This window comes from Elgaria multicarinata, chromosome 13 (assembly GCF_023053635.1).
Source record: "Elgaria multicarinata webbii isolate HBS135686 ecotype San Diego chromosome 13, rElgMul1.1.pri, whole genome shotgun sequence".
NCBI classification, from domain to species: Eukaryota; Metazoa; Chordata; class Lepidosauria; order Squamata; family Anguidae; genus Elgaria; species Elgaria multicarinata.
In genome coordinates this window covers 17399162-17471093 of record NC_086183.1, presented here as the reverse complement: position 1 = coordinate 17471093, position 71932 = coordinate 17399162, and the positions used below count along the sequence as shown (strand labels likewise).

General features: G+C 45.1%; 2 protein-coding genes across 2 annotated transcripts; one reads left to right on the top strand and one right to left on the bottom strand.

Moving 5' to 3' along the window:
• Nucleotides 1-25795: 25795 nt before the first annotated feature.
• On the top strand, nucleotides 25796-48279 carry MECR (mitochondrial trans-2-enoyl-CoA reductase). The gene is made up of 10 exons (XM_063139853.1): nucleotides 25796-25959; nucleotides 37044-37141; nucleotides 38678-38809; nucleotides 39813-39956; nucleotides 41934-42036; nucleotides 44162-44264; nucleotides 45500-45573; nucleotides 46353-46413; nucleotides 46688-46760; nucleotides 47534-48279. The coding sequence occupies exons 1-10, from the start codon at nucleotides 25802-25804 to the stop codon at nucleotides 47695-47697; spliced, it is 1110 nt and encodes a 369-aa protein (XP_062995923.1). The 5' UTR covers nucleotides 25796-25801; the 3' UTR covers nucleotides 47698-48279.
• Nucleotides 48280-50695: 2416 nt separating this feature from the next.
• On the bottom strand, nucleotides 50696-68570 carry LOC134408334 (putative transmembrane protein 244). The gene is made up of 6 exons (XM_063140588.1): nucleotides 68483-68570; nucleotides 64762-64847; nucleotides 60011-60084; nucleotides 58418-58543; nucleotides 51284-51328; nucleotides 50696-50808 (listed from the first exon to the last, which is right to left on the bottom strand). Exons 1-6 carry the CDS (start codon nucleotides 68516-68518, stop codon nucleotides 50696-50698), a joined length of 480 nt encoding a protein of 159 aa, XP_062996658.1. The 5' UTR covers nucleotides 68519-68570.
• Between the last annotated feature and the right edge of the window lie 3362 nt (nucleotides 68571-71932).

Genomic DNA, 71932 nt, shown 5'->3' with positions numbered 1-71932 from the left:
ATTTCCCACGTATTACCCACATATTGCAAATATGTTCCAATCCAGCATATTATTATTATTATTATTATTATTATTATTATTATTTATTTATTTATTTATATAGCACCATCAATGTACATGGTGCTGTACAGAGTAAAACAGTAAATAGCAAGACCCTGCCGCATATTGACCATATGTTCAGGTATGCTTCAATCCTGCATATTGTCCACATGGTATGCCTCGATCCAACACCTTGCCCGCATACCCTCACATTCATAATTCTATGACAGAACAGTTTCTTGCCAATCCTTCTCCAAAGAAGGTGTGACAACCTAAATTTGTCTCTCTACATCTGCTTATCTGGAACAAGTTTACTTTCTAGCCCACTTTACAACTGTAGTGACTAACAGCCCACAGTAATAAAATATTTTTTAAAAAAGGAAAGGATATTTGGCATCATTTGAAATCCAGGCTTTTAAACACAATTAAAATGCTATTGTTTTATTACTCTGATTAAATTAAAACACTGATTCAAAATCAATAATTTAATAGCAAGCAGCTTAAATTGTTAATATTCTGTTGCGCTCAGTGCCTGCCAGGTCTCTGGACAAGAATAATTTATTCTTGTGTCGTTGCTAAGATATGTAGGATAAGTCCTGACCCAGCTTTTAAATATGAAAAATTCACAGTTGTTACTCGGTTATTATGACAGAAAAGGCAGACTTCTTCCATAAAGGAAGTACTCCTGGCACAGGGAAATTGCAGTCCAAACATTCTGTTTCATCACTGGCAAATTGCAATCTTTCTCCTTCTCCCACCTCCCTTTCACAATTGACATAGCTTGCACATTTTCAGTTGTGGCTGCACAAGTGTCATGGACACCTATTGGCTAATACCTGGGACATCACTTAGGAAAAATGCAAACCTCTTCCTGATACTTACTCCATTTTGTGACCTATTAAAATTATATTACTGATTTTTTAAAAAAAATTGAAAATGTTACTTTCCTCTTGAGAAGCTGAGAGCTGTCCCATTTTGTATAAATTTCCTTGAAAGACTTATCTGCCTGCCTGCATTCTTTGATCAGCATCTAAGGACCTACTTATAGGTCGCCAGTGAGAGCAAATAGATTGGAAGAGGGTGGGGCCCTTTTTGGCAATAGCTTTACGTTTGTAGAACTCGGTTCCCATGGAAGTACATCTAGTCCCATCCTAAAAGACCTATTTGTTTCCTATTGCCTTCTCTTAAATAAATAATATGGGTTTAGCTGCAATTATGTGTTTGATTAAGTTATTTCTACGGGGCCATATGTTACCTGAAGTAGCATTATTGTTAGTTATTGTTAGTTATTAGTCTTGTTAGTTATTAGTCTTACTATTATTATTACTAGTATGATATTCTGTAGTTTTACAAGAGAGCCAGTGTGGTGTAGTGGTTACAATGTTGGACTAGAACTCAGGAGACCTGGGTTCTAGTCCCCATTCATCCATGACGCTCACTGGATGACTTTGGACCAGTCACTGTCTCTCAGCCTAACGTGTCTCACAGGGCTGTGAGGATGAAATGGAGAGGAGGAGGATTATGTATGCTGCCTTGGGCTCCTTGGAGGAAAAGCAGGATATAAATGTTACAAGTAAATAAATGAAGGCAATACACATATACTCACACCACATGAAATCCTGACAGCAAAAGCAAGGAAGAGCAAAACACGCAAGAATGGTTCTCCATAGACCTTTGAATTGCCATAGAATTTACTCCCAAAGTAAAAGAGTAAATTCAATGAACAAAAAACCTACGGTTTATAAAACAATGTTAAGGCCCTACACTTTTCCACCAAGCACCAAAAAGCGGGGAAATTGGGAGTTAAGGCTCGCCAGCCTTAACGCCACATCCTCCCTAAGGAGGCAGAAAGTACCAGTGAAATTCTCATTCTGCCAAAGCAGATAAACCATGAGGACAGGATGGAGAATAGGATATGCAGAGGTGACTGTGGGGTTGTGGAAAACTGATGACGAACAACTTAGAGCCACCTACTTCTTTTTTTGTTTAGAGCAGCCCTTCCCCAACCTGGTGCCCTCCAAAGGTGTTGGACTGCAACGATTGATCATTGCAAGTCAGTATGTCCCATGGTCAGGAATGCTGGGACAGCAGGATGGGGAACGTAGGGCGGCGCCTCCAGGCAAGCCCCCCCCCCCCCACCTCACCCTGCTTACCTGCTCTGTCGTCGTTGGGCCCGGCCTTGAACAGAGTGCCCTGGTGCACCCAGAAGCAAGGCCACACTTGCAGCCTTGCTTCTGGGTGGACCCAGGGGCTCAATTCAAGCCTGGGCCAGGTGACGACGGAGCAGGTAAGAACCCCACACACACACCTGGCCCCTTACCTGGACCTGCTGCCACCGCTGCACTAAGTGCAGCAGCTCCAGCCAACCCCCCTTCTGCCTGGCCCCTTACCTGGAGCTGCCACTGCACAAACTGTCGCACCCCACAACTTGCCTTCTCCGTCATGGCCTGACCCATGCTTGAATTGAGCCCCTGAGTCCACCCAGAAGCAAGGCTGCAGGTGCAGACTTGCTTCCGGGTGGACCAGGGCACTCGATTCAAGCCGGCGCCCAGCGACAACGGAGCAGGTAAGTGGGGTGGGCTGGGGTGGGGGCTTGCCTGGAGCCGTTGCTGCAGTTTGCACAGCAGTGGCAGTGGGTCTAGGTAAGGGGCAAGGCAGGAGGGGGTTGCTTACCTGCTCCATCGTCCCCAGGCCCAGGCTTGAATTGAGGTTCTGGATGGACCAGGGTGCTCAGTTCAAGTCCAGGCCCAGTGACGATGGAACACGTAAGTGGGTTGGGGCTTACCTGGCAGCAGAGCCAGGCAGGAGGGGGTGGGGTTTCTTACCTGCTCCGTCGTCGCAGTCCAACATCTTTGGAGGGCACCAGGTTGGGGAAGGGCTGCTCTAAACAAAAAAAGAAGTAGGTGGCTCTAAGTTGTTCGTCATCAGTTTTCCACAACCCCACAGTCACCTCTGCATATCCTATTCTCCATCCTGTCCTCATGGTTTATCTGCTTTGGCAGAATGAGAATTTCACTGGTACTTTCTGCCTCCTTAGGGAGGATGTGGCGTTAAGGCTGGCGAGCCTTAACTCCCAATTTCCCCGCTTTTTGGTGCTTGGTGGAAAAGTGTAGGGCCTTAACATTGTTTTATAAACCGTAGGTTTTTTGTTCATTGAATTTCATGGCTTTTTGTAAAGGATAATGAGCCCTTCCCTCTTTTAAATGCGGTTACTTTAGTATAGCTCCTGCAGCTTTCACTGTTGTGATGAAAAGGAGATTTCACCAGGTTCTCCATATATACAAATGACACCTGGTGAAATTCCCTTTTCAACAGAACAGTGCACGCTGCAAGAGCTATACTAGAGTAATCAGATACAAAAGAGGTCACGGCTTCTGCAGCTTGCACTGTTGTGATGAAGAGGGGATTTCACCAGGTTCTCCATATATACAAATGACAACTGCTGAAATTCTCTTTTCTATGCAACTGTTAAAGATACAGGAGCCCTGTGCTCCTTTTCATATGGTCACGGGCAGGGGGCTGGTGACTCCGATGTCAGTGAATCCATGGGTACATAAATCCTACAATCCTATGCAAGGTTAGACATAAAATCCTACAATTCTATGCATATACCTACGGATTCATAGAGCCACTGACATCGGAGTCACCAGCCCCACCTTGTGACCATATGCAAAGGAGTACAGGGCTCCTATATCTTTTACAGTTGCATAGAAAAGGGAATTTCAGCAGGTGTCACTTGTATTCATGCAGCACCTGGTGAAATTCCCTCTTCATCACAGTAGTGAAATCTGCAGGAGCTGTACTAGAGTGACTCCATTTAAAAGAGGGCAAGGCTCCTGCAGCTTTCACTGTTGTGATGAAGAGGAAATTTCACCAGGTTCTCCATATATACAAATGATATCTGCTGAAATTTATATTTATAAATATAACTGTAAAAAATTTATATTTTTTACTTAATTAACATTAAAGAATGCACAACCATTGTGCATTCTTTAATGTTAATTAAGTAAAAAATATATTTTTCTCCTGCACCTTTAACTGGTGTGATGAAGAGGGAACTTCACCAGGTTCCCCTCTGCTGAAATTCCCTTTTCTATGCAACTGTTAAAGATACAGGAGCCCTGTGCTCCTTTTCATATGGTCACAGGGGCAGGGGGCTGGTGACTCCAATGTCGGTGGGGCTATGAATCTGTGGGTACATAAATCCTACAATCCTATGCAAGGTTAGACATAAAATCCTACAATCCTATGCATATACCACGGATTCATAGACCCACTGACATCGGAGTCACCAGCCCCACCTTGTGACCATATGCAAAGGAGTACAAGGCTCCTGCCTCTTTTACAGTTGCATAGAAAAGGGAATTTCAGCAGGTGTCATTTGTATGCATGCACCTCCTGGTGAAATTCTCTCTTCATCACAACATTTAAAGCTGCAGGAGCCCTGCCCTCTTGACCAGACACAAAAGAGGCAAGGCTCCTGTGACTTTAAATGTTGTGATGAATCCCAGGTGGATTCCTGCATTAAGAAGTGGGATGGACTAGATGCCCTCATAGGCCCCCTTTTCAACTCTGCTATTCTACGATTCTATGAACATGGGCAGAGTGCATTGCCTGTGGCTGATGTGAGCCAAACATGCAACGATAACTGGAGGGAGGAAGTTCTCCCTAACTGCCAGCTAAATTCCTGCATTAAGAAGGGGGTTGGACTAGATGCCCTCATAGGCCCCCTTTTCAACTCTGCTATTCTACGATTCTATGAACATGAGCAGAGTGCATTGCCTGTGGCTGATGTGAGCCAAACATGCAACGATAACTGGAGGGAGGAAGTTCTCCCTAACTGCCAGCTAAATTCCTGCATTAAGAAGTGGGATGGACTAGATGCCCTCATAGGCCCCCTTTTCAACTCTGCTATTCTACGATTCTATGAACATGGGCAGAGTGCATTGCCTGTGGCTGATGTGAGCCAAACATGCAACGATAACTGGAGGGAGGAAGTTCTCCCTAACTGCCAGCTAAATTCCTGCATTAAGAAGTGGGATGGACTAGATGCCCTCATAGGCCCCCTTTTCAACTCTGCTATTCTACGATTCTATGAACATGGGCAGAGTGCATTGCCTGTGGCTGATGTGAGCCAAACATGCAACGATAACTGGAGGGAGGAAGTTCTCCCTAACTGCCAGCTAAATTCCTGCATTAAGAAGTGGGATGGACTAGATGCCCTCATAGGCTCCCTTTTCAACTCTGCTATTCTACGATTCTATGAACATGGGCAGAGTGCATTGCCTGTGGCTGATGTGAGCCAAACATGCAACGATAACTGGAGGGAGGAAGTTCTCCCTAACTGCCAGCTAAATTCCTGCATTAAGAAGTGGGATGGACTAGATGCCCTCATAGGCCCCCTTTTCAACTCTGCTATTCTACGATTCTATGAACATGGGCAGAGTGCATTGCCTGTGGCTGATGTGAGCCAAACATGCAACGATAACTGGAGGGAGGAAGTTCTCCCTAACTGCCAGCTAAATTCCTGCATTAAGAAGTGGGATGGACTAGATGCCCTCATAGGCCCCCTTTTCAACTCTGCTATTCTACGATTCTATGAACATGGGCAGAGTGCATTGCCTGTGGCTGATGTGAGCCAAACATGCAACGATAACTGGAGGGAGGAAGTTCTACCAAACTGCCAGCTAAATTCCTGCATTAAGAAGTGGGATGGACTAGATGCCCTCATAGGCCCCCTTTTCAACTCTGCTATTCTACGATTCTATGAACATGGGCAGAGTGCATTGCCTGTGGCTGATATGAGCCAAACATGCAACGATAACTGGAGGGAGGAAGTTCTCCCTAACTGCCAGCTAAATTCCTGCATTAAGAAGTGGGATGGACTAGATGCCCTCATAGGCCCCCTTTTCAACTCTGCTATTCTACGATTCTATGAACATGGGCAGAGTGCATTGCCTGTGGCTGATGTGAGCCAAACATGCAACGATAACTGGAGGGAGGAAGTTCTCCCTAACTGCCAGCTAAATTCCTGCATTAAGAAGGGGGTTGGACTAGATGCCCTCATAGGCCCCCTTTTCAACTCTGCTATTCTATGATTCTATGAACATGAGCAGAGTGCATTGCCTGTGGCTGATGTGAGCCAAACATGCAACGATAACTGGAGGGAGGAAGTTCTCCCTAACTGCCAGCTAAATTCCTGCATTAAGAAGTGGGATGGACTAGATGCCCTCATAGGCCCCCTTTTCAACTCTGCTATTCTACGATTCTATGAACATGGGCAGAGTGCATTGCCTGTGGCTGATGTGAGCCAAACATGCAACGATAACTGGAGGGAGGAAGTTCTCCCTAACTGCCAGCTAAATTCCTGCATTAAGAAGGGGGTTGGACTAGATGCCCTCATAGGCCCCCTTTTCAACTCTGCTATTCTACGATTCTATGAACATGAGCAGAGTGCATTGCCTGTGGCTGATGTGAGCCAAACATGCAACGATAACTGGAGGGAGGAAGTTCTCCCTAACTGCCAGCTAAATTCCTGCATTAAGAAGTGGGATGGACTAGATGCCCTCATAGGCCCCCTTTTCAACTCTGCTATTCTACGATTCTATGAACATGGGCAGAGTGCATTGCCTGTGGCTGATGTGAGCCAAACATGCAACGATAACTGGAGGGAGGAAGTTCTCCCTAACTGCCAGCTAAATTCCTGCATTAAGAAGTGGGATGGACTAGATGCCCTCATAGGCCCCCTTTTCAACTCTGCTATTCTACGATTCTATGAACATGGGCAGAGTGCATTGCCTGTGGCTGATGTGAGCCAAACATGCAACGATAACTGGAGGGAGGAAGTTCTCCCTAACTGCCAGCTAAATTCCTGCATTAAGAAGTGGGATGGACTAGATGCCCTCATAGGCCCCCTTTTCAACTCTGCTATTCTACGATTCTATGAACATGGGCAGAGTGCATTGCCTGTGGCTGATGTGAGCCAAACATGCAACGATAACTGGAGGGAGGAAGTTCTCCCTAACTGCCAGCTAAATTCCTGCATTAAGAAGTGGGATGGACTAGATGCCCTCATAGGCCCCCTTTTCAACTCTGCTATTCTACGATTCTATGAACATGGGCAGAGTGCATTGCCTGTGGCTGATGTGAGCCAAACATGCAACGATAACTGGAGGGAGGAAGTTCTCCCTAACTGCCAGCTAAATTCCTGCATTAAGAAGTGGGATGGACTAGATGCCCTCATAGGCCCCCTTTTCAACTCTGCTATTCTACGATTCTATGAACATGGGCAGAGTGCATTGCCTGTGGCTGATGTGAGCCAAACATGCAACGATAACTGGAGGGAGGAAGTTCTCCCTAACTGCCAGCTAAATTCCTGCATTAAGAAGTGGGATGGACTAGATGCCCTCATAGGCCCCCTTTTCAACTCTGCTATTCTACGATTCTATGAACATGGGCAGAGTGCATTGCCTGTGGCTGATGTGAGCCAAACATGCAACGATAACTGGAGGGAGGAAGTTCTCCCTAACTGCCAGCTAAATTCCTGCATTAAGAAGTGGGATGGACTAGATGCCCTCATAGGCCCCCTTTTCAACTCTGCTATTCTACGATTCTATGAACATGGGCAGAGTGCATTGCCTGTGGCTGATGTGAGCCAAACATGCAACGATAACTGGAGGGAGGAAGTTCTCCCTAACTGCCAGCTAAATTCCTGCATTAAGAAGTGGGATGGACTAGATGCCCTCATAGGCCCCCTTTTCAACTCTGCTATTCTACGATTCTATGAACATGGGCAGAGTGCATTGCCTGTGGCTGATGTGAGCCAAACATGCAACGATAACTGGAGGGAGGAAGTTCTACCAAACTGCCAGCTAAATTCCTGCATTAAGAAGTGGGATGGACTAGATGCCCTCATAGGCCCCCTTTTCAACTCTGCTATTCTACGATTCTATGAACATGGGCAGAGTGCATTGCCTGTGGCTGATATGAGCCAAACATGCAACGATAACTGGAGGGAGGAAGTTCTCCCTAACTGCCAGCTAAATTCCTGCATTAAGAAGTGGGATGGACTAGATGCCCTCATAGGCCCCCTTTTCAACTCTGCTATTCTACGATTCTATGAACATGGGCAGAGTGCATTGCCTGTGGCTGATGTGAGCCAAACATGCAACGATAACTGGAGGGAGGAAGTTCTCCCTAACTGCCAGCTAAATTCCTGCATTAAGAAGTGGGATGGACTAGATGCCCTCATAGGCCCCCTTTTCAACTCTGCTATTCTACGATTCTATGAACATGGGCAGAGTGCATTGCCTGTGGCTGATGTGAGCCAAACATGCAACGATAACTGGAGGGAGGAAGTTCTCCCTAACTGCCAGCTAAATTCCTGCATTAAGAAGGGGGTTGGACTAGATGCCCTCATAGGCCCCCTTTTCAACTCTGCTATTCTACGATTCTATGAACATGAGCAGAGTGCATTGCCTGTGGCTGATGTGAGCCAAACATGCAACGATAACTGGAGGGAGGAAGTTCTCCCTAACTGCCAGCTAAATTCCTGCATTAAGAAGTGGGATGGACTAGATGCCCTCATAGGCCCCCTTTTCAACTCTGCTATTCTACGATTCTATGAACATGGGCAGAGTGCATTGCCTGTGGCTGATGTGAGCCAAACATGCAACGATAACTGGAGGGAGGAAGTTCTCCCTAACTGCCAGCTAAATTCCTGCATTAAGAAGTGGGATGGACTAGATGCCCTCATAGGCCCCCTTTTCAACTCTGCTATTCTACGATTCTATGAACATGGGCAGAGTGCATTGCCTGTGGCTGATGTGAGCCAAACATGCAACGATAACTGGAGGGAGGAAGTTCTCCCTAACTGCCAGCTAAATTCCTGCATTAAGAAGTGGGATGGACTAGATGCCCTCATAGGCCCCCTTTTCAACTCTGCTATTCTACGATTCTATGAACATGGGCAGAGTGCATTGCCTGTGGCTGATGTGAGCCAAACATGCAACGATAACTGGAGGGAGGAAGTTCTCCCTAACTGCCAGCTAAATTCCTGCATTAAGAAGTGGGATGGACTAGATGCCCTCATAGGCCCCCTTTTCAACTCTGCTATTCTACGATTCTATGAACATGGGCAGAGTGCATTGCCTGTGGCTGATGTGAGCCAAACATGCAACGATAACTGGAGGGAGGAAGTTCTCCCTAACTGCCAGCTAAATTCCTGCATTAAGAAGTGGGATGGACTAGATGCCCTCATAGGCCCCCTTTTCAACTCTGCTATTCTACGATTCTATGAACATGGGCAGAGTGCATTGCCTGTGGCTGATGTGAGCCAAACATGCAACGATAACTGGAGGGAGGAAGTTCTCCCTAACTGCCAGCTAAATTCCTGCATTAAGAAGTGGGATGGACTAGATGCCCTCATAGGCCCCCTTTTCAACTCTGCTATTCTACGATTCTATGAACATGGGCAGAGTGCATTGCCTGTGGCTGATATGAGCCAAACATGCAACGATAACTGGAGGGAGGAAGTTCTCCCTAACTGCCAGCTAAATTCCTGCATTAAGAAGTGGGATGGACTAGATGCCCTCATAGGCCCCCTTTTCAACTCTGCTATTCTACGATTCTATGAACATGGGCAGAGTGCATTGCCTGTGGCTGATGTGAGCCAAACATGCAACGATAACTGGAGGGAGGAAGTTCTCCCTAACTGCCAGCTAAATTCCTGCATTAAGAAGTGGGATGGACTAGATGCCCTCATAGGCCCCCTTTTCAACTCTGCTATTCTACGATTCTATGAACATGGGCAGAGTGCATTGCCTGTGGCTGATGTGAGCCAAACATGCAACGATAACTGGAGGGAGGAAGTTCTACCAAACTGCCAGCTAAATTCCTGCATTAAGAAGTGGGATGGACTAGATGCCCTCATAGGCCCCCTTTTCAACTCTGCTATTCTACGATTCTATGAACATGGGCAGAGTGCATTGCCTGTGGCTGATATGAGCCAAACATGCAACGATAACTGGAGGGAGGAAGTTCTCCCTAACTGCCAGCTAAATTCCTGCATTAAGAAGTGGGATGGACTAGATGCCCTCATAGGCCCCCTTTTCAACTCTGCTATTCTACGATTCTATGAACATGGGCAGAGTGCATTGCCTGTGGCTGATGTGAGCCAAACATGCAACGATAACTGGAGGGAGGAAGTTCTCCCTAACTGCCAGCTAAATTCCTGCATTAAGAAGGGGGTTGGACTAGATGCCCTCATAGGCCCCCTTTTCAACTCTGCTATTCTATGATTCTATGAACATGAGCAGAGTGCATTGCCTGTGGCTGATGTGAGCCAAACATGCAACGATAACTGGAGGGAGGAAGTTCTCCCTAACTGCCAGCTAAATTCCTGCATTAAGAAGTGGGATGGACTAGATGCCCTCATAGGCCCCCTTTTCAACTCTGCTATTCTACGATTCTATGAACATGGGCAGAGTGCATTGCCTGTGGCTGATGTGAGCCAAACATGCAACGATAACTGGAGGGAGGAAGTTCTCCCTAACTGCCAGCTAAATTCCTGCATTAAGAAGGGGGTTGGACTAGATGCCCTCATAGGCCCCCTTTTCAACTCTGCTATTCTACGATTCTATGAACATGAGCAGAGTGCATTGCCTGTGGCTGATGTGAGCCAAACATGCAACGATAACTGGAGGGAGGAAGTTCTCCCTAACTGCCAGCTAAATTCCTGCATTAAGAAGTGGGATGGACTAGATGCCCTCATAGGCCCCCTTTTCAACTCTGCTATTCTACGATTCTATGAACATGGGCAGAGTGCATTGCCTGTGGCTGATGTGAGCCAAACATGCAACGATAACTGGAGGGAGGAAGTTCTCCCTAACTGCCAGCTAAATTCCTGCATTAAGAAGTGGGATGGACTAGATGCCCTCATAGGCCCCCTTTTCAACTCTGCTATTCTACGATTCTATGAACATGGGCAGAGTGCATTGCCTGTGGCTGATGTGAGCCAAACATGCAACGATAACTGGAGGGAGGAAGTTCTCCCTAACTGCCAGCTAAATTCCTGCATTAAGAAGTGGGATGGACTAGATGCCCTCATAGGCCCCCTTTTCAACTCTGCTATTCTACGATTCTATGAACATGGGCAGAGTGCATTGCCTGTGGCTGATGTGAGCCAAACATGCAACGATAACTGGAGGGAGGAAGTTCTCCCTAACTGCCAGCTAAATTCCTGCATTAAGAAGTGGGATGGACTAGATGCCCTCATAGGCCCCCTTTTCAACTCTGCTATTCTACGATTCTATGAACATGGGCAGAGTGCATTGCCTGTGGCTGATGTGAGCCAAACATGCAACGATAACTGGAGGGAGGAAGTTCTCCCTAACTGCCAGCTAAATTCCTGCATTAAGAAGTGGGATGGACTAGATGCCCTCATAGGCCCCCTTTTCAACTCTGCTATTCTACGATTCTATGAACATGGGCAGAGTGCATTGCCTGTGGCTGATGTGAGCCAAACATGCAACGATAACTGGAGGGAGGAAGTTCTCCCTAACTGCCAGCTAAATTCCTGCATTAAGAAGTGGGATGGACTAGATGCCCTCATAGGCCCCCTTTTCAACTCTGCTATTCTACGATTCTATGAACATGGGCAGAGTGCATTGCCTGTGGCTGATATGAGCCAAACATGCAACGATAACTGGAGGGAGGAAGTTCTCCCTAACTGCCAGCTAAATTCCTGCATTAAGAAGTGGGATGGACTAGATGCCCTCATAGGCCCCCTTTTCAACTCTGCTATTCTACGATTCTATGAACATGGGCAGAGTGCATTGCCTGTGGCTGATGTGAGCCAAACATGCAACGATAACTGGAGGGAGGAAGTTCTCCCTAACTGCCAGCTAAATTCCTGCATTAAGAAGTGGGATGGACTAGATGCCCTCATAGGCCCCCTTTTCAACTCTGCTATTCTACGATTCTATGAACATGGGCAGAGTGCATTGCCTAGAAAAGGGAATTTCAGCAGGTGTCATTTGTATGCATGTAGCACCTGGTGAAATTCTCTCTTCATCACAATGTTTAAAGTCACAGGAGCCTTGCCTCTTTTGTATCTGGTCAAGATGGCAGGGTTCCTGCAGCTTTAACTGTTGTGACGAAGAGGGAATTTCACCAGGTTCTCCATATATACAAATGACACCTGCTGAAATCCCCTTTTCTAGGCAACTGTTAAAAATGCAGGAGCCCTTTCTTCCTTTTCATGTGGCTAGGGAGGCCATATGCAAAAGAGTACAGGGCTCCTGTTTGCTTAATAGTTGCATAGAAAAGGGAATTTCAGCAGGTGTCATTTGTATGCATGTAGCACCTGGTGAAATTCTCTCTTCAACACAACATTTAAAGTCGCAGGAGCCTTGCCTCTTTTGTATCTGGTCAAGATGGCAGGGTTCCTGCAGCTTTAACTGTTGTGACGAAGAGGGGATTTCACCAGGTTCTCCACACCCCCCACCCACACACACACTCCACACACACCCACACCCCACACACCCACACACACACCTCCACCCACACACACCACACACACACACCCCACATCCCCCACCCACACCCACACATCCACCCCCCCACACCCCACCCCACCCCACACACACCCCACACACACCCACACACCCACATCCCACACACCCCACACACCCACACACCCCACACACCCCACACCCACACCCCACCCCCACCCCCACCCACACACACACACCCCACCCACACACACACCCCACCCACACCACCCACCCACACCACCCACCCACACACACACTCCACACACACACACACCTCACCCACCCACCCACACACCTCCACCCACACACACCACACACCCCACCCCCCCACATCCCCCACCCACACCCACACATCCACCCCCCCACACCCCACCCCACCCCACACACACACCCACACCCCACACACCCACACCCACACACCCCACCCCCACACCCCCACACCCCACCCACACACACCACCCCCACACACCCCACACCCACACCCACACTCCACACACACACGCACCACCCACCCACACACACACCTCCACCCACACACACCACACACACCACCCCCCCCACATCCCCCACACACACCCACACATCCACCCCCCCCACACCCCACCCCACCCCACACACACCTCCACCCACACACACACCCCCACACACCTCCCCACCCCCCCACACACCCCACACACACCCCACACACACACTCCACCCCCCCCACACACCCCACACACCCACCCACACACACACAACACCCCCAACACTCCCCCACACACCCCCCCCCCCCACACACACACGCGCGCGCGCGCGCCGTGGGAGAGGAAGGACTTCCCTTACCTTCCTCTTGCTGCTCTGGTGGGGAAATGGGCTTCCCTGCCGGAAACAGAAGTGCCGTCACTTCCGTTTCCGTCGGGGAAGCCCATTTCCCCACCAGAGCAGCAAGAGGAAGGTAAGGGAAGTCCTTCCTCTTCTTCCCCCTCTCCCCCGCCCAAGTCGGCTGCGTGTGTGTGTGAGTGAGTGAGTGAGTGATTGACTCCCTAGCCTCCGGCCGCTGCCGCGGTTGGCAGCAGCGGAGACCAGGGAATCAATCTCTCTCTCTCTCTCTCTCACACACACACACACACACACACACCAGCGGCGCGGCTCTTCCCTGCCCTCGCCGCCGCAGTTCGAGCTGCGGCGAGGCTAGGGAAGGTCCCCCCGCACCCCCACCCCAGCGACGCGGGGGCCCCTCTCCTCCCCCCCCCTCCGCCCAAGTCGACTGCAGCCCGGGGTTTCAAGTGAGCGCCCGGCTTGCTTTCGGGTGCAGCCGGGCGCTCAATTGAAACCCCGGGCTGCAGCCGACGGACAAGGTGAAACCGGGGGGTGGGGGGCGACTTCTCCCCCCCCGATTTCCCCCCCCCCGCTACGCCTGGGCCCGCCGCTGCACGAATGCAGCAGCGGCTCCAGGCAAGCTCCCCTAACCCCACTTACCTGGCCCGTCGCGCTCTCCCTGCTCTCCGTTTCCCTCTGGGGATTCTGATGCTCACGCGCATGCGTGAGCTTATCAGATTCCCCATTGAGAAACATGGGGATTTTAAAAATTAATTAAAAATTGATGGAACGGTCTTTTGAAAAAAGAAAGGCCATTCCATCAATCGGATGGATAGGGGAATTTAATCCTGTTTTTGGATTCCACCGGGAGGCTTCCCCTTTTGCGCTACGAGTGCGCAAAAAAAAAGTCGCCACCCCCCGAGAAAAACAAAGCAGATTGTGACGGACAGAGTTTCTCTCCCTTTTTCTCCTTTAAACTCCCACCCAGACCTCAATATTTCAGGAATCTCCCTGAAACGCGCAGGGAATGTAAAGCCAGCATTTCTTTCTGGCAGTACCCGCGTTTCAGAAAGATTCCTGAAATATTTTTCATTTTAGGGTCCTAGGTTCCCCTCCCCCCCCCCGCTAAATAAATATAATGGTGGAATGCTCAACTTACTCATCGGCCTTAACAACAGGAATCACTACAGTGATTCCTGTAATACACTTTCAGATGTACAGAATTACACTCATGCATCTTAATCCTGTTGTGTATTCTGTACCTCTATGGTACCCATTCTTCTATGCCCAATGATGGTCACAGCTGGATGGTGGTTCAAGCCCAACTGGGGACTTCAGTAGGAGTTCAGGCCCAAGCAGTGGAGGCTGGTGGCTCTGATGTCAGTGGGGCAGTAATCCACTCCGGGTTTCGGTCAGAACCAATCAGAACTCTAAAGGTGTTTCACATCTTGGATAGCTCCTTTAGCGTTTTGACTGAAACTCGGAGCGGATTCGATGCACCACTGACATCAGAGTCACCACCTTCCACTGGGCCTAGGCAAGACCCTGGACAGCTCCAAGTGTCACTCAAGCTGGAGAGCCTGGCCAAATAGATGAGAATATAAGGTGAAATGTGGAGTCAACAAGCCTCGCCACCGACTGTCCCAGGTAAAATCCAATCACTAGTGCCTGCTCGATGGCCATTCAATCAGGGGCTGACTAAACATGGGGAAAGCCCCACGGTGGCTGTGGATCTATGCTGCGTCAGTTGGATGATGCAAGCACAGCTTTGCAGTCACCGTGAGGCTTCCCCACAATGCTGCGATTTGGAAAAGTTGGGGATTTACCCCAACTTTTTTGAACAGAGGGACATCAATACAGCAATTCCACCATGGGAAGTCACTCCGGGGCCAGTCTGGGGTCATCCTGGGAGCAGAGCCTGGTGGAAGGCAACCAGTGATTGGTTGCCTTCCACCAGGAAGAGGGCGGGGGTGGCTCCGGAACCCAGATGGCTGCCCAGAAACCCAGCACTCCCCCTTTGTTGTTGGTGCCATGAAGACAACCCCCAGGACATGTTGGCAGGAGATACCAATGAACCAGGGTGTGTTCTTGTAGACAGGTCTATCCACTTCTATTTCCTTGCAGTGTTCAGACGGCACCTTGGCTCTGAGAAGTGGAGAAGGAGAGTCTAGAACAGAACCAAAAGTGGGTGATTTTGATGTATCAAGTACATTTACAGCAGAGGTGTGGCACCTATTTTAGCTTGGGGGGGGGCACATTCCATTTTGGAGAAGCTCTTGAGGGCTACCTTCCAGTAGTGGGTGGGGCCAAAGAGGTGGGGCCAAAGACGAATAGGACATAGGCCAAAATTCCAGCGTATTTTGGTTTAAAACTTTACTGCCAGTAGTTGCTTTTGACTGTACTGTTATCATCTGTTGTAAACTGCCTTAGAGGTCGTGTGATCGAAGGATGGAGTATAAATCTTTAAAGACAAACCAGTAGGCATACTGAAAAAGTAAATTCCACTGGGATGTGCTTAGGTTCAGGCCTAAAGATTGCAACAAGTGAAGGAGCCCTATGTTACTAGTACACACTGTGCCATAGTTAACCTTTCTTCGACCATTTAAAAAATGTTTTTTCCAACCGCAAGCAGAAGAGGAAAGATTAATCAGAACAGGCATGAGGCAATGCGCGGCCATTGATTTTTGCTTTAAAAGACTTTATGTGAGATGATATGAATGCAGATTTAATCCGCTCAATATTTATTATTATCCCCCTACGCTTTGGTCTGTGAGTGTATTGAAAAATGGGCACAGAGACTGTCTAGGTCTGAGCGCTATATGAATATTAATTGCATTGCTCAGTGCCCTGTTCGGTGAATATTTGTATTGTTATCTCCCGCTTAAAGCAGGAAACCTAGACAAGGACACACAGTCGAGAGTACATGCCGCAATCCAGAAAGAGAGATCTGTGTGCAAAAGCACATTCAACCGATGCAGATCCATCTTGCAATGCTCATTTGGACCCAGTTGAACTGGCTAAATGGGTCCCCACCCTGCTTGACCCCCCTGCCATTTTTAAAGCAATTGATCGCTTTTAACTTGATTCCCTTTTAACTTAGGTCTCCATGATTCTGTCCTCAGATGGTTCGTTTTCTACCAGTCCAATTTCTGTTTCAACGTTTTCAGAGGGGGCCAGGGGGCGGGGGTCTCTTTCTGTGCTTTCACTGTTATCATTCCACAGATCTGCAGTTCACTCTTTACTCTTCCCTCTCTACAACCGAGGTGCAGAACCTCTTTCGGCCCAAGGGCTAAATTTCAGAGAAGCTTTCGAGGGCCACATTCCAGCGGTGGGCATGGCTGAAGGCAAAAGGGGCGGGGGCCAAAAAGATCACTGTGGTTTAGCTTACTAGTGTGAAAAGAAGGAAAACTCCATAGGGGAGTAAAAAATAAGCCAAAGGCAAGGGTGGAACCAAGGAATCTTCTACAATAATATTAGTAAAAGGTTTATTAAAGTGTCACCTGGCACTTTAATAAAGCTTTTACTAATAATATTATTGTAGAAGATTCCCTGGTTCTGCCCTTGCCTTTGGCTTACTGTTTTACCTTACTGCCAGTAATTAAGCCTTCGGAGAGGCTAGGGTGACCGTGTGAAAAGGAGAACTGGGCTCCCGTATCTTTAACAGTCGCATAGAAAAGGGAATTTCAGCCAGTGTCCTTTGTATGCATGCAGCACCTGGCAAAATTCCCTCTTCATCACCACAGTTAAAGCTCTAAAAGCCCTGCCTTCTTTTGTGTTGGCCACTCTAGGACAGGCCTCCTGCAGCTTTAACTTTGGTGATGAAGAGGGAATTGCACCAAGTGCAGCCTCCTGCAACCTGGGCCAGATCTACACCAAGCAGGATATAACACTTCAGAAGTGGTTTGAAAACAGCATGTGTCAATGGGCCCCAACAGTTGTCAGTCTACTTCAATATTGTTATAAAGCAGTAGCGTAGCCAGTGTGGTGTAGTGGTTAAGGTCTTGGACTGGGAGTCGGGAGATCCGGGTTCTAGTCCCCACTCAGCCATGGAAACCCACTGAGTGACTTTAGCCAGTCACATACTCTCAGCCCAACCTACCTCATAGGGTTGTTGTTGTGAGAATAATGTGGAAAGGAGTAGGATTCTGTACGCCGCCTTGGGATCCTTGGAGAAAAAACGGTGGGATATAAATGCAATAAATAAATAAATAGTGTAGATCCTGCCCTGGTTCCTCCAAATATTTTGGACCCATGTCAGCCTCAGCCAGCATTGCCAATGATGATGGGAAATGTCTTCTTAGAGGCCAGCTGATTGTCATAGCAGCTTAGCCCTTTAACTTTTTTGGGTAGCCCTTATATAACCTGTCCTGGCAACCCAATACCTTTGAAGTCATAGAATCAAAGGGCTGCTTGCGTTCTAATCCAGCAAAAAGAAACGGCTGTCCGATTAAGAGGTTTGGTAAGCTCCCTTTGAAAGCAGGAGTTAACAGCATCCAATGGGGTTGCTTATAAAAAAAAGGGGGGGTCTCTTGGAGAAACTGAAAAGGAGCAGCATCCTGCACTGCCTGAGAGAATGTTAAAAAGAAAAAGAAAGAAAGAAACAGCGGGGGAGGTTTTTGTCCAAGACAGAAAACAAAAGCTTTGTCCTAGATACTGAAATTTGTGTGCAGCCACAGTGTCTAGAGGGAAGAAATGCATAGAAATGTGTGCCTTTAAAAAATAATAATTAAAAAAAAAAACGCTAAAAGGAGACATTATTTTTCTCCAGACAATCAGCTCCTTGGCAAAGCATGTGGCTATATTCCTCCAACTGTGGGCTTGAAAAGACTCCACACAGGCCTTCTTCCTGGTCCTTGCATTTAAGCCTCAGTCATTATCAGACAAACCTGAGCTACTTTATCAGTTCATTATCTTGCAGCATCCCTTGGAGGCGAGCGAGTATTCTCTGCATCTTTCAAAGAAGTGAATTGTACCCAGAAGGACAAAACTGGGTTTTTACACACACACACACACACACACACACACACACACACATACAGAGCACTCCACTGTAATTTAGGAAACCTAAGCATAGCGGCCGCATTTCAGAAGCACTCACTCCTCACTCGGCATGGCAATTTGGCCAAAAATGTCACAACGGGAGTTTAGAGGTGCTGTACATTCTTCACAAAATGCCTTGTGTTACCTCCAAGTGCTTAAATGGAAGGAGAACGCTTTCACAAATTCAGTTTTCTCCACTGTGAATGCAGAGGAGTTGGAGATGCAGCTCCTTGAGCAGCTAGTTGGCAAAATGGGAGTCAGTGCAAAGACGGCCTCAGAAAACTAGAAGTAGCTATGCTTTTTAATAGAATTATAGATCATAGAATAGTAGAGCTGGAAGGGGCCTATAAGGCCATGGAGTCCAACCCCCTGCTTAATGCAAGAATCCACCATAAAGCATCCCTGACAGATAGCTGTCCAGCTGCCTCTTGAAGGCCTCTAGTGTGGGAAAGCCCACAACCTCCCTAGGTCATTGGTTCCATTGTTGTAATGCTCCAACAGTCAGGACATTTCTCCTAATGTCCAGCCAAAATCTGGCTTCCTGTAACTTGAGCCCATTCTTCCATGCCCTGCACTCTGGGATAATCAAGAAGAGGTCCTGGCCTTCCTCTTTGTGAGAAACCTTTCAAGCATTTGAAAAGTGCCATCATGTCTCCCCTCCGTCTTCTCTTCTCCAGGCTCAACATGTCCAGTTCTTTCAGTCTCTCCTCATAGGGCTTTGTTTCCAGACCCTTGATCATCGTCGTTGCCCTCCTTTGAACCCCCGCCAGCTTACTAACACATATCTTCATCACACCAGGCCGTATTTGTTTTAAGAAGTTCAGCCGACACATTTCTAAATAGATCTTCAGCTATAGTGATCTGTAATTCAAAGTTATCTCATCCTTCAGTATTCATAAAGCATTCCACCTTTCCTCATAGGACTTTGTTTTCCATACTGCTAAACATATTCACCGGCTGCTATTGCTCCTTATTCTCTTTTTCAAAATTGCTGCCATTTTCCTATTTGTCAGGCAGAGAGTCAGGGAATAGGTCAGCAGAAACATCTACTGGTCCTCCTTCTCACTGCCTCTATTGTCTGGGCCAGAGTGAAAGGCAGGTGAACAAGCAGGTTACCACGGTGAAGAGGAGGAGCAATCCCAGGGCCCCTCATCAGTGGGCCTCTGCTAGGTTGTGGGCGCTCAGCAGGTCCCCAACCATGCCTACTCTTAATGTTGGCCCTGCTTCCTGGTACTCAGGTTGGCCTGTGGTCACCCAGCGCCCATGGATGACATCATCACCAGATGGCAGGTCTTGACAAAGGCCAGAAGGAGAGGGTCTGACACAGCCCCTTACCAGCAGCCTAATGGTTAGTTTGGTAGAAGACTGTGTCACCAGATGTGTTTATGAAACTAAATGTGTTGCAAGTCCAATTCCTGGCCTCTCCAAGTATGGCTGGGAAAGACTCTTGACAGAAACTCTGGAATGCCACTGCCAATCAGTATAGCACCCAGTATGGAGCTACACAGATCAATGGTCTGACTTGGTGTACCATAGCTCTCTATGTTTTTAACTTGTGCTGAACCCACAGAGAACCAGGGAATAAACAGAAGCAGGGCAGGTAGGCCTCGAAGACATGACAGTTGCACTTTGTGAGATCTGTCCCAGACCTGAGTTCCAAGCCAATGCCTTATAAGCTGGGTTTCCCCAAATTAAGCATCTTGTCCTTATGCACAGCCCCATTCTGCACCAACGTCTAGGCTTCAAAACAAAAATCACACACACACACACAAAACCAAGGATGCTTTGCAAAAAGGAATTTCAAAACCCAGACTCTTTGCAGAGTTTTTGGGCAGCGCGAGACCTTCTTCAACTGAGGGCACCCGGAATGTTTAGGCACTGAGCATGGAGGGAACTTATCTCTGGCGAGCAGAAGGAGCCCAGCATTAGATCTTTGAGCCGTACTTGGCGCATAGCAGCTGGTTGGGCGGGAAAGAGACTGTCTGAGCCCACTGCCAGCTCATGCCACTGAATGGAATTGCGTTCCTGTTGAATGCTGAATAGAACCAGCGGGATTTGGATTTACAATTCAAATTGTTAATTAACCTTTGGGAAGCTAATATGGAGCTCTCAAAACACATATTTACTTGGATATATTTAACATACCAAACAGGTTGTTCCTGACCCATTTCCGGATTTACATGGCTTTTGATACAATTGGACACGTGCAGAAATTCTAGATCACTCACTCAGCACTGGATATTTCCCTTAGCAGCCTAGGCCAACTGTCAACTTCAAATGCTTATTTATTAATTACATTTCTAGCTTGCCATTCTTCCCAGGAGTTCGAGGACATCATATACGGTTCTTTCCCCACCACCTGCATTTATCCTCGCAACAACTCTGCGAGGTAATTAGGCTGAGACAGGCCTGGGCAACCTGGTACCCTATCATTGATTTGTACTACAGTGTCCCATAAGCCCTAGCCAGTGTGGCCAATGGTCGAGTGGTAGGCAACCTGGAGGGAACCTGGGGCAGTATCCAACTGCATCATTCCTTTAGTGCATATGACATTGCACTAGCAAAAACCAGGTTCTGAACTACGCACAAGAGAAGAATCTAATTGGAGTCATGTTTGTGCAGGCATGGTTGCGCATTCCACCTGGGGAACCAGTTATGCGACTCCTTGCACCCACTGTGCAATGCATTGTGCAATACGCAAGCACAATGAGCAATAGAAAGATCAACGGAGCTCCGCTACTGCTGTTTGGGTTTGCGGAATGTCAACACTGGATACTGCTCCTGGTTGCCGACCCCTGGGGTGAGAGGTAATAGTGGGGTGGCTCAGTGTCTTAATTTACAGAGGACAGTCTTCGGTTTGAAGGCATCCTCTATGTAGAGGCCTGTCCAGGCCAACTTCAGTTTAAAGGCAGAGAAGGGAGACCAGGGGTCATGAAGTTGCCCAACCACAGTGGGCACCTGAATAGCAGTCTGAGCAAGCACACAGGCCACCTGGCTAGTTTTTCCCCGCTATGATGGGATGCATGGTATTTCCATCTTAAAGTACTTCTAAATTTGCACCTCTACATATAAATAAGCATCACCATCTTTATGAAAATTGGTGTCCTCTTTTTTTGATGATGCATAAGTGAGTCATAAACAAGGACAGGCCATTTTAATACCATCCTTCCTCCAACAAGCTCAAGGCAGCATAAGGAATTTGCTGGCTTTTAAGGAGTCCTGAGAACTCGCAGGGTTAATGCCCAAGGTAGGCATGGCTGGGTACCACCCAAGGGCCCACAACCCAGCAGGGGCACCCCAGTATTTTAAATAAGGCTGCACTTACCTATGTGCACTTACCTGGCAGTAAGGACCATTGAACTGAGTGAGTCTTGATTCTGAGTACAGGATTGCACCATAAATATTCTCTCCCTGTCTCCTAAATAATTGCTTTCAATTGTAAAAATATCCAAATCAAGATTAAAAATACTGAAATGAGAGCTGAGCATTTTCCTTTTACGATGATAGACAGGTGTCCCATTTTAGATTAATACGACATTCCTCTGCATCAGTTTCCGCCTATAGTATGCTGAAGGGCAAAACGTGATTTCAACAAAATGTCATTTCTTGTACTTATTCCTTTTCCTTCCTATGGCAGGGTGCTGAGTGTTCTGCTAATGGTCCTCATTTGGCCCAAAGAAAGCAGTGCATTTGCATGCGGTAGATTTAGGAGCATTATGAAAATGACGTGTTTATGAGCTTACATTAAAGCAAAAGAGGGCATTAATGTTTCATTTTTTTCAGATAAGTCAGGAAATTACTAAGTGAAAGATTTTAACCACAGCAATAACTCAGCTTCTTTGCTACATCGAAAGCTGATCCAGCTGCTCTTATTCATGCAAAGGAATGAAATACTTTGGATTTGATCATGAGTAAATGGGATTGGGGCCCTGAAAAATATTGCTGTTTTGGATGGAAACTATTAGCCTAGTGAGGAAGGGAAAAGAAGCCAAAACGGAAAGCAGGGTGGAACATCCACAGACCAGCAGACCAGTTAGTGTGCATTTTAAAAACTGGATGAAATCAGAGAACTAGCCATAAAACTAATTAGAAACCACCTAGAATGGATCAACATTAAATGTGAAAGAAATATAGAGTTGGTTTCCACAGCAATCTATTGATATTCAGCATCTTCGTGCATGGCAACATAGGTGTGTTCAAGGGGTGTGCCAGGTGTGCTCAGGCACACCCTAATGTCTCTAGCAATGAGAGCCAAATTAAGGGGGCCATTGAGTAGGAATCCAGAAGGGGATCTAGACATGGCAGAATGGTCTTCTGGCTGTCCTCTGGCTGCTCCATAACCATGCCTTTGAGAGAGCACCATGGCTCCTGGCAGCAGGAGCAAAAAGGAATCGCTCTGCTGGGAGCCACACTTCAAAGAGGCCAGGAGGAAGGACCCGGAAGGCTAATATCGCCTCGTAAGCCCCTCCTCTGGCCAGTGTAATCACAAAGCCCCACCAATACTGAGGCTTGAGAAGCATCCCCTCATTCCTTCACCTGCAACGACCCATCCGCAGTCACGCAAGCCAAACACAGAGTACGGCATCAGTGTTTACAATGTTTAATAAAGAAATGAATAAAAATAATGTACTTAATGAATGATTCAATATATGTTCATTTTTTTAAAAAAAATAAATCCCTGGGTGCACATCTTAATAAAATGTGCTGCACACGCCTATGGGCACCTGTTTAAATACAAAGAGGCTACCAAATGAGGAAAGACTACAAACACTTTAGAGGTTAAGCTAGATTAAATTCAGAATGATCAGGACAAACTAGTGAGCTAGACTGAACTCAACAGCAAAATGAAATTTGAATGAGAAAATATGCTGCTATGCACTGCAGCGCAAACCTATACCATTTACTCAGACGTCAGTCTCATTCATTTCAAAAAGATTCGCTCCCAAGTAAGGACATGTAGACATAAAATAACAAAATATTACCCCTTAACCTGTTTTAATGCATTTTAATGTCATTATTTTAATTGATATCATGTTATCTTTTAAGTGTACCTTTTGGGATGTAATTTTGTGGCCTAAAAGCACCAGTATCTTTCATATTCCATTTACAGAAGCATAACAATCAAATTGCTGGATTGTCAAACCAAGTCCAGATTTCTGCTTATAGCCAAATGTCCCTGGCATGTTACAGTTGGCCATCCCCTGTAGTTTATCTGGTACTGAGAAATAGAACACTTTTGTGGCAGACTGCTGAGGGTTGCTAATGTATCCACTGCCACCCTGATGGAAGCAGCCAAGTGCCTGGCTAAGATGGCTGCAAGTGGTTGTTCCCAAGATATCACTGCTGGGCGCTGGGCATTCACTGCTGTAAGGCCCAGGGTGCTGTGTTTGTATTTAATCAGGGTGGTGGGAGAGGGGCAGACTGGTGAGATCAGGCCATGGGAACCAAGAGACGGGGGAGGGCAGAAAGAGAAGGAAAACTATGGAGGGAGAATGAGGAGAAAGCAGGAGAACTGAGTCAGGAGGAAAAGAAGAATAGAGGAGGATGGAGAAAAGAATTGAGGAAGAGGGAGAAGGAGGGGGACTTGGAAAAAAGTAGAAGGAGAAGAGAGGAGGAAGGAGGACAGAGAAAGAGAATGGAGGTAGAAAGAGGAATAAGGAGGATGGAGGAGAAAGAGAGGAGAAAGATGGAGGAAGAGTTGAGCAGAAAACAATAATGGGAAAGCTGAAAGAAAGAGCAGGAGAAGGAAAGACATGGAAGTAGGGATATGAGACACCTCTCTCTTGAAGACTTGGATTACATGAGCAGGCCTAGTAGTGAACCTACTGGGGTGAGTTTTGACTTGGACATCAGTTGTAGAACCCATCAGTGAGGCATGTTAGAATTCTCCAAGTTGCACAATTCAATGTCCATCAGCTACAGGAATGGGACGGTCCACTGACTTCTACCCAAAGTTGGAGTTCCCCCAAAGTGACCTGAGAAACAAGAGTGGGTATTGGCAGAAAAAGATCTGCCTCCTGAGACATCTCCTTATGATCCTGTGATAATAAGACAGATCATGAATTAAAAAGTATTGTATCAAAGTATTGTATCATGAATTTAAAACTATAGTAACATATCCCCCTCCTTGGGAAGTGAGAGGAAGTATGATGTGCTCCTCCACAGGGAAATCTATTTAAAATTAATTTAAACAGCAAGCCAAAATATCTATACCACACTATAAATAATCAACCCCCCCCCCCAAACCACTCAAAAGGCACTGGGTAAATATCTGTTATCAAAGAGGAGTCGTAGATTTAGGTGGAATAGTTTATTCTTCAGTAACCAATTTAAGTACACCACATGTGAGTCCATTTCTTTACAGTCATTCTGGGATCTCTATTCGGTACAAGCAAGATTTGATCAAGTTATCACTCATCATCCTAATAGATCGCACTGTAGATTTCCATGTGTCTTTGGTGGTAGTCCTGTATTCTTCTCAGTATTAGGGAACTCAACAAACCAATCCCATATTCCACTAAAAAAAATGGCAATTTTTACTTAAGCTCTTTATATTGAAGATGTTTAGTGACTTTCTCCATTAGAGCAAGTTCCACAATTTTCCATTTCCATATGATAAGAGAATGGATTTTAGCGAATGAGATGGGTTTTTAAAAGCATTGCTGCTCTCTTTTGAGAGTTAGAGACTGAGTTTATTCTCTGCTTTTTTTAATGCTGCATTATATGTTTTTTTTATGGTTTAAAGTTGTGTTTTAATGTTTTTATTTTATTTGACGTCACCGAGAAATTTTGGTTACTAGGCAGCATAGAAATACTATAAATCAATCAATCAATCAGTCATGGCGGTGGTTTCTCTGGAGCCGTTTTCTCAGGGGCTATGCAGATCTGGGAATGTCCCCCTCCCCTCCAACAGATTCCTGATCCCACCCTCTGAATAGGGGAAAACTCCCTGCTTTCCCCCCACCATGCAATAAGAGCCACCAGTGATTTCGGTGGGGCTGTGAATCCAGTCTGGGGTTTTCCGTCAAAACCAGCCAAACCTCTAAAGGGGTTATCCAAGGTCCTGAACCTTATCCCAAAATAGCTTCAGTACCTTGGATACCTCCATTAAAGATCTGGATGGGTTTGAGTGAAACCTAGCATGGATTCACAGCCCTACAGAAATCGGAGCCACCAGCCTCCACTGAAAGCCAACACAAGCACACCGGTCACGTGCCCACACTTTCGCTTCTTCCCTGGAGGGACGGGGAGGAGGCGGGGCTTTTGCGTCACTGGCGTGGGAGGCTCGCTGATGATGCATATTGAGACGGACCGAGGACCGCTGCCGCCCCCCGGTGTCGTCATCACTGTCGCGCCCACGAGGGGTAGGGATGGTTGCCATGGGTTTTGCGGCGCTGGCGCGAGGGAGCCGTCGGTGGCCGTTTCGGCCCTTCTTCGGGGCCGGTCTCCGCGCTCGGTCAGCGGCCGACCAAGCGCGGCCTCGCGGGCTGGTGTACGAGCGGCACGGGGAGCCGGATCAGGTCTTACAGTAAGCGAGGAAGAACTGGGGCTGGGTGGCCGTTTGGTGTGGGGACGAGGGAAACGCCAAGAGGGTTACAAATTCCCTTTCTTTCTGGGCTGACTGCTGTGTCTGTAGCAGCCCAATCCTATACTCGCCTACTCGGGAGTAAGCCTCACTGTGTTCTATAGGGCTTACTCCCAGGTAAGTCTGTTGTGCTGCTGCTGTTATTATTACGTTTATAATCCTGTTTTTTAACCACTCACAACACTACATCTTGTTACTGCGAGATGTAGTGATGGGCACTAACTTGGACAGCTTAAAAAGAAGTGATTTTATTTTATTTATTTTATTATTACATTTATATCCAAGCTTTTCCTCCAAGGAGCCCAAGGCTGCATACATAATCCTCTTCCTCTCCATTTTATCCTCCCAACAACCCTGTGAGGTAGATTAGGCCGAGTGTCCAAAGTCACCCAGTGAGCTTCATGGCCAAATGGAGACTAGAACCCAGGTCTCCCCAGTCTCAGTTCAACACTCTAACAGCTACACCACACTGGCTCACAGTGTGTATAGGATTGCAGCCTGTAAGACTGGAAAGGATTAAATGGGAAAAATGACCTCTCCTAATCATTGCTTCCCCCCATGTTAAAGGAAGCTGCTACCTGTTAAATTTCTGCCTTCACATAGTTATTAAATGGGGAGGAACCCCCCTCCCTTGAGCTGTAGGAAGGCAGCAAATATAGACTTGACAGAGAACCAAATTTATCTATGCTGCCCAGTAACCAAATTTTCTGGGTGACGTCCAATAAAAATGTCGACTGGCTGTGGGGTTTTTAGAGTTTGGAGAAGGGGGTGCAAGTGCATGGTTGTGATGTTAATATAACCAATGAAAACTTGTTCCCCTTTTACTGTTTTGCCTTAACTTGATGGTGAAATTGGTATGTGATTGGTTTAAAATACAAGTTCAGGAGGTCAGCTGTCATTATCTTTGTGTGTGGCCACTGGAAATGGCCTCTGCGAACTTTATGATTTTTCTTTCCTTTCTCTCTCTTCTCGCTGCTCCCCTACATTTTATTTGATCTTTTTAAAGATCTAATTGCCTGGGGCAGCTCAAAGCATGGGGGATGCCATAGCCAAGTAGTTGGTGACCTTGTCTTGGATCTTGACCCTTCAGGGAAGTGTTTGCATTTGTGGAACCATTGAGCAAGATCTTGAAAAACTTTCCAAACATCTTGGAGCCTCTGGATTGCTGGAACCGTTTGTTCTTAGGTTTGTTTTAAAAAGCATTTATCAGATAACACAGCTGTGTTGGTCTCACAATATAAAATACACACACTGAGTTTTTTGTCTGGTTTAACTAACACTCAAAATGCTATGAATCAGCTTTTAGGTATGACTCTTCTGGGATAGGCATTTTTTTCACATACACAAAACAAGACTGACTGGTAATGTGGTGTCTGAAACAGAAGCAAGATTTTAACAAGGAACTATCTTAGTGGGCTTATAAGTTGCTTTGCTCTGCTCAAGAAGTAAGGCGATGCATCCCCCTTCAGTCAAAGTAGCTAAACAAACAAACAATGGGGAAAATTCAGCCAATAAATATGAAGAGACCAGATTCCAAGATACCTTTCCATTTTGAATGCTATCAACTTCTTCACACAGAGCTTTGTTAAACTACCACCTGTAGTGATAAACACTAACATGGACAGCTTTAAAAAGAGATTATTTTTTATTATTACATTTATATCCCACCTTTTCCTACAAAGGAGCCTAAGGCTACATACATGATTCTCTTCCCCTCCGTTTTATCCTCTCAACAACCCTGTGAGTTAGGATAGAAAAATAATTGAGGATAAGGCTATCAATGGCTACTAGTCATGATAGCTAGATATTAACTCCAGTATCAAGAGGCAGTATATCTCCCAATACCAGCTGATGGGGAACAGAAGTGGAAGGGTGCTCTTGCACTCATAGCTTGCTTGTGGGCTTCCCGTAGGCATTTGCTGTCTACTATAGGACCAGAATGCTGAATTGAATAAGGGCTTTGCTAGACCTGCCGGGATAAGCCGGCAGGGAGGCGGGGCCACGGCGCGCTAACGTTAGCGCTCACCGCCTCAGCTTCCAGACGCCGGACGTGCAGGGACGACGCAAGCCCTGCAGCGTCTGCCTTTTTTTTTTTTAGTTTAAAGGGGCCACGTACGGCCCAAAGACTCCGGAGAAGGTAAGGGTTTTTTTTAGTTAAACACACACACCCATCCGTCCTCCCTCGCCATCTCCCGTTCGTCGCCCCCCGTCCTCCCTCGCCATCTCCCGTTCGTCGCCCCCCGTCCTCCCTCGCCATCTCCCGTTCATCGCCCCCCCGTCCTCCCTCGCCATCTCCCGTTCGTCGCCCCCCGCCATCCCCTCTCCTGCCGGTCCGGCCTTCCCTCCCCCATCTCCCACCCCCCGGATCACACACACACCCTGGCACGATGGGCACAGCGCTCATATGAGCGCTGTGCCAGGTCCGTGGCTTTTCGCGGCTACTCGCGAGTAAGCGAGTAGCCGCAAAAAGCCACGGAAGTAGCTAGACGTTCTGCAGCTCCGGCCTCAGGCCAGAGCTGCAGAAAAGGCGCACCATAAGTGACTTCGCTTATGGCACGTTAGAGGAAGCTTCAGTGCGGCCTGGGGCCGGATTCCCCTGTGCGTCATCTGGACACACAGCAGGGAAACCGGCCCACAAAGTGCACTAAGGCCTCGTCTAGCGACGCCCTGAGTCTCTGGTCTAATCTAGCACAGATCTGCTTATGGTTTTGCAAGGTACTACATAAACAATGTAAAACAAGCTAGCCGATATATTAGGGAAAGCCAAAAAAAAAAATTGTAAGGGAGATTAGGCATTAACACTACTTCATTTGATGAGCACTGGATACTATTTTAGGGCAGTTGCAAAGAAATGTGGCTTCTATTCGTGCAGCGGGGTAGTAACCAATGTTTACTATGGATTGTCGGACAAGTAAAATAATTCTGAGTTATCTCAAATCCTCCATCTCATATGGTGGAAGTGTGCGTGAATTAATTTTCCCAAGTTTTGTTTTGGCAGCTTCCGCCATCCTGTATTCCTTTTTCTGAAACTGTTAAATTAAGACCCCAGGTGAGAGAAATTTGGGGTAGAGTTCAACTGTTGGGCATTGCCCTTACTGATAATCTCTGCAGAACATATAATAATAGTGAAAGAATTGGAACAATTCTCTGTAGCTGTGCCAAGATCTTAAATTCTGATCCGGGAACTTGGTTCTTGAGGGTCTTAACTTGATCATTGTTGAGAGGATGTCGAAATATAGAAAATGCAGCTTTGGAGATCACATACTTCTGGCAACTGGACACAGTTGGGAAGGTGATGATTTTGAAATGCCATATAAGGCTCAAGCTCTTAGCAGATGTACTCTCAGTGATTATTTTGAAGTTCAGGTTTTATTTTGTTTTTTGGCTTATATAAAAGATTAGCTGAAGACTGAAATTTTCCAAGTACCCGGGCAGGTAATGTTTGTGTTAAGCAGGTCTGACATTAAGTCTGTCTTCTGTCAGCTATAATACCCAACCATTTCTCTCTCTGTTACTTCGAAGGCAGGCAGGCAGGGATAATCAAGCCTACAAACATAACTTTTTAGTTGGAATTAAGAAGTCAGTGTTCAACTAGCTATTGGAACACAGCCACAGTGAGATGAGCAAATTTAATTTTCAGTGAGGGCTCTTCAGTTATTTAAAATGCATGCTTTTACTTCTAAAATTGCAAAGCAGACTTTGTCAGAAAGGCACAGTTTTGAGTGGGCACAAATATTTTCAATGAACATGAACTTCTGATTCAACTCAAATGTTGTACGAAGATTTCCTGTGTCTAACTCAAACCTATGTTTTTTACTCCATATATTTTACAGCATTCTTTGGTATAGAAATACTTAATCCAGCTGTAAGTATTCAAATTGCCAGATCTCTTTAGCCCACTGGGATTATAATTTTTTAAAATGTCTGCCTTTCAGTTTTGATGGCTTGATTTTCCAAACTGTACTGAACAGAAATTGTATTTTGGATTCGATCATGCTTGCTTGCTTTGCTTTGAATATTTGTTGAGTGCCTTGATTAAAAATCATTATGTTGTAAAATACTGTTGATGTGTAACTACTCTTTTAAAAAAAGAAATTGTGAGAGGTGTTATGGGTGGTGGTGTCAAACACTGTTCCGCGAGGCAGTCATTGGCAGCTCTGTGGCCACAAGAGGGAACGGCCACAGCGCATGCTAGGCACATTTTCTCAGGAAAGTCTAGGGAGGGGAGGAACCTGTCATTGTCAAACTGCTGGAGGTCACTTTTGTCAAACTTTAGACTGCTATAAATGCCATTTCTTAGCCTTTCTATCTCAAAACTGGCACCAACAGTCCTCAAACCAACCTCAGTGTAGTTTAGGAGCCATTGAGCTGTTTTATTTATTCAAGTGGGCTGCAGGTTCATACAAAACTACCTCTACTGTTGGAACTGCACTGGCTCCTTATTTGCTACCAGGCCAGGTTTAAGGTTTTGACCTCAAGTCGCTGGGCAGGCTGGTAAAGGAGAAAGCATTCTCTCAAATATCCTAGTCCCAAGTTGTGTAGGACTCTATACACCAATGCCCCAAACCTAATGATATGTTACTCTAATAGAGGGAGAGTTGTCAGAACTGTAATTCACAGAGCTACTGGATATTTAAAGGAAGTGAATAGAAATTTTCTTTAAATTAAGATGGTGCTTTTGGTACATTCCAGGGACCTGGCAGGAAGATATTCTCCTTTCCCCCAATGTTGGGACAGCAAGTCCACAAGGAGGGAGTGTTACTGGTGGTGAAATCTAAGGGGCCTACGATGCAACTCAAGCTGTCATCATTGGGCAATCTGCAGGAAATGGATACTGGTCAGGCTGGGAGCAGAGAAGGATAGAAGGCCATTTGGGGCAATAGACGAGGTGAAAAAGTAGCAACAGAGGCTATGATAAGAAGCAGTGCAGACTGCAAACAGTTGTTGGTGTGTCTTGCTGTGTGGACACAAACCTTTTGGAATGTGCTGCTTGGGAAACCTGTCCCCTTTGGGTTAAAGCAAACTGTGCTTCTTGGTGATTCTGTGCTCTCAGACTCCTGCACTGCTGCTTCGAAGTGCCACTGTGATATTTAATTTCTGTCCTGAGAGGAAATCAAATATGACATTGGCCATAAAATTCCCTGCCCAGCATCTTGTAGATTAGGCAATGGATTAAGCAATGGATTTCTAACACAATTTACTTGATCAGTTGAGGCAAGTGACCATTATTCAGCTGAATGGCATAATAAATTTGAGCAAATTTGGATGATTATGTTCCTGCCATACTTTGCTGGCAATGCTGTAATTAATGGTCTGTCAGCATTTCCATTATAACATCAATTTTTCAAGGGACCTATAAATTAACTATTTTTTTAAAAAAAAAGTAGTCTGGTCCATGCAGAAATTTTGAGAACAACGTCTCATGTTGAATTTTCTTCTATACAGGGTTTTACTGCTCCTGTTTCTTCATTAACAACCAGACTAGGTATTTATTCATCCAGCATTTACTAAAAGAGGTTTGTAATTAGCCACATGCCTCTGGCCCGTCGGAAGTTGTTAGACTCCAAATACCATTGGCCCTAGCCAGCCAGTAGTTAAGGATGATGGGAATTGTAGTCGAACAGCATCCAGAAGACCACAGGTTCCCCACCCTTGCTTTAGTGGGTAAAAATTACTAACATAACAAGTCCCCTGCAATTGTGGGTGAAGGAGTCACATGTGTGGCTGCCGCCGCCCATTCTTTTTCTTCTCAAACAGTGACTTCAAAATTGTGGCGTCTACTTTGTTGTTTTTATTTTTTACTAGAACTCCAGGATCCACCAACCAGAGCCTGTTGAAGAAAGACATACACTTAGATTTAAAGAATTTTGAGCACTGGAATATATATTTTTAGTACTAGAACCTAATGCAGCTCACTCTCCTTCCTCACAGAATTTCTGTGAGGAAGGAGAGTGAACTGCATTAGGTTCTAGTCATTTTGCTGCTGATTTTATTAAATATTTGGGAGTTGGTAATCCTTGCCGCTCTACTGCAAATTGCCACACAAACACACCTCATCCTTTACTATGATGGGCATATTGCTATTCATAAAAAACAGTTCCTTTGCATTCTAGAGTTGCACTGAGGAGAGGAATCTAAGGCAGGAGATAATGCATAAAATAAGACCAGAGCCATCTGAAGTGTCATCTGATGGCGGGTTGTCAAGAAGGAAGTTGCACGCATGTATTTGTAATGAATGCAAAATGAAATGGGCTCGTGGTGGGAGTGGGGAGATCAGATACTATGCAGGTAGAATACACTCTGCATTTAAGTTTAGTATGAGACTGCAGATGCGAACCGAACAAAACTACTTCAGCCACATGGATGATGGATAACTCAGTTCCAATTAAGTCCCAACAGATGAGCAATAATTCCAAGCTGAGCTAAGACAAAAAGCCTTGTCGTCTGTAGCACAGATGCTACTTGGGACTTGAACAAGGGCTTTTGGTATTTGTACTTAGAGTCTATACACAAATTCCCTATGACATTAATGGCTGCAAATGAGCAATTGTGTTTTTGATCAGTTTGCTTTAAAACCATCAGAATCTGAAAGCTTTTAAAAAGAGCAGTTATTGGTCTTTCAGAGGAGATGGCTGGAACTATTCTGTTGAAACAGCCAAACCTATTTTAATTCCAACAGCTCCAGCTGCACTTGGCTTTTTTAGTTTATGAAGAAATTAAACAATGTTATGGATGTTAAAGTCTCATCAGTTACAGATAACACTTCTGCAAAAATATCTGTCTAGATCTAAGATGTACTAAAGACTGTTGTGGGGGTGGGGGTTGACCCTAAAATCGATTATTTTACTACCTGAAATTATATTTTTCAGATCCTGATTGTTTTTACTTTATTTGAAATTAATTAAATCTATATAATATTGATAGGATGAAGGGCTCACACCATAGAGAATCCTTTCTACCCTCCCCCTGCAGCCCACCCACAGTGTTCCCCAAGCCTACCAGGGTAGATTTTAGGGGACACAAGCATGGATTGATGTCAGTTTCACAAGTGTCCAATCATAAATCCATCCCACTTTTTTGATATTTATTTAAACTTAATGCACGAAAAATCATTTTTGAGCTAAAAGTTGCATTGGAACAGTTAGACTGCATTTCAGTTCACATATTAGTTTAGGAAGTGTGAATTAGGTTGGTACACTTAAAAATACAGACCAGATTTTCCAGCATGTCTGGGCACAAGGGACAGCAAGTAAGATGGGGAATTGGTGAAAGTCACCTCTTCCATTAGCGGAAGATAATGCAGGATCTCAGCCATTATCCTGTTTTTAGATGGGGAGAATGGAGTGAGAGCATAGCGGTTCTCTGTTGTAAGGGAAGGACTGCTTTAGTAACTTCAGATACATGGCTTCTTCCCCACAGGAACAAAATGCTAAAACTAGGTTGAGGGCTTTTTAAATGTGAGAGCATACCTTTCACAGGTGACAATAGTGTGTACTTGTAAACATCCTTATGCTCAACCCAAGGATTGCTTCTCTCGCCTTCTCCCCACCCACACCCCCTCTCCGGTTCCACATCGCTGAAGGCTTTTCTCCATCTGCGATATGCTGTATTAATTTACTGTACACTAGCCTGTCCTGCATCGGCTTCAAAAATGGTGTGTTTGAATGAACTGGCTTTATATTTAAATGCACAGTTGTTAAATGGAATGAATATCTGCAGCCTGAGCCTACACACATTAATTCAGAAGTGTGTGCATGGAATTGCATGCTTTGGTGTTTTTTTTTTAAAAAAAAAAGATGGTTGCATCGCTTTTATTCTTGGGTACGTAATCAAGGTTGCAATCTTATGCACATTAAATGTGTAAATCCCAATCAGCTTGATGGGATTTACTTCTTCCCCAAACTGCAAAATCCCCCAAAGTGGACGGGTAATAGAAAATAAGGACTGATCCTGGTAAAAAGTTGAAGTGTGTGCAGGAGTTATTTCTTAAATGTAGTTAGAGCTTGGAAACCTTGTCCAGAGCCACTCACCACTGAGCCAGACATCCTTCAGGGAGAGCAAAGGACTTCTGTGGAAATGGACAGTTTTGTCTTCTTTCTTGGCTTAGATCCTCAACCATCTTTTTCAGTGTGTGTCATTTGCATGATCAAAGGGAAGGATGCCAGTGTCCAAGTGCTAAAGCCTTTTAATACTTGCATAGTGTGCTGTCCAATTCAAACATTACAGTTCAAAGCAGAGAGGCAAAGGTACCAAAAACTTCAGGAGCACCGGCTGTTCTTTGAAAAGAATTAATTTCCTTTTATGAAAAGCAGAAGGTCTGCACAGTTTGCATTTATTGGGATTTAGCAGTTGTCTGTGTCATTCTTTGGGTCAGGAACCCAGTGAGATGGGTAGGAGTTTCAAGGGGAGTGTGGAAAATTAATTTTGGCTTCCTCTAGTATGAAAACAGTGGTAATCAAGGCTCCTTTTGCCAAGGGTGAAAGGCAGCAAAAGGCTGTACGTGGTTCAAAATAATACCAGGTTGTACATTTTAGATCTCCCATGTGCCTTCTTTAGATCAGATGTGGGTGGAAGGTAGATCAGGATCTCCTGGTTGATCTCTGGGCAAATTGCAGTAGATCAGGGATTTCTGACTCCCAGTTGTTTTAACAGCAGCAGTAACAAAAAGCCTTCCCCGTTTTCTATGTTAGGCAACTCAGATGGAAGGATGTTTTCCACTGGGTGGGAGGAACCAGAAGTGCATTTTGGTGTGGCAGAGCTGTGAGCTCAGTTTTGGTACTGAAAACAAATTCCTGGTCTGAACATGTGCTCAGAGGCTCCTTAATTCTAAGTATATGTTGTCCCCCACTACCACAGCCACGATTTTGCACCTCATGGAGCTTGGGGTTCTAGTAAAAATAAACACCAAAGCAGCCTGAAGCCTGCCTCTGCTTTCAGTTTACTTTGGGTACTTCCACACTATGGCCATTTAGTGCTGCTGAGGCATCTCTTCTAGCAGTTGGCTGGAATGAAAACAATGGTTCCACATGGTACCTATTATAGTTCTATTTTCCTCCATTTAAAAATGTTCATTGCACAGACCCGTGGGCAAAATCTTACTATGTGTTTACACGGAAGTGAGTCCCATTCAGGAAAGGAGCTGCTTCTCCACCCCACTGTCACTTTAGCGAGTAGCTTCCTCCTTGCCCCTTTTCTTTCAATCTGGTTTCTGTAAATCATTGTTTTTTGTCTGCTTGCCTTGGCTGCAGTAGCCCTGAATTGCCCTTAATTGGTGCCTGTTCCCTCCAAAGGCTGTGTGTGTGTTTAATTACTGGTTTCCTCTTTTCAGCCCAAAATAAAATAAAGTAAGTGAATGGTTGCTCTGGCTGTAAAAGGAAAACAAGTAATTAAAGAAACTCCCCCCCCTCTTTTTGCAGGGAACAAGAACTGGCTAATTAAAGGCAATTGAGGAACACTGGGCCACACAAGTGAATGAGAAACAAGTAATTATAAGGGGGAGAGACCTATCAATAAGAGTAGCCCTAAAGCCAACCCATTCTTGAGTTTGAGCCTGCAAATTGATTTTAAGTGGGGAGTGTGGGGAAAGGTATGGCTATCAATTGGGTCTGGGGAAAAAATATAGGCGGTCAGCATGGAGAATGCTGCAGTGTAACAAGTTGGTAACAACATCCTCTGAATTCTTTGTTAAAACTGAGTGAGCAATGTGCCACACGTGCAGAAGCATTCCGAGTCATTTATATTATTATTATTATTATTATTATTATTATTATTATTATTATTTATATAGCACCATCAATGTACATGGTGCTGTACAGAGTAAAACAGTAAATAGCAAGATCCTGCCGCATAGGCTTACAATCTAATAAAATCATAGTAAAACAATAAGGAGGGGAAGAGAATGCAAACAGGCACAGGGTAGGGTAAGCAGGCACAGGGTAAGGTAAAACTAACAGTATAAAGTCCGCACAACATCAAGTTTTAAAAGCTTTAGGAAAGAGAAAAGTTTTTAGTTGAGCTTTAAAAGCTGCGATTGAACTTGTAGTTCTCAAATGTTCTGGAAGAGCGTTCCAGGCGTAAGGGGCAGCAGAAGAAAATGGACGGAGCCGAGCAAGGGAAGTAGAGGCCCTTGGGCAGGCGAGAAACATGGCATCAGAGGAGCGAAGAGCACAAGCGGGGCAATAGTGTGAGATGAGAGAGGAGAGTGTGAGATGAGAGAGGAGACTGGTTATAACACTGGTTATAACACTTATAACACTGGTTTCTCAAAAGTCAGGTTTAGGCCATGTCTAGACCTGCCAATATTCCAAGGATTGCCCCGGGATCATCCCTGTGCATTCACATGATGCACAGGGAATCCCTGGAGCAGGGAGGGATGATCCCTCCCTTGCCCAGGGATATCAGCATAGCCTTTTTCCCCGCTTTTTCCACCATCTCGGGATCATCCTGAGACCATGGGACATGTGGATGGGAATCACGGGTTGTCCCGGCTCCTTGCGAGTAACCGCGAGGAGCCGGGCACAGAGCTCCTCAGGAGCTCTGTGAGCATTGGGGGTGGGGTGGGGGCAGTGGGGATTTTTTTAAAAAAAAAAAATACTTACATTTGGCGATTGAGCACTTGTGCACTCCTTCTCTTTTAAGAAAAAACAAACAAAATAGCAGGCGCAACTGCTAGGATGTGCGCGCCGTGTGTAGACAGAAGGGGAGATCTCGTGATAACCATATCGCGAGATCCTCCCTCCTCCGTCGTGCTAGACCCGTAGGTCTACCATCTACTCATGGCCTGAGAGCCCACAAAGGATGAGCAGGTACTCCTACAGAAGGTGCTAAGATGTTGTGAGAGGGTTTAAAGGGAGAACGGTATTTAAACAAGTCCATGTGAGTTTCCTCATCTCTGTGAGAGGTTGAAGCATGATGGTTGCATCCTTAACAGACAGACTAAACTCCAATGAAAGGCTACAGAACCACTTGGGGGAGGGAGAGAGAGAACCTTATAAATAACATTGTATTTTGTCCACCTTTGCTTCCAGCCTGAAAGACATAGATCTGGCGGAGCTGGGGAATTCTGGAGTCCATGTGAAAATGATTGCAGCCCCTATCAATCCATCAGACATCAATATGATTCAAGGTAACCTTGCCTTGCATGCAGACTGTTTCATTTTTGTGCCCCGTATCATTCCTTCATTATAATCCCCTCATTGGCAAATAGATTGTCCAAACGTAAAAGCTTTCCCAGCGAGATCACAGGATTTACTGGGCTGGATTTCCTTCTTTCACCCTCATCCCCCACCAGTTCAACTCAGGCTGGACTACTTTGCTTAGAGCTTCATCTATTGGGTGTTATTGGAATGAAATAAATAAATAAATAAAGTTGCTTATTGTATTTTGAAATTGATCGCCACATAGAAACTGCTTGTGTGTCCTGTAAGTTATGAATGGTTCTAGTCTAAATACATTCGGTGGGATCCAGGATCTGAGAGGAAGGGACTTCTGCAAGATATCTTGGGGCTGTGTTTCAGCTAACTGCCACAGATGAAAGTGGAAGCTGAAATATTTGATAGAAATTAAAGAATATATCCTTTTTTCCTATTGCTTTACTATCTATCTATCACACATACACACACACGTGTTATTCATAAGCAGTGTTACCCATGTAAATTTGGGGGCTGACCGAAGGTGAGAAGTAGTGGAGTGGGGGCTGTCTGTCTTACCCCTTCATCTTGCAGGCTCTCTGCCGGCTAGCTGCCTCCCAGATTGACCTTAACTGGCTGATGTAGTCAGATGCTCCAAGAAGCCGCAACTTCCACTCTTGTTTTTGGAGTGCTGCAGGCAGCATTTTCAAAGGACTATGGGTCAACCAGAGACTGTACCTTCACTACATGGTGCATTTAGGGGAACCCTGGGGATATGAAGTGGATAAGGCAGCAACCAGAACATCTAGATCTGCCTTCTCCACCCTGCCCTCCAGGTGTGTTGAACTCCAACTCCCATCTTCCCCATTGGCCATGCTGGCTGAGGATGGTGGGAATTGTAGTCTAACACGTCTAAAGGTCATTAGGCTGAAGAAGGCTGACCTAGAGGGCTGTGGCAAGGATGCATCATCACACACTCTCAGTTCCATCTGCTGCTCCTGCTACAACTAATTTATTTAATTTATTTAAATCAGGTACAGAACCTCCTTCAGCCCAATGGCTGAATTCTATTTCAGAGAAGCTCTCAGGGGGGCTTCATTCCAGTGGTGGCAAAAAAACCAAAGTACTAGCATATATATTAGCTCAAAGCTCCTACTGTCAGCAACTAAGCCCTTAGAAGAGGCATTTCAAACTTTTAGAATGTGGAAAAACTACACAAAGCCAGGAAACCACCCAACAATCAGTGACTGGGGGTGGGGGAGGCCTTTTGAGGATTTGGCCCCCGGGCCAGAAGTTCTGCTCCCCTGGTTTAAATTGCTCTTCATTTGTGTTTATTGTCAGCCACCTTGGAAGCTGTTAAGGCTGAAAGTTGGTCAATAATGAATACCTTCATGTCTATTATGTGCTGGCATCTGTTTCCGATTTGGGGTTTTTTTTAAAAAAAAAACATGTAGTTGTAACAAACCTGAACATTGGTTTATATACCCAATAATTGCTCAGATGTTGACAGCATAGTTCTGGTCATGTTGCAGGGACGTATGCTATTCTTGCTGACTTGCCTGCAGTTGGTGGGAATGAAGGAGTTGGACAAGTGATGGAAGTTGGGAGTCATGTGACCTCTCTGAAGCCAGGTGACTTGGTGATCCCAGCTGATGCAGGACTTGGTGAGCTTGAATCATTTTCTTAATTAACCAAAAAGTCACCGCAACATAAGGGGAAGAAAACACACTCAGCAAGGATTTCTAAACTACCTTCTTATGCTACACTTTTGCTAGCAACGCAACAAACCATTCAAAAAGGATTCCATCTGAGAATGCCGGATGAAAATACATTAGCATCCTCCTGATTTCATCAATAAAATGAGATTTTAGGTCTAGGTGGTCTGAGCTAATGTTGTTCAGTGGATAAGGCATTTGATTTTGGAGACCCGCTTAGCCATGGATTCATTATGTATCCTTTAGCAAAAGCACCTGTGTGTTTTTTCCTCTATAATGCATAGAGAAGCTGGGAGAGGGAAATGGCAAGGGGCCCAGTCAGTCCCAAGACCCTGGTCCAATTCAGGAGTCCCTGTAGCTGTGTTTACCTCTTTAACAACTAAAATAATACATTGGAGATTCAGGGCTCATCTACACCAAGCAGGATATTCCACTATGAAAGTGGTATATAAAAGGCAGGAGCCACACTCCTGCTTTATAGTGATATTGAAGTGCACTGACAACTGATGGGGCCCATTGACACATACCATATAACACTTTCATACTGCTTTCATAGTGTTATATCCTGCTTGGTGAAAATGTGTCATGGACCCCAACAGTTGTCAGTGCACTTCGGTACTACTATAAAGCAGTAGTGTAGATCCTATAGTGCACTTCAATACATCTATAAAGCAGTAGTGTGGCTCCTGCCTTTTATATACCGCTTGCATACCGCTTTCATAGTGGAATATCCTGCTTGGTGTAGATGAGCCCTCTGTCACAGTATTCTCAATATCATGCCTAGTCTGTGCTAAGAGATCAGAACCTGATGTTCTTACAAATTAAATGTTTGGGACCTAGTAGATAGGCAAACCTCCGATTTTACGTTCTGGGCTCCTCAGTATATTCCTTCAAACCGTTTACATGAGCTGGAAAAGCCTGAATTGTACCCCTTTCTTATCCCTCAAATCAGGAACATGGCGAACAAAGGCAGTATTTCGTGAGGAAACCCTGCTGAAAATGCCACCCGATATCCCGTTGACCTGTGCTGCCACCATGGGCGTCAACCCGTGCACCGCTTATCGGATGTTGTCTGACTTTGAGATCTTGAAGCCAGGTGTGTATTGACAATGTAGTGTTTGTACATCATGGCCAACTTTAGCAGCAGTGCATTCTCTTGGAGAGTATTTTCTCTGGCTAACTAAAACGAATGCAGTAATTTTCCTAATTCATTATGCGGGTACCCATATAGGTGTAGTAGAAGTATTCTGTGGCAAAGGGAATCGAAGGTTGGTTTTGTTGTTAGTAACAACATCAGATTGGCTCGAAAAGTTGCTGAGTGATTCACCATCCCTTATGACAAAAAGCCAAATTTCAAGTTTAAGTGGTGGTCATCACACACACACTTGTAGCAAAGGTGCAGCTGCAGCATGTTTTTACACATTCAGCACTTTGTCTACTTGTATTCTCTTCTCTCATGCCCACACCAGTGGGAGAGGGATATTGTCTTCATTCCCTTCTTGTGGGCTTCTGAGCGGTGTCTGGTTGGTTTCTGGGAGAAACTTGATGTACCTTTTGTTCTGTGCTAGCAGGGCTGTTATGCAAGTTCAGACAGATTGTTGGAATCTCGAGCAAAAATACAGGAAGGAACAGGAGGGCTTTACTTTGCCTTACTTTGAGATCTTCTGGAGAAGCCCTTCTTTCACTCCCACCATCTTCACAGGTGTGCTTGGTGGGAACATGGGAGAGGGCCTTCTCAGTGGCTGCTCCAGTGCTCTGGAACTCTCTTTCCGGGGAAGCTAGGCTGGTTCCCTCCTTGATGGGCTTTCGGAAGCAGGCTAAAACTTTTTTGTTCAAGCAGGCCTTTGGAGAATAATCCAGCCCTCCATGTTAATGTCTTATAATTTTGTTGTGTATTTTTTAATAGTTTATGGTTTTGTTTCCCTCCCCCCCCCCCCCATGTATATTTTAAACTTTGTAAGGCCGCCTTGAGGCCCAGCATTGGGCAAAAGGCGGGATACAAATAAATATAATAATAATAATAATAATAATAATAATAACAACAACAACAACAACAACAACAACAACAACTCATTTTAGGGCCCATTCGTCTGGACTGCACAGGCACTCACAGTGACCGCTCCTTAATTGTGAATTTTGTCCCCCAGGAGAGTTGCCAAAGCTCAAGCCTGAGCTCCTTCTAGATCAACGGTTCTCAACCTGTGGGTCGGGACCCCTTTGGGGGTCGAATGACCCTTTCACAGGGATCGCCTAAGACCATCGGAAAACACATATTTCCGATGGTCTTAGGAAACTGTATTGACTGAACTATGTCATGTATCATCTTTTGTATTATTAAAGCTATTGTTATGTATTATTTTCATTAGCAAACCATCCCATGACAATGGATCGTGTAGAGAAGAACGAAAATAATTTTATGGTTGGGGGTCACCACAACATGAGGAACTGTATTAAAGGGTCGCGGCATTAGGAAGGTTGAGAACCACTGTTCTAGATGCAGTGTAAAATTGTGTTTGGTTTGGGGTTTTCCTAGTGGCTTTTGATGGCTAGGAACAAGGAGGAACAGAGTGAAATTAGGACAATTGAATTCATTATTTGTATGTGGGTTTTTTCTCCTGCCCAAGCTGGTGGGGAATGGACTCTACATCAAATATTCGTTGCCTTGCTACTCGTAGACTTCTTCCTTGTTCATATTTCACTCTCCTTCTTCCTTCCCCGCCCTCCCATCCAAACACACACACTGTTTTCTACGTCTGATTGTTTTAGTTTTGTTTAGTGTATTGATACTTGTGTTGGTGATTTGTCAGACATCCATATCAAAAACTGCCAATGGAAATAACAAAAGTGAGCATTTAAAATCTTGGTAGAGCAGCTGACAGCCTTCCCATTTCTCGAGCTCACCCTTCAAATAAGGGATAAAAGATTTTGCTGGGTTAGTATTAGGAATAGCATAGAATGTGGCTGGCCAGAATCAGTTGTGTTCTGTAACAGGCAAGAATGAAAGGCAACATCTTCCACCAAAGGCGTAGGAAAGGAATCTTTTAAAACTAGAGATGCGTCTGTTTGTCTGCAGGAGATTCTGTCATCCAAAATGCAGCCAATAGTGGAGTGGGCCAGGCTGTTATCCAGATCGCAGCAGCCAAGGGTATCAAAACAATAAATGTGGTCAGAGATAGGTGAGTGTACAATGAAACTGCTTTTTTTACAGGTCAAACCTCAAAACCTCTGTCTGCTGCTTTGGTCCAGCCAGCTCCCTTACGTTACTGCTGCACTTGGCCTAGCAGGAGAGGAGATACTCTTAGAGGCAATTCCAAAAGCTACATCTTAGCAGGTATTCACTGCAGACTTGCAGCATGATTCTCACTCATTTGCTTATTTTTAAAGTATCACCACATTGCTAATTTTCAGCAGGGGTATACAACTTGTATTTGCCCTAGAAATGTCGTATGAGAAGTTGTCTTGTTCTGTATTTCACCCAAAGCATAGCTTATGTGATATGTTCTGCTATGCTCATGACAAGCATGAGGTAGACTTGGCTGAGAATAACTTGCTCAAGGCTATTCAATAGCTATGGGGAGATTTGAATGTTTCATTCCTGTGTCCAAACCACTGCTTGAGCCACTACAGCCATGGGGGGCTCCTTTTTTGGGGGGGGGGATTGGAGCAGTAGTGCTGGAGGAGGGGAGGTATAACCCTGCCCTTCTGTGCTGTTTTCCCAATTGAAATCCCCATCCACCACCCCAAAATTACTTAGTCCGGCTGGGGAGATGGACAGACAGCAGAAGGGGGAAAGGGTTAAAGATCCCCAGGGCCACTGCTGGGCCCAAACTCCGAGCTGCCTCTTTCTCTGCCCCCCTCCCTTTGTTTTCAAGTAGAAACTGGCAGGAGAGGTGATCATGGGATCTTCTACATCACAGCTCTTCTGGCCCTTATGCAAACGTTTGCTAAGGAAGCCTGAAGTCTTGCAGAGTGCAAAGGCAGCCACCTCCAGATCCTGGCTGCTGATGGCACATGAAAAGGTCCATACCATATTTTAGAACCCCTACCCATTTTGGAGGCTTCCTTGCCTCTTTTGTGCAGAAGTACTGCTAAATGATAATCTCGTGCTCATGGAGCCATTACATTTTGCGTGTTGTATTACGCACACGATGTATCCCTAGTTTTGGTGCTGTGCTCCTCTAACCCTGGGGGCATGCTTCCCAGCTTAACTTCTTTTTCCTGAACTGCCAAATTAAAATATGGTTCAGTACAATGGTTCAGAGAGGGCCTGTGCTTATCTCCAGGAACTGAAAGCGTGGGAGTCATGACAAGAAAGCTGCAGTCCAGTATGCCAGAAGTTTCTAGGAAGAACTTATCAGGGTGTGACCAGATGGTTCATGCTGGGGGTGGGAGGAAGGTTGGTTGGAGGCTTGATGGGAACTCAGCAGACTCTGCCTGGTTGAGGCTGGTTGAGGCTTTTAAAACTTGATTTTGTTCTGACTTTTATACTGCCTGTTTGGTGCATTCTCTTCCCCTCATTGTTTTATTATGATTTTATTAGAATGTAAGACTATGCGGCAGGGTCTTGCTATTTATTGTTTTACTCTGTACAGCACCATGTACATTGATGGTGCTATATAAATAAATAAATAAATAAATAAATAAATAATAATAATAATAACAACAACTTGTAAGTAAACTTCTTGTAAGTGGGAACTTACAACTTGTAAGTGGGAACTTCTAAGTACTCCTAATAAAAGTACCCTTTAAAAAAACTGGCTGATCAATTAGGTGTTTTTTTAAAATTTAACTTACTAAAAGGTTGAAGCCCTACTAACAATATGTCATAGTAGCTCTAACATATTTCCCAAAATGTCTGGGGTCTCTTCTCCCTTCCTTCCCCCTGTTGACAGTGGCTTCAGTTGTCTCTGAAATTCTACATTTATGCCCCAATTCCATCTCTTTGAACACTGTTGATGAAAGGTGGGCATGATACTGTGGTCGAAAGCGATTTCTTTTAGGGGACGGCAGTGTGATAGAAGTGGCACTGCCGACAGCTGCCGCAATTTGGTTTCCAAAACAGAACCCACAAGATCTCAGAGCCCATTTCAGCAATTGGCAAATGGTTTCTGTAGAAGCTGCTCTAGTGAATGCGGAAGAGAACCTTCCTTTTATCCCTGAATGGGGTGTTGTGTTTATATGAGAGCAAGAAGGCTTACGGGCTTCCAGGCTAGTGAAATGTGTTCTTTCCTTTCTGTGCATTATGGCATGATAAATGGCAACTGTTATAATTTGACATTTTTATTTGTCCTTCCTTTCCAGAGCCAACCTCCAGGAGCTTGTAGACAGATTGAAGTCCCTTGGAGCAGACTACGTCATCACAGAGGAGATGCTGAGAAAACCAGAAGTGAAAGACTTGTTTAAGGTACAGGTGAAAATCAAACTGCTGGGAACCAGAAATAGCGAGAGGAGTTGCTGCAGTGAATCGGATCATCTTGTTAAATGGTAGCAAGATGTAGCACATGATGGAAGAGATGTCTCTTGGCTGTTGGATTCAGTTCAGTAACATTTAACTTCTGAATTTAATCTGATCCGTGGGCCCCATACCTTGTAGCAGGGAATACAAGAGAAGGGAGGTATTCTTATTGTGAAGTGCTTGCTTGGTGTTTGTGTTTCTGCAAAACTGAAGATCTCCCTCTTTAGTCGTAATCTCCTAGGCTCATTTTTCTGTAAAATCAATGACATGAAGGGATCAAGATCGGATAGCCAAAGTACTGGAGCACCAAGGAATTACTGCAGGGAAAAGAAGTCGTAGGGCCACTTAACACACACTGTTGTGAAAACATGCAGTATATACATTGGGTATAAACCAGAGGTAACCAGTGCAGCAATGTATTTTCCTGTCGAAATAAACATCAAAGCAGTTCTTTATTCTTTATGGATTACATTTTTCATACTTCCTTTCTGCCGAAACACTGAAAGGGTTTACGGTTTAAAATTATAGCTTTAATTTCAGACAAGATACAAAATGACTGTGAAGGGAAGAAGAAAGTGAGTATATTCAGGTGCCAGTTTTTGGAGATCGTTGCATAATGATGCTTCAACCTTTGCTGCGGACCAAAGCCCTCTTTTCTTTCATGAGACACAGTGGTGGAGATTAGAGGCAAGAATTTAATGATGTTGGCCATCTCCACTTCTCCCCCCAACCAGCAAATTGCTTGATGCTGCTCTATCTTACTGTCACTCCTTTAGGGAAATGCTTTAATGACTCCAAGTAAATGTTCTCTGGACAATGTTTGTTCCAGTTACTCTTAGCCCTATCAAAATGTGAAAAGCTCAATTGAATGAGGTGGGTTTTCCCCGCTGTCTGTCAGGAGACTGACTCGTTGGCTATTGGGCTAAGCCACCAGTGCTTTGAGAATTCGACTGTGATCCTTCTTCATTATGTTTCTTCTGAAGGAAGCAAAATTGATGGGGTTCAGGTGTGTTAATCTCCTTTCCATGTTGCAAGGATCTAAGCCTTGAAAGCGGGAAGCCTTTGAACGCAAGCAGAAAGGTGGAAGTCTTTGAACTCAAACTTTAGTATTACCTCATGAACAAAAAGTTGGGCGAGGAAGTGCAAGAGGCAACTTATTTCCTGTAAAATATTTTATTCTCCAGGAAATCCCGAAGCCCATGTTAGCTTTGAATGGCGTAGGAGGGAAAAGCGCTACTGAGTTGCTGCGTCATTTGCAGTAAGTTCAGCTGTTTGTTGGTTACTTGAATTGCGTCTGTTTAGTGATAATTAATCATTGTTTCATTGGGTTGGATCACTGAAGTCCTATTGATTTCAACGGGTTTACTCTAAACATGACAAAGTCTGGATCCAACCCATTGTGTTTAACGTCTGTTGCATATCTGTTTTTGTAGGTTAACTTGGATTGTGAACTGTTGGAATAAATATTTGTGGAGGGTAGCATACCAATGCCTTAAATAAATGAATTTAAACAAATAGTTATTGATTCTTGCTGGAATCCTCTGTTTAGCAATGTAGATTTGCAAAATCTTGATTTGTGAGCATTGCATGTGTACTTCCACTCCTGAAGAAATAAGATAATGATTGAATTGAATCCAGTATTCGAGGCAGTAAGTCTGTGTGCACCAGTTGCTGGGGAAAATGGGTGGGCGGGTGTTGTTGCACCATGTTCTGCTTTGTCGGTCCCTTGTCGACAACTGGTTGGCCACCTTTGCTCTGATCCATCATGGCTGTTCTTAATGTCCCAAATGGCTTCCCAGGGAGACAAGATTACAAGATTCTACCTCCTAGCAATCAAACACTATCGCAAAGATTCAACTGTGAATTACTGGGCTGTGTGGCTTACAAATGAAGGCTGGAGGAATTAGCCAAATGGTTAGGAGATGAGGAAATTGACCAATAGAGTAAGCTGTCTGAATTAAGAGAATAGGCTTGCTGTCTGGAACTGGAAAAGCCTGACGACTACTTTAACTTTCTAATCTCATTCTCTTCCTAAAGGCATAAAGGGACCATGGTTACCTATGGTGGGATGTCAAAGCAGCCTGTCACAGTCCCTGTGGTGAGTAGCCATGAAATTCCTGGCCATCTTAATTTCTTTCCCATGCATTTGTTGACTTTTGTCAAATGGCTGTAGCTTATTCCTATTGCATTTGTCCATCAGGTTCACCTTGCAATGAGCCATCTTTCCTTGGTAAAATACACAGTTCTTTGAACAGCATATGGAGGGCAGAACCACGCTAACGCTGATCTATGCTGTGACCCAAAATATCCCCCCGAAAGAAAACATATCAGAATACTTTCATGAATTGTAATTCCCATACTTATTTCTGTAGAGCGCACTGATCTTTAAGGATGTGAAGCTCCGTGGTTTCTGGATGACCCAGTGGAAGAGGGACAACAGCCAGAGTAAGTGATAGTGTGGTGCAATGCTGAAGTAGGGGTAGGGAGAAAAGAGGAAGGTGAGCAGAGATTCCATAGCTCAATTTAGCATGTGTGTCACGCATGCAGAAGGTCCCAGGTTCAACCCCTGGCATCTCCAGTAGCAGGGGATGGGAAAGACCTGAGACCTTGGAGAGCCAGTGCCAATCGGAGTCATTGGCTAACCAATCAGGTTCATAAATCTCTGGTGGCCATCTTCAGAGTCTTGTGTTAGAGTGTGCATTAAGTAACTGGCTCTGTCCCCCATCCACCATTTGGCATCTGCTCTGCCCACCCATCTCAGCCGCCACATTGCCCCTGACTCCAATCAGTTGAGGAAGTTGGCCAATAGACTAAATTGTCTGAATTTAGAGAATAGGATGGCTGGCTGGAACTGAAAAGGCCGGAGCTGACTCTCTTTTTATAGGAATAAAGGTACAGTGGTTATCTATGATGGGATGTCTATTGTTTTTAAAAAACAAATTCTATCCCGCAAGTTTGAAATCAGCCCAGCCCTGCACGGTGCACAAAAGAGGCAACTCAAACCACATTGGAATTCCATCACTCTGAATCACCCAATCATAGGACATTTGTGTGTTGCTTATGTCACTTTTCGCCTGCCTATTTCTAGACAGCCGAAATTAATAATTAATAGTTCTCTCTCTTTTATTCTCATACCAGGACTTGTATAATCTGCGCTCGATAGTTCTGCAAAGAGAGAGCAGTTAACTACTATTCTATGCTTTCTTTCATGCATCCAGGCAAGGAGAAACTGAGAGATATGATTGCAGATCTGTGCGGTCTCATTCGTAGGGGTCAACTTGCTGCTCCAGCCTGCCAAGAGATCCCGCTGGTTGATTACCAATCCGCTCTGAAGGCCTCCGTGCAACCATACGTGTCAGCTAAGCAGATCCTCCTCCTGTGAAGTTGGTCCAATGGGAAAATCATACACAATGGATTCAAGTGGAGTTCAGCCCCAGCTGGCTTGAATCCTTCCAAGACTAGAAGAGATCTGAAACGTTTCGATGCCCTATCTCCTGCGGCTCCGCATAGAGACTGCAGAGGGAGAACTGTGGGGAACAAATGGCCCGACTTTGAATGGATAAATGAGATCACTGTCACACAAAAACGTCATGGCAGAGAAGAGATTTGTTTCTACACAACCAGGGAATGTTTGATTGAAAAAGATGGGGTGGGAAATAACCTCAGAAGACCTGCCTTGGGCAGTTCTGCACTCTGACCCTTCTAGACTGCTGCGGTGTGGAGCTATGTGGGCTGAGAGAGAGTCTTGCTAGGCCAGATGAAGCCTGGAGGCCTCAACGACTCTCCTCCTGCTCTGTATATAATGCATAGAAAAGAAGGGTTTCGAATTGGTTATTTATACCAAGATAGCTGTAACTGAAATGAAGGCAAATCGTATTTGATTGCAAACCTGTTCTTGCAGAACGATGTAATGGCCATTGAAATGCCAATGATTTTCATTTCCAATAAAATTCTCTAGCTCTGATCAGTGATGGTGTTTGTGCTTGGGCTTAGTAATAGGATATGGCACCCTTGAAGCCATTCAGTCCCGTAGCGTTGCTGTATCAGCCTCGAATATATTTCATGGTATTGCTTTAATCGTTTCTGTGGTGCTTTTAGGCATTAGACTTGAGTGGTGTAACACACATACACACACACACACACACACACACACACACACACACACACACTGCAACCTGCTGAACTGGTCTTTGACAAAGATACCAGAGTATCAGCTCATTGTGATGAGATGGTAGATCAATCCCACACAGATTAGATACAGCAATCAAGCTCGTAGAGAAATTTGGCCTTTAATTGGGTGACAATTTAATGTAATTGCTCTAGCAAAATCAGCTATATTTGCTTTAACCCAATGAGTATTAGCTGATGGATCAGTCAATTATATCTCCATATAAGTCTGTAAAAACAATAGTTCTAAAGGGAGCGGGAGGGCGGGAAAGCATGCTTCCATTGTTTTTGGATGATCTCATGAGTATTAGTTGATGGATCGGTCAATTAAATCTGCATTTAGTTCTGAATGGCATATCCAGCTGTATATGTAAAAAGCGAAAACGAGGTGGGGGTTGTCCTCTTCCCATCCTGCCTGGCTCCTACCAGAAGGGTTTAGGGTCAACAGAGGGCTCTGATCTCCAAGCCCTCTATTTATTAAGCATCAATCCCTTAGGATTGAGCACTTAGATATTAGATATCTAATAGCAGCAAGTAAATATGATACCCATAGTTTAAGACTAGATTGGAATAGGGAATTGGAGAGTCCTATTTTGCCTAACCAATGGACAGTTGCTTTAGCATCTGTTTCTGAAGCATCTATGGATTTTAGGCTATGTCTTATTCAACAAAAAGTTTTGTTTCGGGTTTACTGGACTCCACAACGACTTTTCAATAAGGGTTTGTCTAACTTGAATAATTGCTGGAGATGCAATACATCTAATGCTTCTTTAAGTCATATGCTTTGGCAACGCCCAGTAGTTTCCCCCTTTCAGGAGGAGGTTATTAGAAGGATGAACTTTGTACTGAAACAATCTATAATGTGGAAGAACGTGCATGTCCTTCTAAATTATCTACCAGTTTCCTGTAAATTAATGTATGGTCAGCACAGACGGATCTTCAGAGCCCTTAGGACCGCCAAAAGACTTCTACTATCACATTGGGAAGACAAATTTACACCTCCTGTAATGCAATGGCTCGAGGACCTAATAACATTATCAACTTTTGAACGAGGGGATAAATATACGGATATTTGGTCTGCTTTTCTTGAAACCTTTGTATAACACTCTCCTTTTTTTCTCTCCTCCAGTTTATATGATGGAAATGACGATAACTCTACATACACAATCTATGGTGTGTGTTTTCTCCCATTTTCATGATGTATTTTTGTTTTGTTTGTTGATATTCACAACAACAACAACAAAATTAAAAAAGGAGTGAGCACTTAAAAGTGTTTTTATCCTGCTCCTCAGCCCAAAAGGCTCCCAGAGTGCCTTACGTATCAGTAAAACAAGGCAGTCCCTACTAGCAGGCTTACCGCTAAAAAGACATGACACACAATGAAAAATGAGTGGGGAAGGGAAGAAGTCCTTCAGCTAGGCTGGTGGAATGAGATTGCTTCTCGCTCTCATCTCTGTGCCTGCTGGAATGCCTCCACACATGTTGCAGCAGGCAGCGTCTTGGAGGCATTCCCCCGTCTCTCATATGTTGAAAGGAATGCCTCTTCCAATGTGGCGTTTGCTATCAGCAAAAAGAAATCTTCCTGAGGAATCAGTTTATCTAACCGGCCAGTTAAAACCTAAGGGCACAATGCTAACATGCATGTTTAGGCTTTGGGGTGGGGGGGAGTCCTACAACAGCCGTGTTGGGAGTTGTAGGACTTTTTCTGTCCAAACATGCATAGGATTGGACCCTAAATGCCGCAGACCGAATTTCTGCCTACATGCACCTTTCTTCTCGGCCTATCTCTTTTGAAGGAATGTAAGTAGCTATCTTAAACCTGGTCAGAATACTTTGTTAAACCTCAGAATTGTCTGCTCTGATGGGGAGCAGGACTCCGGCAGAGGCCTGTCATAGCTAATCCTTTTAACCGAAAGAGGCCAGGAATTGAACCTCAGGTCTGCACACAAATTATCTGCTCTACCGCTAGGCTTTGGTCCCTTTTTCAAGAGAAGGGAGGGCCATCAAGTACCTCTACCAGGTTGCTTTGCGCCACATGATGACCTGAAGATGCAAGGCTTGCAGTTTTGAGCTTAAAAAGATAGTGTGTCTCATTTTTTTATGTTGCCCAGAAGGTTTGAAAACTTCTTTCTCTTACTGACATTGGTGGTGATGATGACGATGATGATGAAAGGACCTTCCTCTGTAAATTCAGCAGGTGAGATGTGATGCTTTTATAGTTTCAGCGCAAGCTCTAAAAAACTGCCCCTGCTGAGGTTGTTGGCATCAGAGCAAGCGAGATAGGTCACCAGTTCACCACTGCTGATCATAAGGAAGAGGCCACTGGCTGCAAGCAAGGAAGATAAATTAGCATACAAGTCTAACACAGCCTTCCCCTGTTGGCTATGCTGGCTGGGGATGATGGGAGTTGTAGTCCATCGCAGTTGGAGGGTGCCAGCTCGGGGATGGCCTTTTCTCTCTTACCTGAAAAGTACCCGAATGAGAACAGGAAGCCTTGCCCTCATTCTTACTTAGTTTCAGCCGTCATCACAAAGCTACATCTCATTGACTAACTTCATGGCAGCATCATGAAGCCAAATCAGAGTGAGGGTAAGAAAGATGTTTTCAGGCCTTCTCCAAAAGAGTGGGTGGGCAGTGCAAACATTACTATACCAGTCAGCAGTGGGCATTACTGAGTTCTCTAACAAAGTGATGCAAGTTGGGATGACTTGGAAGACACACCCACCCCACGCAGACACATATATATATATATATTAAAAATGCTTTTCTTCTGGCTGAGCTAGATAAAAAAAAAGCCTTACCAAGTGCCAGCCACCACTGCCAAACCAGAGGAAATTCTTCCATCACTGTAAAAAGATCAGAAAAGTCAGCAGAAAAGTTTAATACAGCACAACTATACTGCAAAGGGTAATTAAGTTATTAATAAAGTGCAGCCCAGTGATGGCATCAGAGGACTGGAACATCCAGTCTCCATTGTCCTGTTGCCCCTGCTTGAGCCACCAAGATTTGCACTTCAAATCGACGGATCTGAACATTTTACAAAGGAAATGTGCAACTGTGGCTTTTTAAAAAATGGGATTTGACCCCATTCTGAATTCAGACCAGAATTATCTGCTTTTAAACCAAAAAAGCCAACAACCCTACCATCCCACGACAGTGTTATTGGCCCACACAACAGTGTGGCTTACTTAGCCTCTGGTCCTTTACTTAACGTTTGGGATGATGAAGTTTATATAAGTATGGTAAAGGGGGACGTGAACATAAAAAGAGCCCTGCTGGATCAGGCCAAAAGTCCATTTAGGGCAGGATCCTGTCTCCCAGAGTGACTAACCAGATGCCTCTTGGGCGCTAGGCCTCCTTAGCTGTTGCTCTCCAGCAAATGAGACTCTGAGGCATAGAGAACCTGGAGGGTCCATGCGGTTGTGACATGAGCCAAATGGCATGTTATGTTAAGCGCATGCTTTACAGTATGCGCTTGACATAACCGACAAGTCTGCCAGATGGAGAACAAGGTGATGGGGTTAACCCTTTCCTCCCTGTGTTGTTTTTCCATCAAAAATGGCTCCCTAAGCATAGAATAGAATCATAATAGTAGAATTGGAAGGGGCCTATAGGGCCATCGAGTCCAGTAATGCTATTTGCCCCCCAAAAGTGCTATTATTCTTTGCTATAAGGGGTAACTTTGGGGCAAGAAAACACTGGGAGGGGAGGGTTAAACCCCTCTCTGCATCAGGGTTGGGGAAAGAGAGAGCTTCATGGTTTAATGGAGCCCATGGGCAAAATGGTCGAGATACCCCACACTTTCTCCTTGCCACTATGGTGCCCATTTGCTTGTCCCTCCCTCTGGCTCCAATCCACAACAGCTTCCACAAGGAGAGGAAGAAGCGGAGCCAGGTGGCTCCTGGGAAGGGGGCTGAGATCCTTTCATGGGCTTACGGGGCTACTAAAGTCGGTGGCTACTGTGCTGTCCTGCCCTGTCCAATCCAATCCAATAAACTGGGCTCATCTTCTCAGTTTGCAAGTCCATCCATCTCCTCCCCTAGCTGCTCCCCATTCTTTGCTCGGCTCATCCATCATCTCTTAATTTGCCTATCTTCTTGCGCCCATTCATCTCAATCTTGGCGCACAGAGGTTTGTCTCCTTTTAAATTGTGACTTGGGGGGGGGGTGGAGGGAGAGAGAGAGAGAGAGAGAGAGAGCATTTTACTTTTGCAACTGAAGCAGCTGCCGTTTATCATCCTCCAGCCAGTACAAACACAAATCATGCCCATGTTGGAGGCTGATATACAGGGTCCCTAATAGGGAAGCGCACGATAATAACCGAGCTCGGAAGCAGTGCCATCCTTTCCGCTCGAGCGTGGGTGTCTGTCCCCCGCCCCATTTAGTGGAATTGCTTTGTTTATGAGTAAGCAATTAGTCTTTCCATAAACAGCACCCCCCCTCCCAGAAACCCAACAGGAGGAGCCATTGCAGCTCTCAGGAGTTGGGGGATGGAGTGGGGTGGGTGTCAGCAAAGTGATGGGTCTCTCTCTTTCTGGTCCATTAGCACCGCCGGGCTGCAGATGGCGATGCCTGTCTTTGCTGAAGTCGTAGCGCAAGAGAAATGGAAGCTGCTTCCCTGTTATCATTGCTGCCATGATGGGCAGGAAGGAAGAATGGTTCCACATGGCCCAGGGATTAATGGGACAGAACAATAGCGGAGGCGGACGCAAAGCCATTCGAAAGCCATTTAAAAACAACTTTTCCTTCCTTGGTAATGTTCATATTTGCTTTAAAGCTGTTTCAAATTTCGAGCGCACCGGATCATTAGGTTGTATTTGGGGCGACGCGGGGAGCTTGTTTGGTGCATGGCGATGGGAAGGAGAAGGGCTGGTTGTGCCTCCTTGGTGGGATGTTCCAGCTCTTGAGAGACCCTAACTGTGTTCCTTGAGCAAAGGCAGGCAGTGCTGGGTACTCCTCTTGGGTAGGGGTACAGGCTATCCAGCAGTGGAGGCTGGTGGATCTGATGTCAGTGGGGCAGTGAATCTGCTCCAGGTTTCGGTAGGACCAGGCAGAACTCTAAAGGAGCTCTCCAAGGTGATTCGTAGTGGCGCTATGATTCCGCTCCAGGTTTCAGGCAGGACCAGTCAGAACTCTTGAATAGCTGCTTTAGAGCTCTGACTGGTTCTGCCTGAAACCCGGAGCAGATTCACAGTACCCCTGATATCAGAGCCACTAGCCTCCACTGCTGTCTAGTTCAATTCATTGCTCGAAGCAGGAAATCTGGATTTAGCACAACCCCGATGAACCGGTACAGAATCTGGCTCATCTGGGGTCCCAATATGCTCCTCCTTTCCCCTAAATCTGCCCCTAATTTGGCCAGCCCAAGATATTTTGCTGCCTGAAGTGAAGAACAATACCTGACGGAACGCTTCTCCCGACGTGAATATACCCAGTCAACATCTAAGGTCCTCCTCCGGGTGCCTACTCCGAGAGAGGCTCGGTGTGTGGCAACGAGGGACAGGGCCTTTTCGGTGGTGGCCCCCAGACTATGGAATGATCACCCTGACGAGGCTCGCCTGGCACCAACACTGCTATCTTTCTGGCGCCAGGTTAAGACTTTCCTCTTTGCCCAGGCATATGGCAGCACATCTTAATCACCCACATGTTTATTTTTTTAACGGTTTCTAATGCTTTATGTGTGTATGTTCTGTGTTTTAGAATTTTAAACTTGTTTTTATCTCAATTTTAGAATTTCTGTAAACCGCCCAGAGAGCCCTGGCTATGGGAGCGGTATATAAGTGCAATTAATAATAATAATAATAATAATAATAATAATAATAATAACAACAACAACAACAACAACAACAAGAAGATGGCAACACCCTTCCCATTCCCCGCCAAAAGCCTTTCTTCAAGAACCATTTTATTTTAGAATGCAAAGTCTATTCAGACATTAGGAAAATTTATATCCTTCCTTTGCTAGTTCGGACAAAGAAGACCTTCCCTTGAAAAACTGTGTTTTTTATTGAATGATTTTAACAAATATGTAACTTTTAGAACTGCTAAATTTCTTGTGCTGGCCCTGCTCTTGCGCACAAAGGCCGAGGGAATGAATGAATGAATGTAACACATCTATGTGAAGCTGTATGGTGGCTGGTTGCGAAGTACAATAAACTTGACTTGGAAGACTGAACATCTTTCTTCAACACCGGCAATGGGACACCACACCTGAAGGCAGCAACCTAGCTTCGGGGGACATGGGGAAGGCCATGTGGCACACACTTCTCCCCTCCCACACCTTGCTGCCGCCTCTCAGCATGGAGGCAGCCAATCAGGGGGCGTGAGGGAGGGGGCGGGGCTTCACTAGGCATGAGCCACAATTGCATTATTCATGAGCCTCTCTGTGGTGAGGGGACTGAGGGGGAAAAAGGCGGGACAGGAGCACGACTACTAGTGCCCATGGCGACAGGGGCTTTACACAAGTTCTAAAAGGTTGCAATGCCTCTCCGAGACTTAGTTACTTGCAGCTTTAAGTTCAAATAGACTGGTGTTTTGGCCATGCCATTGACCCCAGCCACCACTAGAATGCAGCCCTGCTGCCCCCACCACCTTCACCGTTATTCCAAAACGAAATTTGTCCCTTGGACTGAAAAATTCAACATCCCTGATGTAGGTTCTATTCTACCAGCGTGCGTGCTTTGCTTTCCCATTGTTTGCCCACACGCCGTACGGTGGAATCCATTCCTCTTTCTTTACCACCCTAGTATTCAAGAAAGGCATAGAATAGGTCAAGAGTTCTGCTGTCTCGAGGGGGCCATCTCACAACATTCACTCCGGGGAAATGTGACATGGAGCACTGCATTCAGTTGCAGCTCTCTGTGACACATCGGTGGGTGTGGGTGCTTATTTTATTTACAACATTTGTATACCACTACACATCTGTTCTTTTTAAAAATGGAACACTGATAAAAATCTGTGGCTGGTCAGTTAAGGAATGCTTCCTGGGAAAGTGCTGTTTTCAGGAGGTGACAAAGCAGCACTGTGTTTGCACTTGCCTGACCTCCAGGGGCAGAGAGTTCCAAAGAATGGGGGCCACCGCATGGAAGGCTCTTCTCCTGATGGACTCCAATTGGGCCATAGGTCTATGCAGAATCACCAGGAGTATGCCTTCTGATGACCTCAGTGACTGGGCAAGCTGGTAAGGGAGAAGGCACGCTCTCAGGTACTCTGGTCCCAAGTTGTTTAGGGCTTTGTACACTAGTATCAAAACATTAAACCTTTATATTTGATTCCTCGCTCTCCTTTATTCCTCATATTGAGGCAGTAGCTAAATCTTGTCATTTTTTCCTGTATAATATTGCCAGGATTCGATAATTTTTGTCTGTCTCTTCTGCCAAGACTCTTGTTCATGCATTGGTTATTTCTCGGTTGGACTACTGCAACCTTCTTCTCACTGGCCTTCCTTCTTCTCACATCAGTCCATTGGTTTCTGTTCACCACTCTGCTGCTAAGATCATCTTCTTGGCTCACCACTCTGACCATGTAACTCCACTTCTGAAATCTCTTCATTGGCTTCCAATTCACTTCAGAATCCAATATAAACTTCTCCTGTTGACCTACAAAGCTTTTCACTGTCTAGCTCCTTCATATCTCTCCTCTCTCATCTCACACTATTGCCCCGCTCGTGCTCTTCGCTCCTCTGATGCCATGTTTCTCGCCTGCCCAAGGGTCTGTACTTCCCTTGCTCGGCTTCGTCCATTTTCTTCTGCTGCCCCTTACGCCTGGAACGCTCTTCCAGAACATTTGAGAACTACAAGTTCAATCGCAGCTTTTAAAGCTCAACTAAAAACTTTTCTTTTTCCTAAAGCTTTTAAAACTTGATTTTGTTCTGACTTTATACTATTAGTTTTACCCTACCCAGTGCCTGTTTACCCTACCCTGTGCCTGTTTGCATTCTCTTCCCCTCCTTATTGTTTTATTATGATTTTATTAGAATGTAAGCCTATGCGGCAGGGTCTTGCTATTTACTGTTTTACTCTGTACAGCACCATGTACATTGATAGTGCTATATAAATAATAATAATAATAATAATAATAAAAAAAAAAACCTGACCCAGTAGCAAATAGGCAGCCAATAAAGTTCCTTCAGCAAAGGAGTTGCAGGCTGAAAAGGAACATCTGCACTAGCTCCAGCTTCCAAAGCAGCCTTAAGGGCAGCCCCACATAGAGCACATCGCAGTAATCCAATCTAGAGGTTCCTAATGCCTGTACCACTGTGGCCAAGCTATCCCTGTCCAGAAGAGGCCGTAGCTGGCAAGCCAGCCGAAGCTGGTAAAAGGCACTCTGAGCCACCGCAGCCATTTGGGCCTCCAGCGACAATGATGAATCTCAAAGTACACCCAAACTGCAAACCTGATCTTTCAGAGGGAGTGCAACCCCATCCAGAACAGGCAATGAGCCTACCTCCCAAACTCAGGAACCACTCACCCACAGGGCTTCCATCTTGCCAGGATTCAGCTTCAGTTTATTGGCCCTCATCCAGCCCATTACTGAGTCTAGGCACTGGTCCAAGACTTGCACAGCCTCTCCTGATTCAGATGTCACAGGGAGATAGAGCTGTGTATCATCAACGTACTGGTGGCACTTGGCTCCAAATCCCCTAATGGCCGCTCCCAGCAGCTTCATATAGGTGTTAAACAACATTGGGGACAGGATGGTACCCTGTGGACCCCCACAGCTCAATTGTCAAGGGACTGAGGAATAATTACCCAACATTACACTCTTAAATCAACCCCACAGGTAGGACTGGAACCGCTGGAATAGTGTTTGTGTGTGCATGCATGTGTACCTGGTGAAGTGAAATGGACAGCCCAAATTTATTCTGTTCAGCGACTCCGCTGCTCCCCTTGAGGGCAGGGAGTTATCTTGATTGTAACCTCATACATCTGACATCATGTGCTCTCGGTGCCTCTGAGTCCCAGAGACAAACGTACCACCACCACCCTTTCCCAAAGCCTCAGAAGGTAGCAAGATATCTCCAAGGCTCAATATGAAGTCAACAAAAATTATGTAGGTCCAGGGTGAGTAAAAAGTACATCTCCAGATATGTTGCACTTTAACCCCCAGAAGTCCCTGCCAGTATGAACAATGGTCAAGAATGGTGGGAAATCCCAAACACCTGGAGATCTACCTTCTGCCCACCTTGGGTGTAAGAAATCTGCTTTTGTATCTTAATGCTATTCACATTCATTGCTACAAAATTACATTCATGTCATTGTTGGTGGGTGGCTGCTGTCTCCATTTCCCAAAATATCTGAGACATGGCATTATTCCAGGGCAATTCTGATGTGGAAAATGGCACCCCAGAATGTCCCTGAATATTGCAGTGTCCAGACCTTTCATGGAAAAGGAAAAGCTGGCCACCCACCCAAACGCTAATCTTGCTACTGAAGTCAGCACCAAATCACTGTGTATGGGAGTCTCATTTCTGAAAAACAAATGTGTACTCCTGTGCATTTGTTTTGCAATCCATGAAACTCAACTGGTTCAAATCCCGTTCAGGTCGATGCCCAAAATATGATGCTGATGCTGATAGCTCTAGATGAGCTATCCACGGTGCTGAACCCTAGCCCCAAAATAGCTTCAGCACCATGGGCAGCTGCTTTAGAGTTCTGGCTAAAACCCAGAATGGATTCACAGCCCCATCCAAATCTGAGCCGTGAGCCTCCATTGAGTTTTGAGAAGGGATATTTCTTCCTTCCTGAAATGAACATCTGAGCAGGCACATTATGCGTGGGGCCATGCGACTGTTGCAACACTGAGCAAGGATTTCAGTCTAGCTAGCTAATATCCAATCTGGGAATTGTCCTGTCCCTGAAGACCACTGTGCAAAGCCTTGTTCCTTCTCCAGCTTTAAAAGATGCCTCCCACAGGGCGCGACTGGCTTCAACTCACCCGCAAAGGTCAACAGGACGTGGGCCAAGGTGACAGTGGTGGCGTAATCCCAGACCCACCGTCGCAACAATACAGCAAAGAGCAAGCCGCTGGTGAAAAAGGTGAGCTCCAAGGCCAGTGTGTTGGCTAAAGAAGGAGGAAAAGGAAAGAACAAATCTTTAAATGAGGCACAGTCAAGAAAAAGAACTGCAGAAACACTTATCTTCTGTCACTGGCTGTTGGCAAAGATGTGTCTCCATGTTTACTTCCATGTTTCATCCCAGTTTACTTTAGGCTGTAATCCTATGCACACTTACAAGACAGTGATAGCTCAACCATACATTATGTTAAAGACACGTACATGTTTTCATTTTATCTAGTTTGGTGGGTCTGATTTTTATTGGGACCACCCCATGTGGGGAGGGGAGGCTTAATACTTTTATTATTTTTTAAAATTATTATTACATTTATGTCCCACTTTTCTTCCTCTTCCAAGAAAACCCAAGGCAGCTCACATGCTCCTCCTCTCCATTTTATTCTCACAACAACCCTGTCGGGTCGGTTAGGCTGAGAATCAGTGACTGGCCCAAGGTCACCCAATGAGCTTAATGGCCAAGTAGGGATTAGAACCCAGGGCTCCTGCATCCCAGTCCAACACTCTAACCACTACACTGCATTGGCTCTCCATATACTTCCCTCCGAGCTTCTCAGCATGCCTACAGACCTTAGACAAGCCCCCTTGGCAATAAAATGAGACTTTTTTGGTAGCCACACCGGGAGTAGGATGGGGCAGGGGGAATTATTGGTTGGGAGGGATGTATTAAGCCTCCACACTTGTGTGTATGGAGGGGGGGTCCCAGTAAAAACCAGACCACCCAATTATTTGAAAAATTAAGAAAGAAATCTGAAAGTTCTCACTACATTTTTAATTTAATGTAGAGCTGAGCCCCAAGTTCTACTTGAAATCAGAAGGCTATGTGTCCTACTTTGGTGCAAGATGGGTGAGCATCCAAGACGCGCAGAGAAAAGGACAGAAGTCTTCAGATGCTATAGAAAGGTTTATTATACAAAAGCCCGCCACATTACAGCCTCTTGCTTTTTACGCCTTCTTCAGGGGGTTGTTATACTGTCTGCAGAAATTATTAACATCGAATTGTCTTGTGATGGCGACTAGCGTGTGCCCTACTTTATAGTCCTGTCTTTGAAGGCGTTCTCCACTTGAAAGGCTCTCCAGTTCAGGCTCAGTGTAAAGATAAAGGGCAGAATCCAGCAGGGTGCTTACACACACACACACACACACACACACACACACACACACACCACCAATTCTCTTCTGCCTGGCCAATTCCGTTGTGCAAGCGATTCTCACTGCTTGCACAATGGTGGCTTAATGTTTCCAGGGCCATCCAAAATGAGTGAAAATGCTCATTTCTGGGAGGAGACAGGCCGGCATTGCTCCCATAGGCTCCCCCATGGGGAGGACCCCAAATTGAGGAAGGCTGCTCTAAGCAGATGTCATTCCTTGTTTTAATTTTGCATATTTTCCATTCCTTTGTGCTTCCCAGCCAATCCATCTCTATGCGCTTTAAACGCTCTCTCCAAATTCATCCTCACCCAGATAGTTGGGATTTAAGAAAGACGGCTCCATTTTAAATTCAAAAGGGATCCGCAGGCCAAAGGTATTGATCCTGGAAAAAAGAGAGAAGAATTTGAGCTTTAAAAGAAACTTCAGGTGCGTTAGAATGATGTTTGTAAATTCTACCCCTAACTTCTAACTCTTGCTGGTTCAGTCTTAGGGTAACCATATGAAAAGGAGGACAGGGCTCCTGTATCCTTAACAGTTGTATTGAAAAGGGAATTTCAGCAGGTGTCATTTGTATATATGGAGAATTTGTATATATGAAGAAATTCCCTCTTTATCACAACAGTTAAAGCTGCAGGAGCTATACTAGAGTAATCAGATTTAAAAGAGGGCAGGGCACCTGCAGCTTTCACTGTTGTGATGAAGAGGGGATTTCACCAGGTTCTCCATATATACAAATGACACCTGCTGAAATTCCCTTTTAAATACAACTGTTAAAGATACAGGAGCCCTGTCCTCCTTTTCATATGGTCACCCTAGATTCAGTCCAAAAGGACCATCCAATCCACCCTCCAGATGTTTTGGACTACACCTCCCAACAGCCCCAATCAGCCATGGGTCAGGGGTGATGGGAATTGTCATTCAAAACATTTGGAGGACACCAGGTTCAGGAAGGCTGCTCTAGTCCAATGTTCCAATTGCAGCAGCTAAGGGCTAACCTAGGGTTAATCTTGCCCATGTTAGTCCGACCTAGAGTAGATCCATTGAAATGAATGAGATTTAAGTCAGTCCCGACAAACTCATTCATTTCAATGGGTCTATTCTAAGTAGGATTAACATTGGATACTACCCATAGTGAAGTAAACACGAAGGGCACCCATTTGGATTGGGACCACCACACACAGGTAGGGGAGGTTAACCTTCCCACCCAGCCACTTTCCTCCTTAAATTCAACCCCATTGGGACTTTGAAAAAAGAGAAAGAACATTCCAATGGATTATTTCTCTCTCTTTTTTACCCTCTGCAGGTAGGGTGGACTTTGTGGGGGAGGGGAGTGTCTAGATGGGAAGGTTTAAGCCTCCACTACCTGCATGTGATGGTCTTAATGGTCCTAATCTGAATTGGGGCTCACATGCCTTTGTCAAGGTAAACAAATAAATGGTGAAGATAAACTGCCCCTAAGGGTTTTAATCTCACTTTAGCAGACTAAATGGTGACAATATCAGGTTCAGGGGCATGGTTTTTGTTGCAGCTATGGCACAGAAGGGACAAGGTTAACCCATACCACGTCTCCACACAATTGTGATCAGCCCCCACCCCCCTGTTTCTATTTAACAACAACAAAACAAGTCCAAATACATTAAGGGCATACAAGATGTTCTAGATCTGACTGAAAGCTTGTGTACTTCCCCTTGTCTGTCCCGAATCTCCCATCAATCAGCTTCCTTGAATGACCCCATTCGATTCTAGTATTATGAGAAATTTTGTACAGCTTTATCATGTCTCCTCTCACTTGCATTTTTTCTAAGCTAAAAAGCTCTGAACATTTACAGGGCTGGTGCTCCAGCCTCCTTAAGTATTTTGGTTGCTCTTTTCTGCACTTTCTCCAGCTCTGTTTTGAAGTATGGTAACCAGAACTCTATACCAGGGTAGGCAACGTAGTGCCCGTGGGCCCCTGGGCACCTTCCTCAGTGCCTACTGAGACACCATACTTGGCCCCATTTTTATTTTAAAAATATTTTTATATTTTCTTACTGGCAGCTGGGATTGTTTCAAAGCAAAGTGGAAGCCTCTCCCTGCTGCCATCTTAATTCCCCATGAATGCATCTGGGCAGTTATTTGTCCTTGGTGAGTAGCCATGCCTACCCATGGCAGTCATTTAATGGCTGTGCCGAGAACAGTTTCCAAATTTGCCCACGAATCCAAAAGGTTGCCTATCCCTGCTGTACACAGTGTTCAAGTATGGTCACACCCTAGATTTATATAAAAACATAATGATATTGGCAGTTTTATTTTTTTTCGATTCTTTTCCTAATGATCCCTAACATGGAATTTGCCTTTCTCACAGCAGCTGTGCACTGGGTCATTGCGCATTTAATGTATCATGTAGTTTGGCCATTGGCTAGGTGGCCTTAGGCAAGCCTTGTTCTTAACTTCTGTACACGCAGCAGCAGATAATCCTAGCAATCTACTTTAGTAGGTTGTGTGTGTGTTTGTGTGTGTCTGAAAATTTGCAACAAGGTCATCTAGTGAAGCACACTAAATACACCAAAGTCATGATCCTTTGCATGTTTATTCAAAAGTAAGCCCTACTAAATTTGTAATTTTGCATTGCTGCTGTTTTTATCTGGTTGAGCTTTTACATTGTATTTTATATTATGGTTTTATACCGTTGTTTTATATTTTGAATGATTTTAATTTTTGTGAACCGCCCAGAGAGCTCCGGCTATTGGGCGGTATAGAAATGTAATAAATAAATAAATAAATAAATAAATAAATAAATACTACTTCGTTCAGTGGGGCTTGCTTCCAAGTAGCTAGCTGTACATAGCATCACACCCTTGAAGCTCTGTATAAATGTTTATTAGAGAGCGATCCTCTCTAATTCCGATTCATCTTCGAGGACAGCCCTACGTTGAGCGCATTACAGTAATCTAACTAGGATGTATGCTGCTGATTCTCAGCAACAGATTCTCAAATGTATCTTATTACCTCTGAACTCAGGGGTTCCATTTTAGCTATTATCCCAGAGATTATCCCAGAGGTTTATGGGATAATCTGAGACTTTATTTATTTATTTACTGCATTTCTATACCACACAGCAGCTGCAGTTCTCTGGGTGAACTACCTTCCTTGGAATTGGTAGGTCTTGGGCCAAGCCGCTTCTCTACCTACAAGGGGCGTGCAATCCTTCATGGAAATCATTCGTCACTGCTCTTGTATGACGGTCACAAATGTGGACCAGGATGGTCAGTCTAGAGGCATTTATAGATGTAACAAGTGGGTCCAGCAACACTTTTTGTGCTCTGCAGTGCTCCTGTTTAGAATACCACCTGACCTTGACCCTTTTTCCTAGAATGAATGAATGATAACACCTTCTCCACCTGCCTCATTTCCCATCATCTTTCCCCTGCAACAGTCAGCATTCACTGGTCATTGTGTACACTCAGTCTGCATTGAACTGTTTTAAGGACCCTCCTTTAGAGGCTTTCCCCTAAATATTTGTTTAATTAATGGCAGCAGTTGGAGACGAAGAATCCCAAAAATATCTAAAACGGGATTGAGTATACTCAATGGCTGTGGAATGGTGGCAGGTTCTTCATGGCTGGTGGTGGTGGGGATGGAATGGAGCCTCTTGAAAGAGGGCATGGCTGGCTGAAACCCTGAACTAGGGATGTACCGGTTTTGTTAAATCAGTTTTGTTGAGTGTCAGGTGTCTTTCATTCCATCGTCTACTCCTTGATGGAATGTATTACAATTTGGTTCCAGTTGTGCAGGTGTGCATTAGTGCAAAACATACATACACATACCATAAAAAGTAAAAGCAAAAACAAACAAAAAACTGGTCTGCAAGTCCACAGAACCTGCATTGCTTGGGAAAAGCCAGCCCAATGCGGCATCCATAGATTGGATTTCACGCAATTGTGATTTATCATCATTTCGGACAGTGTACACAGTACGTAGTGATTTGTAGTTTTTGTCTTGACACCAACTTTGTCAGGCAAAACAACCCAGTAACCTCAAAGGCTCGGTCCGTTCCTCCCTGGACAGTTTGAATGTGTAAAATTATTAGAGATCATGGTTGCCTTGGCAGGCTAGGCAGTTAACCAACAGCAGGAGTCCAGCTGGGGAGTCATAAATTTATCTGTCACACTGGTGCAGTTTCGCTTCAATCCTAAACGTATTTACTTGGAAGTTGGTCTCATTGATTTAAATGGACTTGCGTTTCCATGTTCGGAGGTTTACAGAGACTTAAAATGTGAAAGCGTCTTCAGTATTGTGGGCTGTCCCGCTTCAATTTGGAGGGGGGGGCAGGGGGAGAGAACGGCATTGTTGAATGGTCCCCTGGTAATTCAGAAACAAAATCCTTGATATGACAAATGGAGACTGCAAACCTTTGCAGTAAGGAGAAACTCAGTGGGACGTTGTTATGAGTAAAAAACTCTGTAGCAGGCATGTGGAACCTCTTTCTGGATTCCATTTTGAAGATGTTCTTGTGGGGGGGGCTGCATGCATACCATCATTGTACAGGGCGAAAGGCAAAAGAAATGGAAGATTAGATTGTAAGCCTATGCGGCAGGGTCTTGCTATTTACTGTTTTACTCTGTACAGCACCATGTACATTGATGGTGCTATATAAATAAAATAATAATAATAATAATAATAATAATAATAATAATAATAATAATAATAACCCCCAAATACCCTCTCCAACAATCCCAGGGGCACAGAATGATTTAAGAACATCTGAAAGTAAAGGGGCTTTTGATCTTAGGAACATGCTTGAAAGCAAATCCTTAGTTAACATGCTTGTTCTGGAGAATCCTTCAGATTCCAGGGACAGGCTGTCAGGTGTGCCTTTGCAACAGCATAAAACTATGGGGAAATTAAAATAAATGGCCTACCCGGTAATTAGCTACTGTGCCAGAACCATGCTGTACAGTAGAGTGGAAAAGAACATTCTCCCTTGGGAGCTGTAGGACGAAGATGGAACGCTTGTGGGAAATGCAAACTGAAGGGGCTGAGAGTAACATCTACGCCGGTACAGGACCAGCGGCCTCACCTGAACGCTCCACAGCAAATGCTCCCAGTCATGTAATACACTGCATAGAAAATGAGGAGACACAGCAGTATATGAAGAACGATGGCCTGGAAATTGAAGCAGGGGAAAGAAATGAAACGTCCACCGAGGATCAGTGCAGAAAAGGAGTTTCACGGGAGTCATGATAAAGGTGTACAAAATTATGCATGGCGTGGAGAATGTGGCTAGGGAGACATTTTCTCCCCTCTCTCAAAATACCAGAGCCCAATGGGGTCATCCCATGAAGCTGATTACGGAGATTCAGGACAGATAAAAGGAAGGACTTCTTCACACAGTTCATAGCGAAACTATGGAATTCACTACTGCAAGTTGTAGTGATGGCCACCCATTTGGGTGGCTTTAAAAGGGGGGTTGATAAAGTCCTGGAGGAGAAGTCTATCAGTTAAACTATGGAATTCACTATCACAAGATGTGGTGATGGCTCCATTTTGGATAGCTTAAAAAGAGAGTTAGACAATTCCTGGAGAAGGCCATCAATGGCTAGTAGTCCTGAAAGCTATGTGCTACCTCCAGTAGCCGAGGTGGTAAGCCTATGTACACCAGATGCTGGGGAACATGGGCAAGAGGGTGCTGTTGTACTGTGTCCTGCTTGTGGGTCCTGGTCGACAGCTGGTTGGCTACTGTGTGAACAGAGTGTTGGACTAGATGGACCCCTGGTCTGATCCAGCAGGGCTCTTCTTATGTTCTTACAGTATGTGCCACCTGTCAAATTTGTGTTTTATTTTTCTGCTGAGACAAGTTAGACAGTACCTACTTTGGAGGAGGATGCCAGCCACTGTTTCAGAAAACTGACTACCTATCATAGCTGGCAAAAACAGTGCAGGGGAGACGGGTGGCAGGTGCTTGTTAAAACTGGATTTATGAGGTAGTAACATCTAATTTTATGTATGTATGTATTACATTTATATACCGCCCCATAGCTGAAGTTCTCTGTGTGGTTTACAAAGATTAAAACATGGAACCTCTAGGGTTGCTGTGTGTCCTCTTTTACAGAATACAGCCCTCTATTTGAAAGGCTGCCAGAGGAGTGTCCTCTATTTGAAAGTATCCTCTGTTTAAGGTAGGGGTGTGCACGGACGCCCCGCTCCGCCCCGCGGGCCGATCCGAAAATTTCAGATCGGCCCGCTCCGCGCCACGCCGCTCCACCCATACTCCCCTCCTCTTCGCCGCGGAGCTCCGGCTCCGAATCAGAGCTCCGCAGTGGAAGGGAGTGGCACCAGGTAAGGCCGGGAGAGGAGGGCGGGGGGTGTTACCGGGCCCTGCCGCTGTTGCCGCCCGTGGAGCGACAGCGGCAGAGCCCGATAAGAGACCAAGGGGGAGGGGGGCCTTACCTGCCTCCGTCTGCAGTCCGTCGGCTTCTTCAATTGAGCCCGCGGTTCAACCAGGAAGTCTGCGGCCCAGACTTCCTCGTTGAACCGCGGGCTCAACTGAAGAAGCCGACAGACCGCGGATGGAGGCAAGTAAGGGAGAGGAGGGGGGGGTTACCGGGCCCTGCCGCTGTCGCCGCATGGGCGACAGCGGCAGGGCCCGGTAAACCCCACTTACCTTTCCGGCGGAGCTCCGGATCAAGGCGAAGGATCCGCCTTCACCTTGATCCTCTTCGCCACGCTCCGCCGTCCCCCCAATCCTCTTCGCCCCCGCCTTAATTCGCCAGTCTGATTAGAAGCGGAGCACATCCCTAGTTTAAAGGGCTGCTCTGCCTTTTAAATTATAAATACATCCCAGCTTGAAGATAAAAGACCCCAAGAGCTCTTGCCCTTCTCAATAGTCAGCACCTGAAGATTCCCTTAAGGCAGCATTAGGCTCAGATGGAGCCTAACATGGTCCCAAACTATGAAGGGCTTTCAAGTCAAGGACCGGTAGTTTGGATTATTAGCTCCCTCACCAGTACCTCTCCAGATACTAGTACAAATCTACACCTGAGTAACTAAGGCTAGATCTACACAACTGCTTTATAGTGGCATTGAAGTGCAGTGATAACTGTAGGGGCACAATCCACATTCCATATACTGCTTTCATAGTGTTATATGCTGCTTTTTATTCCACATTGGTAAGGTTTTGACACAAGAACTGGGTTCAGATGACACGGTAACCAGCAGTGGGCCCGATTCAAAGTGCTGGTACTAACATTCAAAGCCCTAAACGGCTTGGGGCCAGGTTGTTTGAAGGAACGCCTCCTCCCGTATGTGCCTGCCTGGACATTAAGATCATCTTCAGAGGTCCTTCTCCATGAGCCCCCTGCCAAAGGAAGTGAGGCAAGTGGCTACTAGGAGGAGCGCTTTCTCTCCTGTGGCACCCCGGCTGTGGAACAAGCTCCCCAGAGAAGTTTGCCTGGCGCCTACACTGTACTCCTTCTGTCACCAGCTGAAGACCTTTTTATTTTCTCAGTATTTTAACACCTAATTTAACTTAAATTTAAACTTGCTGTTTTAATTCCGTATTTTAATCTATATCAACTTCTGCTGTGTGGTTTTATCCTGGTTGTGCTTTTTATATTGTATTTGTGTTTTCAGACTGTTGGTTGTTTTATTATGCTTTTCATGGTTTTAATTTTTGTGAACCACCAAGAGAGCTTCGGCTATTGGGGGGTATAAAAATGTAATAAATAAATAAATAAAATAGTCAACGGTGGGTTATTAGAATGTAAGCCTATGTGGCAGGGTCTTGCTATTTACTGTTTTACTCTGTACAGCACCATGTACATTGATGGTGCTATATAAATTAATAATAATAATAATAATAATAATAATAATAATAATAATAAATGGTGGGTCATCTGTCGGGAATTTTTCACACCATGTTTGGTTATTCAGCCAAAATCACTAACACAAATAACCAATGCTGTGCAGACTTGATTATTTGAACAACCGTTGGTTATCATGTCATGTGTCGGACACCGTTGACTATTTCGTCGCACAAAGTTGGTTATTTTTGGTGACTACAAAGTCCCCTGGCAAGAGTGACCAAAGCAGCAGCTGCTGCTCTGGTCGTCAGCAGAACTCACAATGGCTGATAGGATACCAGTGGGAGGACTGAGAGGGGAAGAGAGCGCAGGGGATGTGTCACTCAAACACACCATTGACTAATAGTCAATTTGATGCTAGCCCTAATTCACACCAGTTAATTATAATTACGTCATGTGGGGAGCACTCCCTTGATAATCAACCGTGGAGTTGAGTAGTAACCCACCATTGACTATTGTGTTGTTCAAACGCAACCAAGGAGTAGATCTGGCCTAAGATCAGGGAGTCTAAGACAAAACTCTTAAAACACGCACAAAGACCTAACCAAAGTCAACCAGTAAATATTCATAATTCGTAGGTAAGGAGCACCAGAGGTGAGAGATAAGCAAGTAAGACAAGGCGAGGTATGGTGAAAAATAAAAAAATAAAAATACAACAATTTTCTACAGTTAAACTTAAACTTATTGGGAATCAGAAAGGCTTTTCCACCTACTGCAAATCACCAAGAAAACTGATAGATCCTGATCTATCTTCTGGCCAACCCTGGGCTAGAGAATCGGCATTTTAACAGCAGCGATCCAACTGCAAGCTCATAAGGAGCAGATGGCATGCCTCAATCCCTGCTTGACCTCTAAACCCGGCTGCAGCTGATTTCGTGCCTGACTTTGCTCGGTCTCCCTCTGGCACAGTGGAGGATGCCTTGCCCCAAAGGACTTTACCTTGATGGTTGATGCTTCATTGCCTTGCAAGACCATGGGTAGGTAAGATTCATCACAGCAAAGAGAATATTTCACGAAGCACAGTTGTAGCCTGTGCAAGAAGGCTGGAGATTAAGAAATGAGCTACAACGCCTGCTAGAGGCAAAGATCAGGGACAGCAGAAGAAAAGGGGGAGGGGGAGGGGGAGGGAAGGAAGGAAGGAAGGAAGGAAGGAAGGAAGGAAGGAAGGAAGGAAGGAAGAGAAACCTGTGTTGGTTTCTTGAGTGGAAGCATTGGATAAATTTATTTATTTATTTATTTAGAATATTTATATACCGCTCCCCATTGAAAAATTTCGGAGCGGTGTACAAGGTAAAATGAAAATAAAAACAGAATAAAACAGTTAAAACAAAATTTAAATAGAAGCAAAAACAGAAATCCAAGGCTGCATGTTAAAGAAAGGCTTCTTGGAATAAAGATGTTTTCAGGAGGCGCCGAAAGGAGTACAAGGTCGGAGTCTGCCTGACCTCCAGAGGCAGGGAGTTCCACAGGAGGGGCGCCACCACGCTGAAGGCTCTTCCCCTGGTGGATTCCAATCGGAGGATGGATCTAGGTGGAACCACCAGGAGCAGGCCCTCGGATGACCTCAGTGACTGGGCAGGTTGGTAGGGGAGAAGGCACTCTCTCAGGTATCCTGGTCCCAAGTTGTTTAGGGCTTTGTACACAAGTACAAGAACCTTAAACCTGGCCCGGTAGTGAATAGGCAGCCAGGGCAGTTCCCTCAGCAGAGGAGTTACATGCCGGAAAGGGGCAGCTCCAGACAACAGCCGAGCTGCAGCATTCTGCACTAGCTCCAGCTTCCGGAGCAGCTTCAAGGGCAGCCCCACATAGAGCGCGTTGCAGTAATCCAATCTTGAGGTTACCAATGCCTGTACCACCGTGGTCAAGCTATCTCTGTCCAGGAGAGGCCGTAGTTGGCGAACCAACCGAAGATAAAATATAGGTATTTGGCAGAGCAGACTGTAGGATTCTTTGACTGCAATGTTTTTCACAGGACTCAATACCTGTCATGCGATGTGGCTGTTGTTATTGCCTTGTCCAACAAAGCTGACAAAATTCCTACTAAAACATCCAACTATGCTTCCTTGCTATCTATCCAGTTTTGGAGATCACCCAAAATTGGGAGGAGTAGCTAGCATGCCAGGAATAACATTCGGAACAACTTTACAAAATGGAAAGCTAGGCCAAAACTATGAAAATGAAATAATTCAGCAGCGATAAATGCAAGGTTCTCCATTTCAGCTAATGCAAAAACAAAAGCACAGGCATAGGATGGCTTGGAAGGAGGTTATGAAATGGGTCTCAGGACTGAGGTTGATCATGAACACAAGTCAGCAGTTGCAAAAAGGGTGAATGCAATTTTAGGTTGCGTTAATAGAACTATTTCCCCCCAAGTAATATGAACTTCCACTATGTTCCACCCTATTCAGTCCTCCTCTGGAGTAGTGTATCCATTTCTGAGCATCGTAGTTTAGGAAGGGTGTAAGCAAATTGAAACAGGTTCAGAGGAGGGCAATGGTAGATGGGTTAATAATATGGAAAACAAGCCCTATGAGGAAAGGTTGAAGGAACTGGGCATTTTTAGCCTGGAGAAGTAAAGACTGGAGGAAACATGAAAATGTTCTTCGTACACATGAAGGGCTGTCTCTTAGAAGAAACTAACACTTGTCCTCTGTTGCCCCAGAGGGCAGGACTAGATCTAATAGGCTTAGGTTCCAGGAGAGTATATTTTGGTTGAACATTAGAAGTTTCTTCTTGATAATAAGAAAAGTTTGACAATGGGACTAATCGCCTTAGAGGGGTAGGAGGTTTCTCCCTTGCTGAGTCTTCAAGGAGTGACAGGACAGACATCTCTTGGATTTCCTGTGTCAAGCAAGGGGTTGTTGGCCTAGACAGCTCCCCCCACTTCTATGATCCCATTTACCTACTGTGGAATAGCCACACATCCAGTGTAGGCTGGCGGCGAATCCACTTCGGGTTTTAGTCAGAACTCTAAAGGAGCTCTCCAAGGTGCTCCCATCCAAGGAGTCACCAGCCTCCACTGATGCCTTGTTCGCTGCATTTTTTTTCCATCTTTTTATTGTGAATATTAACAAAACAGAACTAAAAATAAATTGTGAAAAAGCAAAGCAAAGAAACATTACATATATAGGAATATCACTGTTTTTTCCATCAAATATACTGTTCGGGGTTGTTGTTTTTTAAAGGGTGACAGTTATGCATAGGTTTCAAGAAAAGCAGACCAAATATCCATGTAATTATCCACTTACAAGTCACACCTATATAACACTCGTTCAAATGTTAATAGCATTGTTACGTCGTCAGCCCATTGCATTATGGGAGGTGAGCATTTATCCTTCCAAAGTGATAGTACAAGTCTTTTAGCTGTCATAAGGGCTCTGAAATCCATTTGCGCTGACAATGTGTTAATTTCCAAGAAGCCGGTAGGTAATTTAGGAAGGCATTTGTTCACTCCATTTTTGAGAGGCATCCATCCAACGCTCTTATCAAATCATTGCCTTCCTGTGATTTTCCCCATGCTTCTTCCATCTTTTCTCAGGCCACAGAAGATATGACTTTAAAAAGAACAAAATAGCAGCAAATTCTCCCCAGGTGCATATCATGTTAGTGTTACTCTGCCGTCTTTGCTAAGAGATGTGATTTTATTGTGTAGAATTGTGTGTCTGATGAGTGAGCCTATCGCTGTGCATCTATAACACACCGCCGTTCTGATTTTTTCCTGGTCACTGCCCTTCTATCATCAACTTTTTATTTATTTATTCTGTTTAAAATAATCCATTTTTTTAAATATTGAAGTAATATTCCAAGTGATGATTTTTTAAAAAAAGCACTTCAGTGCAATTTTTAAAAATGATTTTAAAATCTGATCTCTCAAATGGTTCGAAATATATTTTCATGTGAATTGTTCCTTCCCCACCCATACAACTATGTGATATCCAGAGATGCACATGGAAAACAATGGAATATAGAAATGCAAAAAGTGTCTTCCCCAAGAAGCGGCTGGTTGGCCACAATAGGAAACTGGCCCAGGTGAACACTTATTCTGTTCTTACGAGTTTTGGGGTTTCTGTTTATACCAATTAGGGATGGGCTGACTGAAGGCTTGCCTGGTAATGTCCTCTCCTGCCCCCATCTTCCCCTCTCTTTTGCCTTAGTTCATCATTGTGTTTGTAAATTTGCAAAGGAAGAGTATATAGGCTGAGTGGGATACATTCTAGAGGGGTGTCTGTGTTAAGCCTCTCCTTATATTTATTTATTTATTTATTTATTTATTTATTTATTACATTTTTATACCGCCCAATAGCCGAAGCTCTCTGGGCGGTTCACAAAAATTAAAACCACAGTAAAACACCCAACAGGTTAAAACACAATTATGAAATACAATATAAA

Coding starts and splice junctions, on each gene's coding strand:
- LOC134408334 (XM_063140588.1), bottom strand. CDS start 68,518: ATGGTCTTGCAAGGCAATGAAGCATCAACCATCAAG. Junction 58,544..60,010: donor CTTAAATCCCAACTATCTGG/GTGAGGATGAAT, acceptor CTCCTTCTTTAG/CCAACACACTGGCCTTGGAG. Junction 51,329..58,417: donor CGTCCTGTTGACCTTTGCGG/GTGAGTTGAAGC, acceptor ATCTTTTTACAG/TGATGGAAGAATTTCCTCTG.
- MECR (XM_063139853.1), top strand. CDS start 25,802: ATGGTTGCCATGGGTTTTGCGGCGCTGGCGCGAGGGAGCCGTCGGTGG. Junction 25,960..37,043: donor GAGCCGGATCAGGTCTTACA/GTAAGCGAGGAA, acceptor CTTTGCTTCCAG/CCTGAAAGACATAGATCTGG. Junction 38,810..39,812: donor CCCAGCTGATGCAGGACTTG/GTGAGCTTGAAT, acceptor CCCTCAAATCAG/GAACATGGCGAACAAAGGCA.